This window comes from Bubalus kerabau, chromosome 3 (assembly GCF_029407905.1).
Source record: "Bubalus kerabau isolate K-KA32 ecotype Philippines breed swamp buffalo chromosome 3, PCC_UOA_SB_1v2, whole genome shotgun sequence".
NCBI lineage: Eukaryota > Metazoa > Chordata > Mammalia > Artiodactyla > Bovidae > Bubalus > Bubalus kerabau.
In genome coordinates, this window is record NC_073626.1 from 548,295 (window position 1) to 619,381 (window position 71,087).

General features: G+C 53.3%; 1 long non-coding RNA gene across 1 annotated transcript; it reads right to left on the reverse strand.

Annotated features, from left to right (window-relative positions):
- Positions 1 to 18,371: 18,371 nt before the first annotated feature.
- Positions 18,372 to 28,415, reverse strand: LOC129647379 (uncharacterized). The gene is made up of 4 exons (XR_008712291.1): positions 28,387 to 28,415; positions 27,188 to 27,295; positions 21,578 to 21,728; positions 18,372 to 18,671 (listed from the first exon to the last, which is right to left on the reverse strand). It is a non-coding gene; the product is annotated as an uncharacterized LOC129647379 (long non-coding RNA).
- Between the last annotated feature and the right edge of the window lie 42,672 nt (positions 28,416 to 71,087).

The following is a 71,087-nucleotide window of genomic DNA, read 5'->3' on the forward strand; positions in this document are numbered from 1 at the left end:
CTGGAGTGGATTGCCATTTCCTTCTCAAGGGGATCGTCCTGCCCCAGGGGTTGAATCTACATCTCCTGCTTGACAGACTGATTCTTTACCACTGCAATACCTGGGAAGGCTGGCAGCCAGGGAGTAACAGCCTCAAAGCTCAACATTCACTCCATAAAATGCAGGCCAGGGCCCCGTGCACAGACACCGTTCCTTAGACTGTTTCGTTCATGTGTTGTTCGTGCTTGTCACAGCGCGTAGCTTCCCCATGTCGACCCGAGGGTGTCCAGCTCTGCCTGATGCTGTGTCTGAAAGCCAGGATCAGAAACACTTCAGTCACGTTTACACTTTTAGAAATCATTTCCCACTGAGCTGTAGCTACCTTAATAATTCCTTGAAACATACTGCTCACAAAGCACTCTGATCAGATGCCCCCTGTATACACAGTCCACCTATTTCTGTATGAAAGGCAAGTGGCAACAAGCATTGTCTCCAACAAATTATTTCTGCTGTTAGAACTTTAACAGTTTGTTGCCTTCTAAATACAGCCGTATTCTAACGTAGTAATAAAATATTTAAATTATGTTGAATCTTATCAACCTCCTTCAATCTACTTTTCTTGCTTTCCTGGAATAAATTTCTTAAAAAATGAATCAACAGTGTTAGAATTGATATGATTTGTATTTTTTGTCTATTTTTAAGAGCAGGTTGATTGACCTCTAGCTAATTTGTCCAGCATAGAGCCACTCAGCCACATGTAGCTGTCAAACACCTTAAGATGACCCAGTTGGAGAAGAGCCATGAGTATGAAACACAGAACAGATTCTGAATGTGAAACACATCAATAATGTTAAAATTGAGTGTATGCCGTAAGGATAGTTTTCTGGATACGTTGGGTTAAGCACTCTACAGTCCATGGGGCTACAAAGAGTCGGACAAGATTGAGTGACTAACACTTTCACTTTCATTATTAAAATTAATTTAATTTTTTTCCTTTTAAAATGCAACAACTAGAAAAAGCACAGATGATTTGCATTTGTGTCTTTGTTTTCTATTGAACAGAGCTGACCGAGAGTCAAATGGCGCCGCTGGTAGTCTGTCTGCCAATGCAGGAGACTCAGGACTCGCAGGTTCGATCCCTGAGTCAGGAAGATCCCCTGGAGGAGGAAATAGCAACCACTCTACTATTCTTGCCTGGAAAAATCCCATGGACAGTGGAGCCTGTCAGGCTACAAGTCCATGGGGTCACAAAGAGTTGAACATGACTGAACAGCTGAACATACTGTCTAGAGTGACCTAGAATGTAGAAGCCCCTTTCTGGTTTTTCAGCCATCTGAAAAAGTCAGTCATCCTTTTAACCCAGTGTGACTCTCAAGAATTCGGTGGAACCGTCACTTACTAAATTGTACCATTTGATTGTAAACTGCAGTCTAGCAGGAAAAAGCACATAATTCCCCTTCCAAACAGGCTCCCTTTCGAGCAGGGAGGGAGTTTCTCCAGGTAAGTGTGGCTTCATAAATTCTAATTGATAGTAACACCAATAAACTAAGGGAGATTAATTTACAATTATGGTTTATAAGGAACAAGCAGCAGAAAACCCTGTGAGTGTGCCGTAATGTATCCTACGCAGAAAGCAACATCACACTGCTGTAGCGCCATGCTGCGTGATTATATATCTGTCTTCACACTTGCCTTCTTGGCTTCTGGTAAATTGGCAGGGGTTTAAAATATGAAATTAGCTTCTTAACAACCAAGCATAATTAGTTGTAACATTCTCCGATCAAATCATTAAACACACACACATGTGATGACTTGTAAGAATAATTCACTCTTGTTTCTCTGCAGGTCAGACCTCTTTGTCTCTCCGTTTCCAGTGTAGCCCAGAAGAGCAGGTGCCCTTGGAGATGGTGTGAGGTTCTCACAGGCCGAGTGCTTTGGGAGCTCCCTCCTCTGCCAGGTGACCCGCATTTCTCCTCCCGCCCTTCTGGCTGCTGGCCCTGCAGCCCTTGTTCATGGAGAGGCCCCCCAGGGCTGGCCGGACGCGCAGGATACAGAGCCTGAGGGGCCGAGGCCTCCTTAGGGCTGGAGCCCCGCCTAGCCCCCCCAACCCCCTCTCTGCCCACCTGGCCGGGGGTGTCCGGGCCTCTGTCTCAGGCTGCCGGTCCTTCTGGAGGAAGGCCCCTGTGCTCGTCTCGGGGGCCAGGCTGGGAGGCACAGCTGGTCCTGGGCTCTGGCGTGGTTTCTGGGGTCTCCCGGACTTTCCTTTCCCGGTTTCAGACTGAGCGGCGCACGTGCATTTGCCGGACAAGCCAGCACCTCGCTCTCCAGGCCGTGCCCAGCTTGTTCCCCAGCTGCCCTCTTGCTCCTCTCCAAGGTGACCTGTGACTCCCTCGCTATTACCACCCCCACCCCCCAGCTCAAGGGCAGGTTCCAAGGGCAGGTTTTCTCGACTGCCCCATTTCCCTTCCAGTTTTTCCTGCTTCCTCGGCCGTGACTCCCTTGGATCGAGGCCCTGCCTTCCGAGGGCCTTGGTGACTGACCTTCAGAGGCCCCACGTTCGTGCTGACCCCTCCTCCCTGCCACCGTGCAGGGACCATTCCTGGAAGCTTGAAGGCTGGCTTCTCTCATCACTGTTTTACAAACAATTTTTGTCAAATTGACATTTTAAAAGCAGTTATGACATCATCACTATTATTACTATTTTAAAAATTCAATTCCACCCTATTGATCTATAGACGGTCCTTTTCCCATGTAAGCTGCCCCCGTATGACTGGGATTCCCTTGGTCTCAGAGCTCTTCTGACTCACATGCTGGCGGTCCCGACCTAGTTTCCAGCTGTACCTTTCACACTTTTTTCTTCAGATGGTTTAATTTTTTGGCCTAATCACTGCGGTTAATTTCCTATATTTAGGAAAGCTATATTTTTAAAGATAATGCCAGTCATTTTAAAAATCCAAATTATTGTTTCTCTTCTATTTTCCCTTAACTATACGAGAGAATCAGAAGATAGACACCATTTTAGGCTCTATCAGTGATTAACATAAACATGCTTTAAAAAAAATTTGTAGTAGGAAAATTTTGTAAGAGCCCAAATGTCCAATTTCTAGAGAAATTGTTAAAAAATTATTAACATTCATATTGTGAAAGTTTCCAAACAATGTGCTATGGAGGGTAATTTGGCAACATTTGTGCTCTTTATCCCAGAAATGCCAGTTCTCAGAATCTGTTCTATGGAACCTATCAGAAATATGGTGAAGGACTTACATGCAAGGATGCCTCCTGAGTGGGATTTGTAAAAAGATAAAACACTGGAAACCATTCAAAGAATAATTGTGTAATTAAGTACTATTGAGCCATAAAATCATGTTTTTGAAGATTAGCTAAAATAAAGTGCTCATGAGACAATGTTGAATGTGAAAAACTCACAAGATAAAAATATATGGACAGTCTGGTCCTCAGCTTCTTGTATGCTCACTAAATGGAACAAAGTCTTTTTATATATTGTGCTTCCTTTGCTTTAAATGAGAATTGTGTTATTGCTATTTTCTTCTGGGTTTTGTTGCTAGTACAATGAGATACATGGAATGTTTTCTAGCATTTGTTCACACACAGAACGTCTGTAGCAGAGAAGCACTGGTCTTCTGAAATACCCCCTCTCCCACCCGAGCACATGTTGGGGTGATGCTCAGAGAGGGTACCGGGGTCAGGCCAGACCCCCAGCTCATCAGCGACTGTATTTCACTGTGTGAGCAGGCATGTGAGGTGGGAACAGATGAGGAAGGTTTGGCCAAAATGAAGTGTCAGAAGAGAGTGGGTTCTGCCCCCGGCCCTTTGCTCTGAAGCACCGAGGCAGAGGGCGTGGATGCTGGGCAGGGACTTGAAATCTTCTGCGTTTAGTCACCAGCAGAGTTTCGAGCAGCGAAGCCAGGGAAGCAGAAACAGATGGCTCTGATTTTCTTTGAAATGTGGACAGATTGAGGAGGAAGAAGCTTGGCACAAGGATGCGGGGGTTCGGCCAAACGGAGAGCCTCTGAGAGACGGCATGAAGCTCTGGAGGGACATGAAAGTGCCCGAACGCTCCCGGAAAGTGTGATGTGATGGGGACTTGGGAGACGCAGCCAGACAGGACGGGACCTGCGTGACCTGTGTCTCATTGTCTCCTCGCTGGAGGCCGGGGGGACGAAAGGGTCTCGGCTTCAAGGGTCTCGGCTTCAAGGGCCCAGCTTCCGACACCCGCCTGCCTCCCTGGGACCCAGACACATGTAAGCTACCTTTTGTACAAAGTAAGGAACAAAAAATGTCCTCAACCCCGACTGCCAACAATGAGTGGGACAACCAGATGGAAGATGAAGGAGGAAATGGAGGCCTCGACACCAGGGTAAACCCATGAGGTTCAGGCAATGCCAAGACCCCTACCAACCACAGACCCATGTGCTCCCCAAGTGCACATGGCGGTGTCCAGATTAGACCTCAGTTAGGCTGTGAAGTAAACCTCAACAGATTTTAAAGACAGACATCGCACAAAGTATCTTCTACAGTCATACTGAGTTAGCAACTAATAATAGAAGGGAAACTGGGGAAATCACAGGCATGTGGAAATTAATACACTCAATCAATGCATCAAAGAAAAATGTCAAAGGGAAATTAGAGAATACTTAGAGATGACTGAAAATGAAAACAAAACACAGCATATGAAAATCTTCTAAAGATCCTTTTTTTTTTTTTTTTGGCATATTGGGGTTTTATCAGCTTGGATGCTTTGTTCTGTTTTAATAACAAAAACTCAACTTCAGTATCTTTAACAACAGATAAAAAGTTACTTTGAAAACTCTAGAGATAGTTCTTCAGGTGAGATTTGACCTAGCAGCTGAACTGACAGGGTTGGGATCCAGGACCCAGCTTCTCGCTGTTCCTTCAGTCAGCTCCATCCCGGTGGGGGTGCTGGAACTCACGGTCACAAGACGGCTGCAGAAGTTCCTTGGGCTCCAGGTTTCCAGGCTCAAATCTAGTAGAAAATACAAACTGTTGAAGACTAAAAAACAAAAAACAAAAAAAAAACACCCACAACCTGAAAGATGAGAATGACATTTTGCTTCCTGACTTTACTGAGGACCATAGCCTGGCACACAACTTCTCAGACTGCTCCAAGGGACTTTTCCAAAGACATACGGGAGGAGCTAGATTATGAGTTTTTGCTGAAAAAAAAAAAAGTGTAGTAGAACATCAAAATATAACTGCTAATCACACACAAAAAACAGACCTCAAATTAATGATTTTAGAGCTTTTTTATGTATGGGAATATTCAGGAGTCTGGGCTCATTAAAATCATTCCTTACAGTTCAGTCAGTCAGTTCAGTCACTCAGTCGTGTCTGACTCTTTGCGACCCCATGGACTGCAGCACACCAGGCCTCCCTGTCCATCACCAATTCCTGGAGCTTGCTCAAACTCATGTCCATTGAGTTGGTGATGCCATCCAACCATCTCATCCTCTGTCGTCCCTTCTCTTCCTGCCTTCAATCTTTCCCAGCATCAGGGTCTTTTCTAATGAGTCAGTTCTTTGAATCAGGTGCCCAAAGTATTGGAGTTTCCGCTTCAGCATCAGTCCTTCCAGTGATTATTCAGGACTGATTTCCTTTCGGATGGACTGGTTGGATCTCCTTGCAGTCCAAGGGTCTCGCAAGAGTCTTCTCCAACACCACAGTTCAAAAGCATCAATTCTTTGGCACTCAGCTCTCTTTATAGTCCAACTCTCACATCCACACATGACTACTGGAAAAACCATAGATTTGACTAGACGGACCTTTGTTGGCAAAGTAATGTCTCTGTTTTTTAAAATGCTGTCTAGGTTGGTCATAACTTTTCTTCCGAGGAGCAAGTGTCTTTTAATTTCATGGCTGCAGAAACCATATGCAGTGATTTTTGAGCCCAAGGATATAAAATCTGTCACTGTTTCCATTGTTTCCCCATCTATTTGCCATGAAGTGACGAGACCAGATGGCCATGATCTTCACTTTGTGAATGTTGAGTTTTAAGCCAGCTTTTTCACTCTCCTCTTTCACCTTCATCAGGAGACTCTTCAGTTCTTCTTTGCTTTCTGCCATAGGGTGGTGTCATCTGCATATCCGAGGTTATTGATATTTCTCCCAGCAATCCTGATTCCAACTTGTGCTTCATCCAGCCTGGCATTTTGCATAATGTACTCTGCATAGAAGTTAAATAAGCAAGGTAACAATATACAGCCTTGATGTACTCCTTTCCTGTTTTGGAACCAGTCTGTTGTTTCATGTCCAGTTCTAACTGTTGCTTCTCGACCTGCATACAGGTTCCTCAGGAGGCAGGTAAGGTGGTCTGGTATTCCCATCTCTTTCAGAATTTTCCACACTTTGTTTTGGAAAGTCAAAGGCTTTGGCGTAATCAATAAAGCAGAAATAGATATTTTTCTGGCACTCTCTTGCTTTTTCGATGATCCAACAGATTTTGGCAATCTGATCTCTGGTTCCTCCGCCTTTTCTAAATTCAACTTAAATATCTGGAAGTTCACAGTTCACGTACTGTTGAAACCTGGCTTGGAGAATTTTGAGCGTTACTTTGCTGGCGTGTGAAATGAATGCACTTGGGCAGCAGTATGAATATTCTTTGGCATTGCCTTTCTTTGGGACTGGAATGAAAGCTGACCTTTTCCAGTTTTCCTTACATGCGCATCTGAACTATCTAGGGCCAGCATCCTGTTTTCTCCACCCTGAACCCCGCAGGTGCACCATCAGGGGTGGCAGTGGCTGCTGGCTTCAGAGAGACAATGTCCTTTGTGTAGGAAATCACAAGGGACAGACTTTTGGCCCACACTCTTCTTCCCAGGAAACTCAGAAAACAGTCCTGAGTCATGTGTATACCCCTGAACCAAGGCCTGTGGTCAGGACACTGACTGGTGCAAATCACTGATGGTCCTGCCTCTGAGGGGAGACTGGGGTTTCCCACATGACCTTGGAAAGCAGGACAATGGCCAGGAACCTGAAGAAGGGGTAGGTGTGGGCAAAAGGACCCCTATCCCCATCAATTCCACAGGTGTTTATGTTTTTAGATTTTTTTCTATATACATAGAATATATCATACTCCAAAACAGATTAAAATAAATATTCTTTCTTTTGTGATCTTCTTTCCTAGTTCAAGAAAATGAAGGTCACAAAAGAAAGAATATTTATTTCTTCTTTCCTAATTCAAGCGCTTCCCTAGTAGCTCAGCCAGTAAAGAATCTGCCTACAATGCAGGAGATCCTGGTTTGATGCCTGGGTCGGGAAGGTTCATGGGAGAAGGGATAGGCTACCTACTGCAGTATTCTGGCTTGGAGAATCTCATGCACGGTGTAGTCCATGGGGTCGCAAAGAGTCAGACATTACTGATGACTTTCACTTCACTTCCTAGTTCAAAGTCATATGACAAACTTACTGGAAAGTATCTCCAACCTTTTAATAAGAAGATGGGATTTCCATTAGGAAATCTGTAACACGTTCTAGGATAACCTCCTACAGTGAAAACTCCTAAAGCTGACCGAATACTTGTTTTTTTCCCAGTTAGAACCCTAGTGGACAAAATAGTCAAGTAAATCATAAATAAATGAGTGACAGGTAATAAAGTAACTTGCAAGCGGTCACACAGTGTCCAAGGGGTGAATGTGACCCTGGCTAAGTCTGTACAGTTTCATGTGAGGACAGGAATTTACAGTAAGTTAAAGAAAGCTTGTTTTCTCATTTCTAAGTGACACAGATGGAAGTGAAGATTTTGAAAATTGAAAATACAATAATACATATGGTTCAGGTTCTGGAAAAGAAAAAGCAACACAAAGCATCTCATTTCTATTTAGGAAAACATGTTCCAGAATCATGTCCCCAGAAAACAAGAAGCTGTGTGCTCATCAGAACAAGCTGCTATTTCAGTAGGTGCCAGGTGAATGTCTGTTCACAGGAGAAAAGTTTCAGAGGCGCATGTACCTGTCTCCTGGGACAAGTACCGCAGACGGGGCTGGGGGGTCGTACACAGCAGGAGCGTGTGTCCCGTGGAGCTTGGGCAGGCATCCGAGCTCAGCTTTGCTTCCCCCAAGTCCCCTCCCCTACACCGTCTCCTTCTCCATCTTCACACACGTGGGCTTTTCTTCCTTCTGTGTCTGTTGTAGTCCAAATGTCCTCTTCTCCTAAGGAGGCCGATGGTCTGTGTTAGTGTCCACCCCATGGCCTCATATAAACGCAGTTTCCTCCTTAGAGACGTCTGTTCCAGATACAGTCACACTGCGATTCAGGCGGCTTCAGCATATGAATGGGGGCATAGAGCAGATAAATGATAAACCACAGGAAGAGAGGCTGGGTCCCCAGGAGGGTGCTGGGGGTTGGGGGTGGGCTGCCTTTCCTGGTACAGAGGCTGTGTCCTCTGCTCTGGCGGGAAGGGGAAAGACATGCTCCGGGGTGGGTGGACTGACCTGGGCTTTCCTGACCCATGAACCCGCCTCCTCCTCTGGGCACCCTCTCCGTGTCAGCCGTTGTCTCTGCACCAACCGTGCCCCGTGGGGTATGACTTCGACCAGGGCCCTGTGAGCTGGGGTCTCCGTGTGAGGGGTCTGGGGCACAGCCATCTCATGTGGGCTGGGGGACGCTGGCTATGTGCAGGCGGTGGGGCGGGCCCGAGGTTCTGGTGGTGGGTCTGACGCCTTTGACCATACCTTCACACTGGGTCCTAACTCTTAGAAAACTTCAGACGCTTAAAGTCGGGGAGGCAAGCAACATGACATGGGGGGACTTGTAGATCATTGGATATCTGGTGAAAACCTCACTCTTTCCAGCAGAGACCTCAGGCCCACGAGTGTTTTCTAGAAGGACGTCTGCATTCTATCTCAGAGCTGTGGTCAAACACTGCAGAATTTAGATCTTTCCCACTAGGATTTTCACCCAGATTTTCTTAACATAATAAACTTATTTTAAAAAATATTTTCTCCTTAAAAATCTCTGTCTTCACCATTTTGAAGATGAAGTATAATTATATCCCTGTCAGTGAGTATTTTCATTTATCCTATGTCTTGGATGTCAGGACCAGCAACAGGGGGAAAACTGCAATAAAGAACTTTTAAAAAGACCTGGCCTGAACTGTGGGCTCTGGGCAATGACCTGTCAGCCCAGGTTCTGGGGAGGGACCCTGATAATGGGGAACCTGTGGAAGAGGTTTATGTGAGCTCGCTGTGTTTTTTGCTTCTCTTTGCTTTGAAACCTAAAGTGCTTAGAAAACAAAGTCTATTTTTTTTAAAAATACACAGAAAAGCTGAGAAGAAGGGTTTTTTAGAAGCACGGTATCTTGCACAGACCACAGAGCCTCCGCTCTCTGCTGCGGGGTTGGGGCAGAGCCCTGTGGCCCACGTGGAGAGCTGCGGACGCCTGCCGGCTGGCCCCACCCCTGCCGCGTGCACTGGCCGCCATGCGCGCTTTCCCGGCGTGCGGGCAGGCGTTTCTGGCGTCCCTGCATGGCTCCGTCTCCCTCTGTGAGAGCTTATCTGGCCCTTACCCAGCTACAGTCACCCTAGTAACTCTGCTTAATTCAATATTTTGATGTTTTTTAAACACACAAAACATGTTCGAACACTAAAGAATCATGATTCAGTAGTGACTGCCAGGAAACCCTAGGCAAACTTCTGCAGGTAACTCGAGCTGGTGAAGACAGCTCTGAGCTGGGTGTGGCTGGCAGGTGAAATCTAATTAGATGTGCTGTGTGACAGCTTCATTTTAATGAGAGCACCCCGGGCCAGATGCTGACGCCGGAGATCACCCGGTTTACGGAGGAGGGTGTTTAACACCCGCAGCATCACTCACGCCTTGTGTCTGGAGTCCGGCAGAGACAGCCCACGGTGGACACCTCGTGCGATGCCCCTCCTGCCACCCGGGTGGACAACACGGCTGCCCGGGGCTCCAGAGACCCTTGGCATGCGTGGCTGAGCCCCATGGCTGTTTACACTCCAGGCAGCAAGTATGTAGGTGTTTCCTAGGTGGTTAATTGTTTGGCTCTCTGGAAAGCAGCCTCATCAGGTGTGGACTTGAGCAGTGCCGAGACATGCCTCGGGTCACGTTTCCACACGTCCACAGGCAGCACTCATGCTGTGTGGGGATCTGGGGACCAAAGTTCTGGGTTTGCTGGTGAGAACGTGAGATGTGCACACCTTTCTGCCTGGAGAAGCAGACAGGGTTCACATGAGGCGACCTCCGGTCTCTCGCTGATCGCCCGCTCCGTTCGTCCTCTCGAGGTGTTGCCTTACCCTCACACTGTACGGGCCCGGACCTCCCTGCCCCATCTGAGGTCCCCCGCGTGGAGGGCCGGGGCCTCTTGCGGCCCAGGAGGGCGGGCAGCTGGGCCTCACCCCTGCTGGTCAGCTCTCCCATGTCCTGGCGGCTCCCACGAGCCCTGGCCGCCCTTTCCTGATTTAGGAAAGAGGGAGCTCTTCCTCCCCAGAGTCACCACTTTCTGTCTGCTCTGAGGCTTCCACTGCCACCACTCTCTGTAGCATCCTTTCGTTCTAAAGCCTCTTCTACCAGGACAACTTTGGGTTTGAGTGTCTCTCTTCACACACTGTGCCCTCCTGCTCTCAGCCATCCACGGTCAAGCTCCTAGCAGGAGTAACACGCACTCTCTGGAGTGTCAGTCTTCCTTTTTTTGGTGGTGAACAGCTTTTCTGAGATCTAATTCCACACCCTGTGATTCATCTCATTTCAGTGTGTGATTTCACTGCTTTTAATGTATCCACAGACACACAGTCAGTTTTAGAACAGTTCTGTCTCCTTAGAAAGGAACCCCATGCCTGTCAGTTACACTCCTTTAGCTATCACGCCTCCCCTCCAGCCCTTTTTTTGCTGTTTTGTTTTCTTTTTTAAAAAAATTAATCTATTTATTTTAATTGGAGGCTAATTACTTTACAATATTGCAGTGGTTTTGCCATACGTTGACATGAATCCGCCACGGGTGTGCATGTGTCCCCCTTCCTGAACCCCCCCCACCTCCCTCCCCACCCACCCCTCTGGGTCATCCCAGTGCACCGGCCCTGAGCGCCCTGTCTCATGCATCGAGCCTGGACTGGCGATCTGTTTCACATATGGTAATATACATGTTTCAGTGCTATTCTCTCAGATCATCCCACCCTCGCCTTCTCCCACAGAGCCCAAAAGTCTGTTGTTTATCTCTGTGTCTCTTTTGCTGTCTCGCATATAGGGTCATCGTTACCATCTTTCTGAATTCCATATATATGCGTTAGTATACTGTATTGGTGTTTTTTTTTTCAGACTTACTTCACTCTGTATAATAGGCTCCAGTTTCATCCACCTCATTAGAACGGATTCAAATGCATTCTTTTTAATGGCTGAGTAATATTCCATCGTGTATATGTACCACCAGCCTTCTTATCCATTCATCTGCTGATGGACATCTAGGTTGCTTCCATGTCCTGGCTATTGTAAACAGTGCTGGGATGAACACTGGGGTACACGTGTCTCTTTCCCTTCTGGTTTCCTCAGTGTGTATGCCCAGCAGTGGGATTGCTAGGTCGTATGGCAGTTCTATTTACAGTTTTTTAAGGAATCTCCACACTGCCTAAACGACACTTTTACTCTGTTGATTTCCGACTCTGTAAACTTCCCTATTCCAGACGTTCTTGGGAATGATTCACATCCTGCGTGGTTTTGGGGGCTCGTTTCTTCCCTCAGCCCAGTGTTGTTGAGGTTAATCCGTGATGTAGAACGTCTCCGTGCTTTACTCTTCTGTGTGGTAAAGCAACATCTCATCTGTGAGACACCACAGTTTTCTCCATTATTCATCAGCGCTGGACGTTGTGGGTTATTTTCACCTTTTGGCTATCATGACTAATGCTATTATAAACATTCAAATAATTTTAAAAGGATGCACTCTCCCACTCCTTCTTCATTTTTCCCCTTTTCCCCTTTTGAGAGCCAGACATTAAAGACTAGAACATTAAAAAAGCAAGAGCAGGACGTCCCCTGTGGTCCACTGGTTAAGAATCTACCTGTCCATGCAGGGGACACAGGTCGATCCCTGGTCTGGGAAGATCCCTCCTGCCATGGAGCAGTGAGGCCCGAGAGCCACAACTACTGAAGTCTGTGCACCCTGGAGTCCATGCTGTGCTGCAAGAGAGACTGCCACAGTGAGAAGCCTGCACAAGGCAAGGAAGAGTAGCCCTGCTAGCCGCAGCCAGAGAAAGCCCACACACGTTAACAAAGACCCAATGCAGCCAAAAATAAACAAAAATAAGTGAATAATTAAATCTTAAAAATACCAGGAGCATACATGGGGAAACTATAAAGTGACCACACATGCCCAGGGAAGGCTCAGCAGAGACCTGGGAAGAGCTACTCAGCCTGATCCTCAGCATAACAGCAGCTTACACGCGTGCACACCACACCCATGCAATAATCAGTAAGATAATAACAAAGCACAGCAATCCCCGAGGAAGGGCGAGGACCCAATTTCCAGTTACCAGGTTATCCAATTCAGATGTCCAGTCTTTAACCAAAAAGTTACAAGGCATACAACGAGGTAGGAAAATATGGCTGAGATAAAGGAAAAAGGAAATTAACAGGATCTCTGAGGAACAAAATTGGTAGATACATTAGACAGAGACTTTAAAACAACGGCCATCAACATGCTCAGAAAACTATGGAAGATGTGAAAAAAATGGAGGAAATAATATCTGCACAAAAAATATTACTAAGGAAACAGAAATCCTGAAAAGATACAAAAAAAGTTTCTGAAAATGTGAAGCACAAAAACTGATGAAAATCCGCCGCAAAGTCTCAGAAGCAGATTTGTGGCTCAGAAGAGACTCCGCAATCCTGAAGAAAAGACAACAGAAACTCAGTTCAGTTCAGACGCTCAGTCGTGTCCGACTCTTTGCGACCCCATGAATTGCAGCACGCCAGGCCTCCCTGTCCATCACCAGCTCCCAGGGTTCACTCAAAAACTACTGAGTCTGAAAAACAGAAACAAAGAGTGAGGAGCAGTGAGCAGAGCCTCAGACTAGGGGAACCGTCAGGAGGCCCAGCACACCCACTGTGGGACTCCAGGGAGGAGCGCAGGGAGGCATCAGGGGGCTTCACCCCCCTTCTCCACACTCACTGTGGGGACTCCAGGAAGAGCGTGAGGAGACATCAGGGGGGCTTCACCTGCCTTCTCCACACCCATTGTGGGGACTCCAGGGAGGAGCATGAGAAGGCATCAGGAAGGTTACACCTGGTTTTTCCACGGAGGCCACGCAGGCAAGAAGAGAGTGAGTGAAAAATTTAGTCTCCAGAGAAAGGGTGGACTCCACCAAAATTAAGTACTTTGTATATTAAAGAACTTTATCAATAAAATGAAAAGACAACCTACAGGAACAGAAAAAAATTAAAACCTGTAAGACTACACTCTGTGTAAGTACATGTTTATATAACTATATTTACATGGGGTCTCATAGAGTCGGACACGACTGAGTGCCTGAACTGAGCTGATACCTATCTCTTTATCTTTCATCGACCTATCCATCTATCTATCCGACTTTCTATCAAGAGTGGAAGAAAATGATCATCAGAATATTTAGGACAGCAGTTTGCTGGGCTGGAGGGTGATGTGTTCAGTCACTCAGTTGTGTCCAACTCTTTGCAATGCTATGGACTATAGCCCGCCAGGCTGCTCTGTCCACGGGATTCTTCAGGCAAGAACACCTGTGTTGCCTTGTCCTCGTTCAGGGGACCTTCCTGACCCAGGGATGGAATCTGCATCTCTTACGTCTTCTGCATTGGCAGATTTTTTTTTTTTTTTTTTTTACCACTAAGCTACCAGGGAAGCCGAGGAGGATGACAGAAATAGAGAGACTACAAAGAAGCTTCACTTTCATCACTTGGGACCTTCTGTTTCTTAAGTTCTTTGGAAGATGTGCAGGTATTTGTATGATTATTTAAAGAGAACATGGATATTATATTTACTCTCTCATGTGAAAAACTCACAAAGATAATTGGTTCAAGTTTTGAGTTTTCTTAGCAGTTTTTTTTCTCTCCCTTTTCGGGGCTTATACCACTATTTATCTTAGAAAGAGAGATTGAAATTAAGCATTCACATTTCCACAAATTTAGATAGACTGAAATGTTGAAATGAACAAACGAACTGATCTCTAGCACATATAAGTGCTCGCTGCATCCACCTGGAGTCAGCTCTGGGTGCAGCTGAGTGAGGGAGAGGGCGCTTGTAAACCCACACTTGCTGTCTTGCGTGGTCTCCAGGGCTCACAGCCCCTCGCAGGCTTGTCCTGTTGGCTCAGAATCCGGTCACAAATTAGCAGGAGCCTCTGGGTCGCAGGCAGGGACACGTGGAGTGCGCCCTCTGGGACAGGCAGACGTGCTGTGTGGACAGCAGGCCTGTTCCTGCATCCAGTCACCACCCGAGAGCGTCGAGGAGGTCAGGAGGATGCTGCCTGGGGGTGTGCTGTGATCATTCCTACACTGAGACCTCAGTTTCTCACGGTTCATGCGTTTCTTCGAGTGAAGACTCAGGAGATCCCCTGATGTGCCCTTTGGTGAAGCCCTGGAACCCGAGCCGGGCCAGTCCTGGGCCCAGAAGCCCCAGACCTGGTGCCCAGCTGGGTCAGCCCTGTGCCCTGGGAGCCCCAGACCTGGTGCCCAGCCGGGCCGGGCCAGCCCAGCACCCTGGGAACCCCAAACCTGGTGCCCAGCCGGGCCAGCCCTGCGCCCTGGGAGCCCCAGACCTGGTGCCCAGCCAGCGGGAAGCGTTTGTTCGCGGGACCTTCGGAGTCTGTCTGGGGATAACTGGACAGGAGTCCTTGTGCTGCGCTTTCTGGGCTGGTTTATGTCATCTTCTGGGAAGCCATCCACGGACAAGGGGGTAGCTTTAGAGAAACGATCAAAGAAAGTATCTCTGATCGTATGGTCTTCATTTCTGAGCAGCAGCAACGGGCCTGCCAGGCCTGCCAGGCCTGCCATCGTAGGGAACTATAAATAATGCTGTGTCCCTTTGATCACCAGCTCTCAACGCTCATCTTATTTACTTTCCAGAAACAAGCACTTGACAATAATGCTAAGAACTCTAAGCTGCTTCCTTAGTAGACTGCACGGGTCTACACGTCTGCCCCTGAACTGAACTGTTACATTTTTCAAAAACATGTGAATGTTTTCAGAGCTGCACCCACAAGGGCTCCGGAGGGAAGGGGGCCGTGCCCAGCTGGTCGACCAGGGCCCATGGGGCACCCGGACCCTCCTTTCCCCCCGGTTGGCCCCCGTGTTTCTGGCACTGTGTTTCTGTTTGACAGAAATTTATTTCTGAAATTACTAAAAATGTCCATCGGTCGTGGCTCCTAAAGAAGTCTTTGTGACACTGGGCTGGTTAGTGGGTTAGACATGGGGAGAAGGCAGACGGGCCATCATCTGCCCTCTGAGCCCCAGGGAATCCTGCTCCCACCTTTTTGTAAAACAAACAGGCAAACCCCAACCCCCCTCGGACTCTCTGGAGAGGATCTTTAAGTGACTCCTCCCTTGCCTGCTTCTCACCTTCAAAGCCTGCGTTTCTATTGCCTTTTGGGAGTGTAGTCTCTGAGGTTCTGAGGGACCCCAGGGAGAGGCGGTTGGTCCCTCTGGGCAGGACATGGTCAGGGCACACGTGGCCGCTCTAAACCGGCCGGGGGCCCCCTGCAGGGGGTGCCCTGGCCGCCCTGGACAGCCAGGCTCCTGGACAGGCCTGCTTCCGGCCGGTGTGAAGGGCAGAGGCTGAGCCTCCATTCCTCAGCCTCCCATCTGCCCGGTGTCTGCTCCCGGCTCCTGGTCTCCGAGACCCCCTCGTCCAACAATCCCAGGTTCTCTCCCTGCTTTCTTTCTGGCTCCCGCTCAGTTTATCAATGGTTTTATCAGGGAACGAATTCCAAACAATTCTTAACAACAAAACCACCAGCAGCCTTCTCAGCAAAGCAACTCTGTCCCGGAGGAGTAGGGTTGGGAATGCAGACAATGGAATTCGGTTGGGGGTCCAGGCCCCGAGGTAAGGTCTGTGCAGAGCTGGGGGTTCAGGCTCCTAGGTAAGGGCTGTGCAGAGCTGGGGACCGGTCTCTCACACGGATGGTGTCCACGCACTCCTCCCAGGGCTGTTAAGATTCTTTGCTGCCCTGACATTTGCTTGTACAAAACTATGATGAAATTCCGAGGCTTCTGGAGGTGGGGAGAGGCCTTTTGTCAAAAGCAGACATGGTTTCCTTCACTGCACTGGACTTGATCACAGGGCCCTGCTCTGCAGCGGCGGTGGGGGGAGACACTCTGACAAGGACCACTGGGGCTTCCTGAGGGTTCTGCTGCTCAGGGGTCACTTGACGCTTTGAAAACACAGACTTCTTCTGGGGTCACCACCCTCTGAGGCAGCGTCGACTGCTGGAAACCTTGCGGAAAGATTGGGAAGGAGAGATTCTGTCTTCGTGTGAGGTTTCCAGCCAGTTTGGTTCCAGACCGACAACGTCGCATAAGCAGCTGGTTAGCAGGGCCGGTCTCACCTCCCTCAGAATCCTCTGATGTTCCCCGCGACCCCCGCTAAGCATGCCCTGGAATGTTCTAGCGTAAACTCCACGCTGAGACCTAAGCAAACAGTGGCTGCGTCTTGAGAACAGAACGCTAGGCCAAGAATTCCAAGAGCAAGCTGTGTTTTCAAGAATCCACCAGTCACTGAGGGAGCATCTCCTGTAAGAGGACAGGGGACCCTGAGCCCAGTGGTTCCCACATGCGTGTCTCTGGCTCCCACACATGTGTCTCCCTGGCGGCCGAGCTCACACCAACTGGAGAAGGTGCAGGGTCTCCCCTGTGAGGACGGAATTTGAACTCAGCTCCTGAGCACCCCGTGACACAGTGGTTCTACAGCCACGAATATGCATTATGCTGAGTTCATCCTAGACTTCGCCTCACATAACCCACATTAAAGAAGTTTCTCTGCAATGTGGGGGCATGTGGTAAACAGCTCACTCAGCTCCAGGCAGGGTTTCCAGCCGTGGAAGTAAACAAGCTCTGAGTCAGAATCAGATCATGCTCAGGGGCCAAGATGAGCCTGACCGCCCCATTTGCTCTCTGCACCCCAGTTCTGTGCAAGTGTGTGCATCTGAAGAGGCACGTGGTATATCGCCTTAAACTGCACATTCGCTGAGGTCTGGGATGTGATAGGCAGGTCAAAGCTGGCCAGGAAAGACAAGGCTTTTGAACAAAACCAAGACTACGAACAGGACAAGAGGCTCCACCTCGGAAAATGTCACTGAAGGAGAGGAAGCCTTGAACTTTGCCTGTCAAGTTAAACAAGGAGGGAGACCCAGTGATGGGGAAGGACGAGCCAAGAAGAGTCCTGAGCGAAGAGCTGCCAGCCCCTTGTGACCACCCCCGAGCCAATGGGTCACCTCTGCTGCTTGAGAGCTGACGTTTCCTTTATAACAGGGCCTGCAGGCCAGAGGGAGCAACTAGAACTGTAGAACTACCGTGTGTTAGTCACTCAGTCCTGTCCGGCTCTGTGCGACCCCCGGGACTGGAGCCCGCCAGGCTCCTCTGTCCATGGGATTCTCCAGGCAAGGATACTGGAGTGGGTAGCCATGCCCTCCTCCAGGCTGTGTCAATCTACACATTTCTTTAAAAATCTCCCTTGTCTCCGGGAGTGGTTTTCCCTCCCCTGGGGCCTCAGAGCCCATCTTTCCAAGTCTGCAGTCTCCAAGGAGAGGGCGCAGGGTCCCCGGGCCCGTCAGCAGCGGCTGTTGCTGCCGAGGCAGACAGCGCAGTTGCTCTCCAAGCGTGTTCGCGCCCCGAGGTGGGGAAGGGGCTGGCGGCCTCCGCGAGGCTGTGCCCTGCTGTGAACCAGTAGAGACACAGGTCTGCTCGATCCACAGGAAGTGCGTGTTGGCTGAACATTGCAGAGTTTAGGCTCGGATTGTTGAACGCTGCAGCCAGAATTGATTCCCGGCTTATTCAGAGTCAGAGTCTCTGGCGACGGCCCCTGGGCACCGGAGTGCACCTTCTGCTCTCCGGACAAGCTGGGGAGGGGCCCTCTGAGGTGCAACCCTTCCACCCAAAGCTCAGAAACTCCCCGGAGGGGCGCTGAGGCAGACCCCACCTCCTGCAGACCACTCAGTACCCGGGAGAGTCCCGGAGTACCCTACCTCTCCCCGAGGTCGTCTGGCTTTGCTTTGTGGGTGAAACCTCAAGGCCCTTTATCCCTCGGTGAGCATTTCATCCCTCCCCCAGGGTGTGTGTGTGACGGGGTTCAGGTTCCCCCTAAGTGCTTCCACCTGCACATACAGAGCTAAACCCATCCTGTTTCAGTTATGACCGCAAATAATCACACAAACACTCGATACATCAGCGTAATTTATGTGGTCTGTTTGCCTGGATTTCCCCAAGAAATTCCACTTGAAATTCTCCCACATTCAGAACGGGAAGAACAAATCTGTCCTTTGAGTATCGTGAAAGTGTGTTATTCGTCTGAAAGATTCGTATTCTCTGGAAGCACAGTGATTCACATCTGCGTGTCCGTCTCACTAACAGCCACGTTCACGAGGAGAGCCGGAACGTTCCTGAGTGACCTCTGCATCAACCCCTCTGACACCGGAGTCCTCGGTGTGATGATGCTTCTCAGACTTTGCAGAACGTGGAGGGCCTCTCTGTAAATAGCATACATGAATTTCCACAAAACATTTCCATTTTCCAGTTTATAACTATGTAGTTCCTATAATGACATTTATATTCGCAGTGTTTAACTTAGTAGCATCGACTATGACTCTAAACTCTGAATCAGGAGGAGATTGATTAGCGTCTCATTCTCCTTCACTGTGCACAGCACACACATATTATTACGTGCTTTTAAGCGTGCACAGCTTACATGTATTGTTAGCATTACAGACCTTCATACCTAGAAAGGAACCCAAAGCTCTACTTGGAACAATCAGTGTTCACTCTACAAATGAAGAAACAGAACCTAGCTTCAAGCGTCTTCAGTGATCCCCCCAAGATGACCTTGTGTCTCCTTATAAATGGAGCCAGTCTTCACTGCCCCCATCAGTCACTGACCAGCTTGTCCATGCGTCAAGCCCCCAACGCATCCAGTGAGAGAGCCCCCGCCCCTCCTCTGAGCCCCCAGCTGTGTGGGGGTGCGACAGGCAGGCTGGCAGCAATCACGGTGCAGGGGTGGCTGGGGCGAGCACCCGGGGGGCTTGGCTGAGCCCTGGCAGCTGCAGAGACAGGAAGTGGTCCTGGCACTGAGGTTTTGAGGCACAAGGTCTGCCTTTGAGTTTCCCTGTTAAATGCTGAACAGTGGGGCGTGCTTCGACTCAGGAACATCCAAAACCAGCATTTGAGTCCAACCTTGCCCATCCTTGCTCGCTGCCTTACGATCAGCCAAACTTCTGAGTTTCTCCACCTTCAAAGGGGCCAGGTTTGTGAACCCAGTTTATCTGAAAGGACTCTATGTGGAATGTAAAGTTCACAGTGTTTACTAAATAGCTGTTGTTACTTGATATACTTATTTATATCGTCACCTCTTTGGGAGGAAATGGTAAATTCGGGCTTCATTTCTACCGCTTTCAGAGCAGGAAAGCCCCAGGGACCTCTGCAGTGTTCTCCTGCCCAAACCTGGAATCCAGCTGCCACGGGGCAGAGCCTTGGGACCAGCCTGTGGCTACAAGGAGTCTCGGGCCCCTTCCAGGCTCCACCTCTGTCCTGCGGCGTCACTGTCACTCCTTGCTGTCCGGGGATGGAAGTTCAGGGCCGCAGAGTCGCCCAGGAGCCCCAGAAGGGCTGGGGACGGAGCTGCGGGGCTTGCTGGGTGGAGTGGAATGGACTTGGGACCCTTTTGGGGACAAATCTGCAAGCTTCCTGAGATGCCTCGTTCTTAAACCTCCTCATGGTGGGTGGTGGAAGGGGAGGCAGCGCTTTGTGAGAAAGGCCGAGCTCCACGGACACCCGGCCAGGACCCCACCCACCGCCTGCCTGGCCCCCGGGAGCAGCTGCCCAGGAAGGACAAGGCGCCCAGGCCTTCTCTTTGTTCGTCTTTGCACAGCTGGGAAAGCTTGGGGTTTTCAAAAGAAACTTCACCGAAGCACCACAGGAGAGCAAACAGCAAATGAACAAAGAAGAGACAAAAAGCATAAAAACAGTCTTCAAAGCTCCGACGTGGAGGCCGCTGGGCTCACCTCCCACCCCAGGCTCGCCAGCCCGGCCGGCCGGCAGAGCCCGTCCTGAGCAAGTCCCTGCCTCTGCCCCGGGCTGTGTCCAGGAGAGGGTCCTGCTGCCGAAGAGAGGGGACAAGACGGACAGGCTGGGCCGCAACCAGAAAGGCATCCACCTCCCCCCAGGGTGACCAGGGCCAGAGCCGGCCTAGGACCGTGCCTGGGAAAGATGGGCTTGGACCAGCCCCGGAGTCCAGGGTCAGGAAGATGGAGAAAAACACGGCGCCTGTCGACAGAGACGTGAACACGAGTGACGGGGCACAGCACGGCACCGGGCGAGGCTCTGACCGGGCGCTGCTCCCCAGCAGGAAGGTCTCACGGTCACAGTGGCCCACGCGAGCCTGCCGCGTCTGTGGTCCAGGCTCTGCCTCCCGGGGCAGCGGCGTGACCAGGCGTGCAGTGGGCTGGGACTCGCTGGCCTGTGCCCCGTGGCCAAGGGCTGCACGTGCTGTAAACACTGTAAGGCTGCAAACACTGGCCTGGACTCTGTCCGGGTCCCTGGTGACTGGCCAGCCGTCCCGCAGCCCCCAGGATCCCGGCCTGGCCTTCAGGCCCCCGGGGTGGGGCAGTGAGGGGCAGATCTGCCCCAGACGCGGTGGGCGCCAGGCCCTGGGGACGTGCTGGACGCGAGCGGGGAGGACACGGGAGGACCCGTGCAGCGAGTTCACTCAGGACCGTGAGGGGTCAAAGGCCGGGAAGCCCCAGAGGCCGGCTTCTCTGGGGTCGGCTCCTCTCACCCAGGGCCTGCTTGTCCTCTGCGCCACCCACCCCCCCCAGAGCAAGGAAAGGCCACTTTACTGGGAACAGACCCATGGCTTCGAAGCTGGTTGAAAAGTCAAGTCCATTTTCCCTGCATCACATCTTATACTCAAAACAGGAACTCCAAGAGGCCAGGACCAACGCCTGCCTTCATTACTGCTGCAGCCGCAGGCCCCGGATCATGACGCCTGGAATTGGTGGTTTAATGACAAAGAAAGAATCCATGTCATAAAGTCGAACAGGTAGCTAACTTTGGACTTGCGGGTAAAGATCAGAAATGAAGAGATTATGCCCTCACCTCTGAAAGCCATAAAAGTGAATTAGAAAACGAATTCCACCTCTGATTGAATTCAGGAGAGAAAACAGTTTAAGAATAGGAAGGATACCACCAGATAGAGCGGCGTTTGGATCAGCTGGGAACGGCGTGGCTGCCCCAGCTGCGTCCTCCCGCCCTCCTGACCCTGGGCTCCCGGCTATACAGGGTCAGTGGAATCAAACTTCTCCAGCTTGAGCCTCAGAGGGCTTCACGCCCTGGACCGAGCCTCTTTGTCCAGGAGCGGGCACAGGACCCAAACGAGACCCACCAGAACCCAGCAGACCCGATCCTGATGCTTCCTTTGGTCTGTTGAAGGGAGCTTCTCTCTTCTTTCTACTGGAGTAATTGAGACTCACGTGGCCAGAAGATTCAGCCGGCCTCCCAAGGCCCCAAGGGATGGCCCTCCTGACAACAAGCACCTGCAAAGAGGCAAAGCCAAGAAGTAGAGACAGTGATTCATGGTGACACAGGAGCCTTGGGCTTGGCAGCTGTGTAGGCAGTCAACTGTTTAGATTTTGGGGCCCCCTCAACTGCAAGCGAATCTGGAGCGAGCCCCCATACCCCTCCCAGAGCATTGCACGCTCTCTGACCCGCAGTCACCCTGGGAGGAAGCAGGTCCCGCAACTTGATGACCCTGTCTTGAGGCAGAGGTGAGCCCACGGATGGGTGAGGTGAGCGCCTCTGTGGCCTGGGCTTCTCCATCTGGGGGCACAGCCAGAAGCAGGACATTTCAGACCATGGCCGTGTGAACAGGGAGAAGTCAGTGTCAAGTCACAAGCCCAGCAACCCTCTGCCCAGCCACTGGCTGGGGAACCATTTTACCCAAATGGAGCGAAGCCCTCAAACCTCAGGAAGGACATGTGTGCCCAGGCGGTAGGTTTTGTTGAAAAGTATTTGGTGACGATAGAGCTGATTGGCAGCTGTTGGCTGTACCAGAACACTCTACCCTCCTACACCCTGTGTTCAAGCAAATATCAGATCCAGATAAAACCATCCCAGTAGAATAAGAATAACAAGCAGAAAGAATACTAAAGGACCATGTGCATGAACATCACAAATGTCTAAGTAGAAAGAAAGGAGAATTAGAAGCAAATAACAAAGAAGAATGCACTTAAAAAGAAGAATCATCGCAGGTGATAAAAGGAAATTTTAGGAAAATACTTGTCCACACTCTCAAATAAACTGAAGAGTAAATACTCTTTTGACAGTTGGTTAAGAAATACCTTAAAAAAGAGATACAGAGGATATAAAAGGAGACTGCAGAACCCAGAAAGGCAATTGAGGATAACAATATAACTGTTAATGGGGGGAAATGAATAGTTTAGAAAAAAAAAATAGAATATACACCACTGGGCACAGAGTCAGTAGTATGAAAAAATCACCCAGGCTAAGGGAAATAAAAAGGGCCAGCGAGTAAAGATAAAATGAAAACTATATAAAGCTGGGCTGAAAAGTACTAAATTGAGTATAATTGGTGTTCCTGAAGACAGAAGAGAATAAACAGAAAAATAAAACCACTCAAGTATAATAGAACAAAACATTTCTAAAGTAAGTGTAAGCCCTGAAACCGAAGGTGGAAAGGGCACGCTTTGTATCAGGAAAAATAACGACACAGAATTATAAACACTGAGTCACGTCTTGGTAAAGTTATGGAGATTTAAGGATTAAGAGTAAATACTGTAAAAGGAGCCAATCACTCATGAAGCTGAACGTCAGGCTTCTCTTAGAGGAGCCCTGGATGCCTCAAGATGGAGTGAAAACGCGCTGCGATTCCGAAGGGAGAGTGTGGCCCGAGTGCCGCTGGTAATTTCTACCCAGTTAAATGTCAGTTCGTCGTATAAAAATGTAGGCATTTAACAGCATGAAACATTTTGGGGAAATTACTTGGCGACTGTATTTACTGAGAGAGGAGTTAAAGAACGCAGGGTTTCAGAAGGGGCAAAACGAAAGAACACGTGTGGACACTGCATACAATCGCAGGGAGAAGGAAAGATCTAATACGGTCACAGCAGCCGTCCACTTTCAAAGGCGCTGCTTTGAAGCCCTCCCCCTGCCTGTGGACGCTGCCTCCTCACGCTGTCTCACGTGGCCCAGAATCCTCATGGCTGCTCATCACCCTTCACGCATGTCACGCTGCCGCGCCTTTGTTCGCCCACCAGACCAGCAAGCGTCCGAAGGCCCACAAGTGTCCCTGAGCGGCGGCTGTGACGAGGAGCGTCTGCTGACCCACAGGAGGGTGTGCGCCCCGGGGCCTCCTGGACGGTGGGTGCCTGCCCACCCCCACCTGCCCTCTGACCCAGAAGCTCCGTTTCTGGAATCCACCCCTCAGAAATCCTTGTCCCTGTCTTCCGTGAGGTTTGTCAAGCTTGTTACTCTTTGCATCATCGTCTGGCAGCAAGAACGTGGACACAGTCTGCATGGTCGACGTGAAGTTGGTTAAATAAACGGGGTGCTCACCGGGGACACGGCCCACGAAACAGACAAGGCCTAGCATGACCAGACGTGGCGCGACGCCCCGCAACCTCCCAGAAAGGTTTCTGAAGGAGCGTGATGTGCAAGTGTGCATCGTTTATTTCTTTAAAGGGAGGGAAATAATCATAAATATCCCTAAAAGGATAAGCCCTTCAAACGGGAATCAAGGAGAGGCTTGGCACTTGGTACATTTATTGTCATAATTTTTATTTACTCTTTTGAACAGTTTTTATTTCATATTTCAAAGTTACTTTAAAAACATTTGAAACAAAGCAAGATAAAAAATTTCCTCTGTCAGATTGGACCTGTGGGTCCTCGGCCCCCAGAGAGGCTCAGGTCTGCCGACAGTGTGGTGACCTCTGCATCTTTGAGTCACCGACTTAGCTGTCAGGCCACAGGTTGTAAATGTACTTGATTTATTTGCTGCTCTGCTAAAAATGACTTCATACATTGAAAGTTCTCCCCATCCTCTTTTCTTTTTATAAAATAATAAAAATTCCTTTTGTTCACTACATGAGAACCCTACATGCAAATTAAATTTTCATTTCCCGAGTCTTCACTATTTCGAAGAATAATTGAAAGTTTTGCCAAACATGTCATCTGAAGCAGCTGAGCTATAAAGATTTTATATAATCCCATCATCCAAATAAATCAAGAATGGTGAACATTCTTTCTACAATGAGTTGCAAAATTTGTTGGGTCAAAAGTAGCTTTTTGAGAAAAAGAACTAGGATAGAACGTAATAGGATAGAAAATACCCTTGAAAGTGAAAGTCGCTCAGTCATGTCCGACTCTTTGTGACCCCACGGACTGTACAGTCCATGGAATTCTCCAGGCCAGAATACTGGAGTGGGTAGCCGATCCCTTCTCCAGGGGATCTTCCCAACCCAGGGGTCGAACCCAGGTCTCCCGCATTGTAGGTGGATTCTTTACCAGCTGAGTCACCAGGGAAGCCCAGAAAATATCCTTAAATCACACGTAATGAAAATGTATGTTCTGGGCTGTGATAAAAATTCTATTTCTGACGTAGGACATGCTGAGGGTCCTGGGGAGGCAGTGACAGATGGGACTGGCCCTTTTCCTGCCGTAACAGTGTGGCCAGTCCATCATGGCATGGGCAGTCCATCGTGGCGTGGCCGTAACAGCATGGGCAGTCCATCGTGGCTGTAACAGTGTGGCCAGTCCATCGTGGAGTGGGGGCGGCAACACAGAAGTGAGCAAATAGACAAGCCAGAGCAGGTTGTGAAGAGCGCCTAGTAGGGGTCTAGGAGAGGCTGGTGGAGGCGCCAGGGATGGGAGCCCCTTCCTTATGGGCAGGACCCTGGATGGTCTCTCTGGGAGGTGACACGGAGCTCCGCGTGGAGGAGGCAGGACAGCTCCAGGTGGAGGGCCTGGGGAAGAAGCTCCAGGCGCAGGTGCAGACCCCGAGCCGAGGAGGAGGACCAGGGTGTTCTGGGGCTGGAGCCCCGGGAACGTAGGAGGAGACGGCAGGAGCTAGACCAGGCCACATGGCAGGAGTTTGTTCTAGGTTCAGCCTGAGGCCATGGAGGGACTTTCAGTTTTAAAATATCCTCCTGACTTCTCAGCCTAGCATGAGCTGGAAGTAGGCCAAGGTGGTGGCTTCTCCAGGGACTTCAGAGGGATGGGGCGGGGGTGGACCTGCCTTGACTTGGAGGCAGGCCAGTGTGGCACCGATGCAGGGTGAGCAGCGGGGGAGCGTGCAGAAAACGACCGGCCTCGAGGTTTGACTGCCAGGGGCACCAGCACCACTCGCTGCACGTTTGGAGTCGTCCGCTGGTCCACAGACTCGATGAAACGCCAGCGGCGTGACGTGCAGCCGGCTTCGGCTTCACACACTGTGCTTCATATGCGGTGTGCTAACTGTCCCGAATCGTTCACTGTCACATTCGGATACACATCTGACCCTTGAACAACACAGGTTTGAACTGTCCACTTAAATGTGGATTTTTTTCAGTAAATGTGTTTGTGTGTGTGTGTGCGCGCTTAGTGGCTCAGTTGTGTCCAACTCTTTGCCATCCCATGGACTGTATCCCACCAGGCTCCCTTGCCCTTGAGATTTCCCAGGCAAGAATACTGTAGTGAGATGTCATTTTCTTCCCCAGGGGACCTTCCCAACCCAGGAATGGAACCCATGTCTCCTACATTGGTAGGCAGAATATTTACCATGAGCCCCTTATGTGAGAGTTGGACCATAAAGAAGGCTGAGTGCCAAAGAATTGATGCTTTTGAACTGTGGTGTTGGAGAAGACTTTTGAGAGTCCCTTGGACTGCAAGGAGAATAAGTCAGTCAATCCTAAAGAAAATAAGTCCTGAATATTCACTGGGAGGACTGATGCTGAAGCAGAAGCTCCAGTACTTTGGCCACCTGACGTGAAGAGCCCACTTATTGGAAAAGACCCTGATGCTGGGAAAGATTGAAGTCAAAAGAAGAGGGTGACAGAGGATGAGATGGTTAGATAGCATTACTGACTCAATGGACGCAAGCTTGGGCAAACTCCGGGAGACAGTGAAGGACAGGGAAACCTGAGGTGCTGCAGTCCACGGGGTCGCAGACAATCAGACATGACTTGGCAACCAAAGAAGAGGAGCAACAAGGTCTAGTACGTGTATCCACAGGTATGTGTGCATAAATGTGTGCACATGCATGTATATGTATGCACGTGTATATATGTCTCTGTGTGCATATGTATACATGTGTCTATGTGTATGTACATGTATATACATGTGTACAGGAATGTGCATGTATGTGCAGGTGTGTGCACACAAAGCATTCTCCCCAGGCAGACACGGCCAACCCCTTTTGCTCGTGTGAGAACCCCCAGGCCTGGACTCTGAACTCGCTCTTCTGTTGGCATCCCCGCTTCCTTCCTGGGAGGCTTGGCTTTTGTGGAAGAAACTAAAATGCTTTCACACGTATGGAAACAGGTAAAGCAGATGCCCTGTCTGAGTTTCTCCCACCGAGAACAGAAATTAAACACCAATGTCCTGGCCCCAGCGTTCAGGCCCACGTGGGACTGGAGGCAACGGGCCCCATGCCGTCCACACGGGGGGACAGAGGGGGAAACTGCAGCTGGCATCTGACCTGCTAGGTGCCTGTGTGCATAACCCAAGATCCAGGAAGAAAAGAAGTCCCGGGGAAACTTTGCCAGAGGGAGGAGAAGAGGAACAAAGGATGGGGCCAGACCCTGCACTGAGCTCAAGGTGCCCTCAGACTGCTGCCCACAACGCTGTGCTGCTGCTGTTTACTCAGCTCCACCTGCACAGGCACCAGGCCCCTCCCAGCCCTGAGAGTCACCCCAGCACTGGGGAGGCTCACCCACCCAACTCCTCGCACTGCCTGGAGCCAGGGCTCCGTGGGCCCCTCCCTGTCCCCCCTCCCCCCTACCTGTGCCCGCAGGCACTGGCCCTCTTGTCCCTGACAGCCGCTGCTCCTGGCTTCATCCTGTGTCTCTCAAGCCCTAGGGGCTCTAAGGGGTGTGTCTCCTGGGAAAGTCTGCGATGAAAAGGACGAGACGATTAGAAATAGAGAGAGAGAGATGTGGAATTCAGCTCTGAACAGCCATCTCATCACCATGTTTAAGTGTGCAGGTTAGCAGATGGAGTGTGTTCCCGCTGGTGTGAGCAGACCCCTGACTCCCTGAAAATGACCTCGGTGCCCTGGGAGGATGAGTTTTCTGAGGCTACAGAGTCACGTGGCTTCTGTAGCTGGAGAGACAGGGCAGAAGCAGCCTGGGTACTAGGGAGGCTCAGGGGCAAGGCAGAGAGCTGGGCACGAGGACCAAGCCCACCTCCAGCTGCCCTGACATTGGGCCACAGTAGCCCCTCCAACCAGACAAGGGAGATGCCAGAAGAAAAATAAAACAAAGCTTTCACGGATTTAAGATGCTAATAGTTAAACTGGCAAAAATAAAATGCACAAGATTTTGTTAAAAATAAGCTAAAAAACAATGGTCTTCTTTTGATTTTTAACGTCAAGATTTCCCAGACTGAAGAATTTTATACAATTTCTTGGCAGTCCTCAAGAATAGAAGTCTCTAATTAAACAAGTCCAAGATATAAAGCCGTCAGCACAGAGTCTAGGAATAAATCCCCAGGAAACTTCCTCTGCCTGCACCCCAGGCTTATGGCTGGGGTCCCCTTCAAGGAGGACCACAGAAGCACTTCCTGCTTTTTAAAAGATTGTGGTAAAACGCACATGGCACGAACTTGACCTCCCCACTGGATCCACGGCTCCGTGGCCTCAGGCCCATTGCCGCCACCACCAGCACCGTCACCAGGACTCTCCTCACCTTGTGGGTGGAAAGCCTGTCCCCGTGGGAACGCCCTGTCCCCCTGCCCTGCCCTGGACACCACCCTCCTGCTTTCTGTCACTGTCTGAGGACTCCCGGGACCTCGCACAGGTGGACTCATGCAATACCGGTCCTTTCCTGACCGGTCACCTCACTGAGCATCGTGTCCTCAGCGTCCACCACGCTGTAGCCTGTGTCAGAATCTCCTCTTTGTGAGGCTGAGTAATATTGTATTCCCTTGTGTGGATGGAGCACCTTTTGGGTGTCCATTCACCCATGAATGGACACGACCCACCCTCTGGATGTTGTAAGCAATGCTGCTGTGAGCACAGGTGTGGAAACATCTTGCTTTTATAAATCCCACCATCGCGAGACGACGCGTTGGACGATTCAGCTGCCTCATCGAGGTGCTCAGAGCCTCGGTGGGGCGTGTCTGCTGTTTCCTCACACAAAGACCATGATTGGTGATCCTTGTTAAAGATGATTTTGATTATTCCTTCCAACTTCTGAAGTTAGGACAGCTCATTAACTGGGGCTTTCTTGACAGCTATCTTTCCAACCCCTTTAAGGTTTATATCAAAGTTCTGACTCGTGTCAGGGATGAAAACCTTGACTGAAAATGAGCTAAAATGATGTGTCTAAAGGAAAAACAAACAATGAGAGTTTGAATGTGGATAAGACGACGATGTATTCTTGGGGTAGCTAGTCTGAAATCAGTCTGAAAGCCCAATGAGTCAAAGAGCTAGGAAGAACCCACAATGATTTCTGAGTTGGTGCCATCTTTCTCCTGATGATGAACAGAAGCTTGACGGGTGACAATGACCTGATAACAGGAAGCAGGTAGTCGTGAGACCTGGGCAAAGCGTGGCTGGATCTGGATGCCAGAGGTCACGGCTTAAGTCCCAATTTGCTACCTGGGTCAACTACTTCCGCTTCTTGAGTCCATTTCCATTTCTGTAAAATGGAGACAATGGCTTTTAGGAAAGCTCACAAGAATATTATGGGCATTAAGTGGCGTGAATGGTGATGGGTCTGGCCCAGGGCCTTTCCTCCCGCCCCTGAGAGACGGGCGTCCTCGGTCAGGAAACAATGCCTGTGCTGTCCTCGCCGGAGAAAAGTCCTTACAACTGAGCTAAACTAGTTCCATTTCTAAGTAAGAAAAAAGATCCTTTCAAACGAATGGTTCAGGAAGGAGGTGCGGCAGCAGAGGGCTGGCGCCCTGGGGCAGCCTCCCGAGCTCGTCTGCCCTCTGCTGCATCACATTGGCTGCGGTGCTGCCCCGACCACGTGGGCAGAGGAGGCGTCACATCTGTGCGAGGGGCGTGACCGCAGTGGACGCATCCCCGGCTCTCCATCAAAGGGCTCCTTCCGCCGGGAAGGTCAGCACATGGAGGCCGACTCTGTGAGGGAACCAAGTGATGACCCGTTTTCTTCTCTGGCTTCCTTGGTATTTGGTCTTTTACCAAAACCCTTGTGTCTCTGGGGTGTCTTTTGGTCCCAGCTGCATCCAAGTGACCCCTGACCTGCTATTTGGTTTTCTTGGTGTAGCCACCCCAGGACGCTCACTGCTGCATCAGCTCCGTGCTTTCTTGGGCTGCTAGAGCTCTGCATGTCATGCACACAGTCAGGAAACAGAGCATGCCATTAGAAACACTCTGGCGGATCCACTTTTTTGCATAATCATCGGGTTACCAGTGTCCGATTGCCAGTGCTAAGCCATGATGAGCCAGGTACCTCCTCTGGAGAGAACTGCTGGGTGTGGGGCATTGGGAGGATTAGCTCAGAAAGCCAGGACAGGAATCCTGACACCCAGGTCCTAAACTCATCTCTTATCCTGGCCACTTGTTGAACAACAAAAGCAGCTGTGAGCATGTGGTCCTGAGCACGTAGCATCTTTCTAACCTCACATAGTGCAGACTGAGTGCAAGTGAGCAGCAGGTGCAGGGAGTGCCAAGGATGGAGGAGGACGAGGCCCTCCCTTCCCTGATTCAGTGGATAGTAAGGATGGATCCAACCAGTCCATCCTAAAGGAAATCAGTCCTGAATATTCACTGGAAGGACTGATGTTGAAGCTCCAATACTTTGGCCACCTGATGTGAAGAACCGACTCATTGAAAAAGACCCTGATGCTGGGAAAGATTGACGGCAGGAGGAGAAGGGGGTGACAGAGGATGAGATGGTTGGATGGCATCACCAACTTGATGGACATGAGTTTGAGTAAATTCTGGGAGACGGTGAAGGACAGGGAAGCCTGGAGTGCTGCAGTCCATGGGGTCGCAAAGAATCAGACACGACTGAGCAACTGAACTGAACTGAACTGAAAGATGGATAGTAACTGCGGATTGCAGGTACACCAGGGTTCCAGGACAGAGCTGAGATGCTGCAGGACCCCAGCCTCAGCCATACCAATGGGGAGGCAGCCCGAGCGGACCGGTCTCAGAGAGGACCGCTGCTCTGAGCAAATCTTGTCCAAACAGACAAAGTCCACTGGAGACCATCCCTGGAAAGTCCAGTCTGCCCACCTCCTGCTCGGGGGAGGCTGTGGGTCCTGGGACAGGGTGACGGGGCCTCCAGGGTGCTCCCTGAAGAAGCCATGTCCCCCCCCCCCAAGGTTCCCAGACAGTGAGGCCAGAGGCCCCTGTGAGCTTTCCACAGGTGCTGTATTAGCATATTTCCAGAACGGCTGCAGCACAGGCTTTGATCCACTGGGCTCCCTTGTCTCAGAGAGCCTGCAGTCCCGCAGGAAGTCAGCAGCCTGTTGACTTTACCGGCAGGATAAACAAGCCTTCCTTGACCCACAGAATATGGCAGAAACGGACTTCCTTCCCACCGCCCATGGAGCGAGGCAGTCTGAGACGGAGGAAGCGGAGGCGTGAGCGTAGCCAGGATTTGGGGCAAAAGTCACTGCTGAACATCCAGCAAAATGCTCCCCATAGAGGCAGGAAGACATTGGGGCATCAGAGTCACCGCTCAGCTCCCCAGGAAAGGCGGGGGACAGTCCAGAACAGAGAGAGGGACAGACCCATCGCCCTGGATGCATGGCCTGCAAATGCGGACGTCTGAATGGACTGGCTCCATGGTGGGTGTGCAGTCTGAAGCTGTTCCATCTTATTTAGTGAAATGATTGCAAGTGAACTTGAAAGACATGCCTTTCGGTAACAGCGTAGCTAGTACACTGGAAACTCAGACTCAAGGAGATAATCATAAGTGCAGCGTTGTTTTCGTTCTTCTTTTACCCACTAGGCTGCTCCTCCAAGTTTGAAGGTAATGTATTTCTCCCCCAGGTGAAAAATCTTGTGTCTCCATGGCTTTCTGTTCACCATTCAATAAAGAATCCAACCAGTGCTGCGAGATACAGACGCTTAATTAGGCACTCAAGACACTCAGTCCACGTGGTAAAGAGAACAGCTCTGGACTTGGCGCCACCTGGAATCCTAGCCAGGTGGGCCAGGCCGGCGGGCGGGCTCCTCGCTCTCTCTTCTGCTTTGCTCACTCAGTTTCTGACCTGGCCACGGGCAACTGGCTCCGAGGAGGGCACAGCGTTGAGGAAGGGTGAGGAGACCTGTGTCTGATTGATGCTGCCACACGGGGCATCAGGGCCGTGGAACCCGGCTCGCCGCGGGAGTTGTCTCCCTGACAGGCATTTACAGGGGTCCATGGGAGAAACATGGCTCAAATGGGAAAGAATCTACCTGAGATGCAGGAGACGCACGGGACATGGGTTCAGTTCCTTGGTTGGGAGGATGCCCCGGAGAAGGCAATGTCAACCCACTCCAGGATTCTTGCCTGGAGAATCCCATGGACAGAGGAGCCTGGAGGGCTACAGTTCAGGGGGTCACAGAGAGTCAGACACGCCTGAGTCACTGACACTTTCACCTCACTTTTCACATGGGAGGAACGGGTATGGGAAAGTTGCCTGTTCTTATCAAAATGAAGATGATATATTTTCTCTGAAGAATCCCAGGAAGATGCTCAAATGATTAGGATGATTTTATTTGGTGACAACCCTGCAGCCATGTCAGCAGAAAGCGGGAGAGGTTATTTCCATGTGCACTATGAATGGGAAAGACCAAGACGGCTCACCTTCTGCATCCTGGGGACACGCCAGCCGGCCTGTGCACGTGGCTACTGGGGCCGTGTCGCTCTCCTGTCTCCTGGTCGTCCCCTGGAGACAACAAGGCCCAGGCCTGTGTCCAGGGCACTGAGAAGGCAGTGTCCTTGGGCCTGCCACGAGGATGTTCACGGAGTGACCCGGAAGAAGGTGCCAGACAGCCGTGGACGCCCTCCTCCGCCTCCCCCCCCGAGACCCCAAGGCTCCCCCAGGTGCCCCCGGTGGCCTGCACGCAGCACCACAGGGGCCTGGCTCCCCCGAGTGTCTGCGGTGTCACCTGCAGACACCAAAATAGCAAGATCCCCCCCTGCCCTCCTGCCCTCGCACAAAAGAAAGAAAACATCCTTGCCCCTGGATCTCTTCCAGCTTTCCAAAATAGTTAAACTTCCCTCACGTTCAAAGAGACCGTCCCGGGAGCCTGCGGGTAGCTGCGGCCGTGACCGACCTGCCCTCCAGACCCTGCGATGATACGGCCGGTGGCCGCAGGCTGAGGAGCACGTCTCCTGCACTGCTTCCTGTTATCTGGCCGCGGAGGCTGGGGCCTGTGGGTCCAGGGGCGGGGAGGGGCCGCAGCTGAGGCCAGAGGGGCGTCCAGGGTCAGCAGCCCCCAGGGGGGCTCAGCGCGTCTCCTGGGCAGCCTCTTGTGCTGCCCTGCCCGGCGCCCTCTCACGTCTGGGGCTTCAGCCGCATCTCCCTGCTTCCTTGTCCCGGGCCTCAGACAGGTTGATAAACACCAGGAAGCAGAAGCCTCCTTAGGCGTGGGAGTGTACAAGATGTAGAAAGACGAAGACCTTGGGAGACTGCTGTTCCCTGTAGTGGGTGCGGACTGAGGGAGCCTGTGGGGTGCTGGCAGCGTCCTGGTGAGAAGGTGGGGTGCGGTGGGCTTGGGCAGAGGGCAACGCAGTCTGATTCACATTCTGACCCATGTGCTTTTGAGACAGCAGCCCCTCCCTGGAGGTGAGGTCACTCCCGGGTGAGCCCCAGCCCGGCCTGGCACGGACCCCTGTGCACTTTCTCGGTCTTTAATGTTTTACATTTGCCCCCAGTTTAAACAATTCTTCACAGCCTCTGCCCTCTTCCCACTCAAGGAGGCAAGCCTCAGTTTCAGCGGCTGCCCACAGGGGTTGGCTTGACTCCTGCCTTAGAAGCAGCTGTAAAAGTGCAATGCCTCCTATTGCAGTCAGACACCCACCGAAGCGCCAAAGAAGTAATGCTTTCGAACTGTGGTGCTGGAGAAGACTCTTGAGAATCTTGGACAGCAAGATCCAACCGGTCCATCCTAAAGGAAATCAGCCCTGACCCTGGATGCCCCTCTGGCCTCAGCTGCGGCCCCTCGCCGCCCCTGGACCCACAGGCCCCAGCCTCCGCGGCCAGATAACAGGAAGCAGTGCAGGAGACGTGCTCCTCAGCCTGCGGCCACCGGCCGTATCATCGCAGGGTCTGGAGGGCAGACCCCTTCCTAAAGGAAGGACAGATGCTTAAGCTGCAGTACTTCTGCCACCTGATGCAAAGAGCTGACTCATTTGAAAAGACCCTGATGGGGGGAAAGATTGAAGGCGGAGGAGAAGGGGATGACAGAGGATGAGATGGTTGGATGGCATCACCAACTTGATGGACATGAGTTTAAGTAAACTCTGGGAGACGGTGAAGGACAGGGAAGCCTGGTGTGCTGCAGTCCATGGGGTCGCAAAGAGTCGGACATGACTGAGCAACTGAATAAGAACAACATCCCCACTCCAGCCAGAACTTTCCTCTCTACTCTGGCTCAGGAGCTCACAGTGTTTTGTTGAGTTTGGTTTTGATTTCTGATCATAAAGAGCAGAAGAAAGATGGAAAATAAGTGATGGAATGTATAGGGGGGAAAATGAGAGCAGACGGAAGAGAAAAGCAAAGATTATGAAGATAATATAGGAGGAATAATGGCAGGAGGCGGAAAGCCCCGGAAGAAGGCATACAGGAGACTCAGCAGATGTTTCCGAGGACCTGGGAGGCTCAGTGTAGAGTGTGGGGTGAGGATGTGACGGTGAAACATTAACAACCACAGAACCCCCGAAGCCACACCGGGCGTGAACACCGCTCTTCAGGGTCTGTCCTCAGCGCCGCTCAGTCTCGGCATTTGGGCCCCCTCGGCCCGAGATTCTCCGAGGTGGGGACCACCCTGCCCTGCGGGGGGCTGAGCGGAACCCTCCCCTCCTCCCACTGAGACAACCCTGACGGTGTCAGTCAACCACCAACACCGCTCCTGCACGGCCCGGCGAGGCTGGCAGGCCTGCGGGGTGTGGCGTGGGTGAGCGGTTATCCTATGGACTGCATTTTAATGTGCCTTTGACGGTCTCCTTCCCCCCACGCCCACCCCCCGCTGCGCATCCTCTGTTCCCGCAGCTGGAGGAGGCCTTCCGGTCAAACTCGCTGCCTTTGACAGTCCGTCCTTTGATCCCACAGATGAGGTGCTGTCTTGCCCTGTGTGGGGGCTCTGGCTCTGTGGTCTCCCTGGGAGCCCAGGTTGCAAAACCCAGGTGTACACACGGACTCAGACAATAGGAAGACTCATTAGCAGCCCTTTGAAGAGCCTCCGCCCCTGCCCTCTCCTCCCGGCTCCATCCACTGGGATCTGGCAGCAAGCCTGCCCTGTGTTAGCGGGAGGGGAAGGGCCCGTCTGTGCCAGCCTTCATTTCAACACTGGGTCCAGAAGTCAAGTCAAAGTCCTCACTCGGGTCACTGAGGAGGTCACGGCCGGATCTGAAGCAGGGGCCCCATGGTGCTGGGCGCCCTCACCTGGTACTGGGGACACAGCCCACCGTTGCCCTCTCGGGGACAGGAGATGCCCCGACACAGGGCTAACACAAAGGGTTAACTCCCCGGACGCAGGGACCCACGTCACAGGGGCCCCAGGGGCAGGCCTCCTCCAGACCCCAGGACAGCATGCCCAGTGCCACGTGACGTGGCCTCTCCTCTGTGAGTAGGTGTGGCTGTTGTTACCAGTGACCAGAGCTGTACAGCCGAGGAGCTTTCAAAAACATAAGGAAGCAAAACAAAAGAAAATCAGACACCAGCCCCCTGTTATGTAGAGATGCAGATCGCCAAGGTTTTGTCTGTGTTCATCCAGCTTTGTTCTTTGCAAAGATGTACATCTTTTAAGGAAACAGCATTGACTACCTTGCCTTAATAATGTCCCAAGAGTCGCTGTACAGGGGAACATGCCACTCCGTGTGCGTGGCTGGGTTTCTGAGAGACGGCCCTCAGAGCCCGTGTGCTTACACTTGCTAGAAGAATGTGGACGCCTGGCTTCTGCACTCAGAGGTTCACTAGTTTTTCCTAACTGGTCGTGAGTGGGGCCTGGAAATCTGAGTATTTGAAAGCTCCCCTAAACCACCGCATTGCACAGCCCCTCTGAGCCCCTGCTCCAGGGCCTTGCAACCAGCAGCCTCTTTCACAGGTGGTACCCACATCCCGCCCCGGGAGGAATTCCACCCAGGAGGAGCCACTCAGAATTAGCAGCCAGGGCCACTGGGTTCCTTCTGCAGCGTTGATGCGCAGGCCCATGGGGAAGCAGCAATTTGAAGAATTAAAGCAGGCTGCCGCACCTTGGCCTGGCCCCCGTCTGCACGTCCCCCGGGAGGAGGCGGCCTCGGGGTCGGGCCAGCAGGTGGGAAGCAGAGAGCGGGAGGTGGGGGTCTGTGCTGCCGTCCGCTGCCCCGAGAACCAAGTCCATGGGATGTGCCAGCTGCTTGTCCTCCCAAGGAGGATGCGGGACACGGGACGCGGGGCACCACTGCTCCTCTCCGAGTGCCACTTGTGGTCAGAAAACACGGGTTCCACAAGACTGCCGCATCTTCCGTGGTTTGCTTTTGTTGTTTTGATAAACAAGATGGGGGTTTCCTTCGTGTGCTTTCTTTCCTTTTATGACTTGAGGGCCCATGGCCCTGGTGCCTGACAGCTCAGAAGGCGCTGCAGGGTCCCGCCCGCCCCTGCCGGTCGCAGGCCCCCACAGGCAGCCCCGAGGACCGAAGCCAGGGCTTCCTCGCCACCCTCTGCCCCTGTGTCTCCTCGAGGTTCCCGTCCTCACGGGAAGGGGCTGTGGGTGAGACCCTCAGGGCCGGGGCCCTCACCGTGGTGCAGGCAGAGCCCAGAGTGACGGCTGTATGCACAGCCTCTCCGTGCACATAAAGGACGTGGTGTGTCCCCCTGAGCCGTCCAGCAGTGGACGAGTGGGAGCCAAGACTAAAGACCTTTGAAACCTGGTGGCTGCTGGGGAGAAGCGAGGTGGGATGGCCAGCAGGGAGTGAGGCGGTGTGGACGCCGTGGGGAGTGAGGCCAGGTTGATTCACAACAGAGATGGGTGGAGACCACCCAAGACCCCAGCAGCAGATTGTGGACAGACAGAAGGTGGTCTGTCCACATAACAGGGCACCATCCAGCCTCACAGAGGAAGGGGTCCTGACGGAAGCTACAGAAGGACAAGCCCGGAGGACACGATGCCCAGTGAACCAAGCTGTCATACGAGGACGAAGACGGTGACTTCGCTGGAGGCTTCTGGCGGAGTCAGATTCAGAGGCAGAGCAAGGGGGTGGGGGCCAGCGGCCAGGACGGGGGTGCCATCAGTGTTTCCTGGGGACCGTGTTTCAGTTTTGCAAGATGAGGAATTCCAGGGCTGGATGCTGGGGACGGCTGCACGGCGTGCTGAGCATCATGTTCATTGTGTGTATTTCACCACAACTGAAAAAATAAAAATAAACGCCTCCTTTTGTGACTCATCACAGAAAACGCAGTCTCCTCACTTCCGCACAGAACTGCTTCCATTGCTGTGAGGGTTCAAAGGAGCAGAGGCCGGCAGAGCAGAGGAGAGGGCAGAGCTGAGAGCCCAGACCACCCATAAGAGAAAGAAAGGTGTTTTCCTCCCAGTGCCTTGGCAGGGGTGTGGGGGGGTACACTGGTTTCTCTCCGTTTCCTGTTCAGTTTTCCCATTTCACTACTCAGGAGAGACACACTTTCTTCTTTTCTTTATCCCTTGAGATGCAGAAAGGGCTAAAGAGAAAGAGGTTCCATGTCGCCTCTGGAAGGCGGTGGGGCTGCAGAGCTGAGAAGGATTCCTGCTTACCCGGCCCTGTGAACCCCGAGCCGCCTCCCACACGGTGCTGTCCCACACATCACTCAGGTGGCTTAAACATGGGTGGAAACAGGACTTGGAATTAAGGAAAGAAGTTATTGCTAAGACCTTCAACTCAAAAAGAAGTTATAAATTTTCCTTTCCATTGGAAATTTAGCAAATTGTGTCTTATTTTTAAGCTTGAGAACTTGAAAGTCTCTCTCCTTGTTTTATTTTCTTCAGCCTGCATCTGGCTCTGGGGCCGATGGGGTGGCACTCAGAGGCCCCTCGCGCTTCCTCGAGGCTCTCAGGTTCCCCGGTGACGGGGCTGCCTCTTCTCCGCCAAGGCCTCCCACCTGCAGGAGAACCAGCTCTGCGGGGCTGTCTCCAGACCAAGTGTGTCCTTCTCCCATGCGCTGTTCAGAGTGATGAAGTACGAGGAGGATGCCCCGATTTAATGGGAATGATCTGACTTAGGAGATGAGCACAGGGATTTGGCTAGGAACCGGCATGAGGCTGCACCCGCAGAATCAGCAGAGGGTGGCCCCCCGTGGTTCCAGCGCAGGCTCCGAGTCGCCCGCCCTTGGGAGCCTGACCTCCCCCTGCACCGTCTCAGGCCTGAGCCACCGCCTGGCAGCTCCCAGGGAGCTCCGTGTAGACGCAGAGAGCAGATTAACACGCTTTCTGTGCTGGTGAATCGGTGTCAGTCGTAGTTCAGGGCAAGCCAGGGCTGCAGGAACAGTGTAAAGTCACACAGGGTGTGAACCAGGTTCAGAACAATAGAGAGAGGCCGTGTGTTTTCATATCGGTGATTAATACGGAAAGCGCACCCTCTGTTTATGCTGGGGCCGTGCCAGCCAGGGCAGCGTGTGGGTGTGCGAGGCCCTTTGTAGTGGGAGCGGGCAGGGAGGGTGAGCATGCGGGGCCCCGTGAGAACTCCAAGACCCGTGAGCACAGTTGTGCCACGTGGGGGTTGGCGGCCTGGGGTCACAGGGGAGACAGACCACCCTGGGGACCCTGGGGTCACAAAGCCCCGCCGGGCACCATCCTCCAGCCCTTTCCTCTCGGGAGCCTCTAAAGGAAGATGGTCATGGCTGGGGACCAGCATGCGGTCAGGAACCCCTGCGGGCCAGGCCCCCACGCTCCACACCCAGCCTGTGCGTCTCCATCTCCAAGTGCAGGTTTTCTCGCTCCATCACAAAACCAGTGCCTCCAGGGCCCGCGGAAAGAGGCCGATGTGGCTGGAGGTGATCAGAAAGTGGGCCACCCCTCCCAGAACCACCCTCTGCCCCCTCCGTCCATGCGCTTCACGTGGACCCCTGCAGCCTGGGGCCCTGGGACAGCTGGGAGCCCCCGTCCCGGAAGCCCCCGTCCCTGTCTGGTGTCGGCAACGTGCGTGCTTTGTCCTGTGCGACGCATGCCGTGAGCTGACTGTGGTTTCCGGCTGCAGCTGCTGCCCTGGAGGGTCCCTGGGCAGAGTCAGACCAAGGATGGGCTGGGGCGGGTGGGGGGGGGCACAGGAAGCGATGGAGCACAGAGGTCTCCCAGGAAAGGAGAAGACCTGAAAACAGGCTCACAGCGAGGCTGGGATCAACACGGGCGTGACTCCCGCAGAGGGGGCCCCGGAGGCTGTGGGTGGAGCCCGAGAGAGGAGCTGGAGACGCAGGCCGATAGAGTGAGAAGGAATCGCTGGGTACGACTGTGCAAACAGCCTTGAGAACTGCACGCGTTCAAGGCGTCTGTGAAGAGGAAACAGACAGAGAGGCAGGACGACAGTCGTAAACTCCCAGCCCCCGTCCCCCGCTTGCTGCTGCGCTGGGCCTGGGGGCGTCACCGCGGTCACACCGTTAGGCAAGGCGCTGAGGCCCGCCTCAGGCCCCCCTTGGAGGCGCCGCTAGAGTCTGGCTCCAAGGTGTCCTCTTACGCCCTTTGCTGTCATGCTGGTCTGGGGGAGAAGACCATCTCTAAGTCGAGGCGTGGCCAGAACCCCTGGGCTGGGCAGCCGGGGGATTCCAGAGTCCAGGGGCGATGCTCACATCTGCCCTGAGTGGACAGTGATGACCAGAAACACAGAGTCTGGTCACACAGTGTCTGCTCACCTGTTGATTCACCAGGGAGCATCCCCGGAGGTCTGCTCAACAGCCCACAAGCGTCGGTCACCATTCTTGTCCTCAAGGAAATGGGGAGATGAGACTGTGCTGGACATGGGAGCAGACGATGACTGCATGGGCTCAGGCCATGCAGCAGGTGGCCGGGAACCCCAGCCCCTTTCACACACTAGGCTGAGGGAGCTACCCGTCCAACTTCATGCAGAGAAAGCAGACTCCTACTCAGAGGAGTCACGTTCTTACACCACCACCCCCCAACCCCCGGAGGAGCCGGGAGCCAGGGCAGGGGGCGGACCCTCAGTCCCGTCCCCATCCTGGAGGACGTGAGGCCAGAGCACCCCGGGCCTCACGTCAGCGGGAGGACAGCAGCTGCAGGGCAACAGGGAGTCTGGAGCAAGCACGGCGCTCCCGAGGCGGCTCTTCACGCCTCCGGTCTGCCGTGTCCCTGCCGGGCAGGCAGTTCCGAGGGGACAAGTGGCCTAGACCTGCCAGCCCAACAGAGACCCGGCTCCTTCCAGGGCTGCTTCGGGCTAGCCTGTCACCGTAAAACCGGATGCACCAGTGCAAGTCCAGGGAGAAGCCTTCAGCATTCAGCTAGCAGAGCCCTTCCTCCCGGTGCCCAGAGAAAGCCCACAGCCCTGAGCCCCGAGTCCTGTCCTGGCAGAGGCCCAGCCCCCGTCATGGGCATGTGGATCGGGCGGCCCTGGGACGCCGTTCCCGGGAGGCGGGTTCATCAGGACGCACCCAGGCCTCCCTCTGCAGACTGTCCTTCTCGGGGTCTCCACCTTTGTGCCTATGCAGCCTGATGAAACGGGTTCCCGGGCCCCACTCCACTCGGGTTTATCCCTACTCTGGCAGACTCAGGGGGTGCTCAGGGTGGCCCCCCAGGACCTCGCCAGCTGTGCACTGGGCATCCCACACCCTGGGCAACCCTGGTCCCAAGGTCACCTCCTCGTGCAGTTGGTGACACTGAGAAATCAAGTCTCCAACATCCAGTGGGCAGTGGGCAGCAGCCTGGGCTCCAGAAAGCACAAGGCTCCGGGCAAAAATAACCAGACCCTGAGCCAGGAAACATCTGCTGCCCCATCCCTGCTGAGGGCACAGGGCCCTGGGCTCTGCAGGAACAGCTGCCTGGGTCCTGAGGACGTCCCTCCCCAGGCACTCGCCCTCCAGACCCCAGGAGCCGAGAAGCCCCTTCCCCGTAACATTTCTGTTTCTTCCTCTAACGGGGCGAAGGAAGCCCAGGCAGACAGATGTGCCTGGGTCCACGCTCACGGTCAGAGCTGCCGCTGGCCACTCTCTGGGTCCAGCCCAGTGCATCTATGAGCGGTGTGGACGGGCACCTCGGGATCCCGGGGGGCTGGGCTCTTTCCTCTCAGGAAGCGACATGAGCTGGGCCTGGAGAGGAAGGGTGTCGATGGCCCAGGATCCGGGCAGCATCTCAGGGGCAGATGACCTGCACACAGCCCGCTCTAGTGACCACTGTGCTCGGAGGAGGCAGAGACTGTGCCGTCCCCTGGGGCTCCTGGGGAGCCTCCAGCTTCAGGCAAGGGAGGGTATGGAGCAGGTGTGGTGGGAGCTGCCCTGGAAGCCACGGCAGACCTTCCTAGTCAGAGCAGACCCGGCAAAATGGCACTTTGGGGCACTCGCCCCCACCAGGCTTCCCAAGGGAGGACACAGCACCCTGGCAGAGGACATTCTGGGGTCCCCCTGGGGGTGGGACACCGGACCCCCATAGACAGACTCACCATCCAGTCGCTGGGGAGGCTGGGGCCAAAGTGAGGGACAGGCCTAGGCCACTGAGGAGCCTCTAACCACCCTCTCCTGCTCATTCCGTAAATGCTGAGTCAAAGCCCACTAAGTGCCAGTCAGCGTCCTTGGCCCCGAGAAGACTGGTGTGTGTGCTCAGTCATGTCCGACTCTTTGTGACCCCATGGACTGTAGCCCGCCAGGCTCCTCTGTCCATGGGATTCTCTAGGTAACAATGCTGGAGTGGGTTACCATTTCCTTCTCCAGGTATCTTCCCAATCCAGGTGTCAAACTGGTATCTCCAACAATGCAGGTTGATTCTTTACCACTGAGCCACCTGGGAAGATGCCCACTTCCAAAAAAAGACAAGTCCTGTATCTCCATCCCAACCACAGGGATTCCATGGAGAAGTAAGGACATTTTCTTATAAAACCAGGTCCCAGGTGGTGCCCGCCGCATCTGGTGAAATCAGCGGTAGAGGCTGTGACTCCACATCCCCTCCAGGCCTGGAGTTGCCTTCAGGGCAGGTGGGTGAGCTGTTTAGGGCAGCCCCTGAGTTCTAAAACCCAGGATGGGGGTCCTGTGAGCTCCAGTCTCCTGCCAGGTGGGCAGACCTCAGGCCTGGTCCCCCGGAATCCAAGTCCTCGCAGGCCTGGCCTCTGGGAAGCAGAGAAGGAGCTGCTCTGGCTGGGGGGCAGTTGAGGGGAGACACTCACAGCCACATTCATGAGGTTCAAGCTGGGAACAGCTAGGGTGACCCGCCGTTCTGGCTTGGCCCTGACGTGGGGCTTTTGGTGCCAAGACTGGGATGGTCCCAGGCACACAGGACAGAGGGTCACCTCGGAGGGCGAGGCCACGCGGATGGAGTGTTCCTTTCTGGTGGAGACGTGATTATGGTAATGTTTAAACCTACACGATAGGAATAGGCACATTATCCTCAATCAATCAAAGCCCCACCCTGCAGCTCTGTGACTCAGTGACAGAGCAGGGGGACCGGAGTGAGCTGGACCTAGAGGCGCCATGCCCCACACACCAGGCGGGACAGCACCCAGCACGCGGGCCCAAGAGGCCCTCCCCTGTGAATGGAACCAGGGACCCAGTGTTGCCCGGGCTCCGATGTGACCAGCTCACTACTCGTTACCTGGACACCTGCGTCTGAGAATGGTCAGGGTCTCAGCACGGCTCCTACCATCCTCACCGCCGCTGGAAGCTGGTGGGTGCTGGCTCAAGACTGGCCAATTCACTTCCCCAGTGACGTGTGGCCACAGACAATGCTTCTTGGTTGTGTGCAGGTGCTGGTTAGTAAAGACTCGTTAGTGGCTCCCTGGGTGCAGGGAGGTGAGATGAGATGCTTTTCCAGGGATGGTGGGCCCCAGGAGCCACCACACGAAGCTGGTCTGCAGGGAACAGGGAAACCATGGTCACCTCCTGCCTGATGAGAGACGAGAGTCCGGGGCAGGAGGGAGGGCGAGGCGGGGTCTCAGAGGTCCCCTCACCCCCATGCCTGCCCTGCACACACATCCAGAGGGTTTCACCCCTCAAACCAGACAAACTCTGACAAGGGAACGCCCGCTCCACAGAGGAGCAACTTGGATGTCGGTCGATATGTCCCCAGAGCTTTGTGGAGCGTCTGTCATCAATTGCTCTCCCAAGGCTGTGACATGACGGTGGTGGCGGCTCCTTGGCTGCCCCCATTCGGAGGATGGGTGGGTCAGTCTCCACAGCTCTCCACCTCCCCCCATTCGGAGGACGGGCGTGTCAGTCTCCGTGTCTCTCCACCTCCCTTCTCCCAGAACCCTGCACAACGTGGTGTGAATGCTAGTGGTTGAGTTGCTAAGTCATGTCCGACTCTTTGTGACTCCAAGGACTGTAACCCCCCAGGCTCCTCTGTCCTTGGGATTCTTCAGGCGGGAATACTGGAGGGGGTTGCCATTTCCTTCTCCAGGGTGTGAGCACTACATCAACTTCCAAGCACATCACCTACCAGACTAACACCACGTATGCAGGTCATCACCTGGGGTTGAACTTCAGAATCATTTAGGCACCGTTTCTTACTCCTGTATACCCTTGGTTCACATCACTGCATGAGCACATTTGTATAAGAGTCAGATATGTCCCTGTGAGCTTGGGAGATTCTCCAGGGCAGGACCACCCAGCCCCTCCTGCTTGTCTGTGTCCGGGAGACCTGGCCTCTGATGCTCATGGCCCAGAAGGTCATCAGGTGGCATCTAGGCTTGGAGGAGAGCAGAGCATTTCGGCGACTAGTTCAGCAGGTGGGTCACCAGGAAGACAGGGCCTTCTGCTAGACGTGGAGTCCGGTCCAGCCACCCACCCGCACAAGCTCTGAGAGCCCCAGGGAAAGAGCAACAATGGACTCAGTGCTGAGGCAGGTGCTAGATGGAGGCTGGGCCTCCACAGCCTCTCCCGTCCTGGCTCCAGAGCCTCCAGGAGGCTGAGAGATCTGGCTGGGGGGTATAGCCCACAGGAAGAGGAAGACACCCCTGAACTTCCACTCTCCTGGGCCAGGAGTTGGCCAGACCCAGCTCTGCAATGCCTGCTCTGTAGAGTTTCCATGGGAACGGCCTCGCTGTGTGTCTGTCTTGTCTGTGGAAGCTTAGCTGTGTCAGAGGGGTGAGCAGCCTGGACAGAGAAAAGTCGTAATGTTGGATGGTTTGGGACCTGCAACCTGTGCTGGGTCAGAGCACCAGGAAGCCCATGAGGGTTCTGGAATTTTCTTCATGACCAAGGCTGCTTCAGGCTGGACGTTGGCGGGAGTGGCCAGAGGGAAGTTAAGAAAATGTTATCAGAGCCATTCCCTTGATCAACACTGACGGCTTCATAGATAAGCTGCGAGTTTGCTCCCAGTCTCTCTCGGCGTCACGTGCCTTCCTGGGGCAGGTGTGGCCTCTGCTCAACTCTGCCACAGTGGCCGAGGCCACGGAGGGGTGGCCGCCCCAGCCAGGGACCAGCTCCCCACCAACTCATGGCCCTGTTCTCTGCTCTGCTCCAGATGTAAAACCAACGCGCCACGAGAGTCACCCTCCTCCAAGGGGTTCTCAGTCATACTAACGCTCCTGGAAGCTCTGCAAAGGTGGTTACGGTTCCCCTTCCAAAGGGCAGGCTCTGAGCAGGAAGTCAGGTTGTAAGCAAATCCGAATCAGGGCTGATAGTGGAGCAGCGAGAGCACAGCAAGAAGGAAGGCTCTGCTCTCAGCCTTGGGAGGAGGCTTCTTCAAGTGTTCGGGGCGCATTTCACCCAAACTAAAAATGTTCCAACAAGACAACGGCGCGACCGCAAGGACCACTTATTAACACGTCTGGGGAGGGAAGGAGGACCTGCTGACAGCTGAAGGGGGGTTGGCAGACACACCGGGGACTTCCCCAAGGTCTGCCTCTCCTGTGTCTCTCGGGGCTGCAGCCGCAGCTCCCGCTGGCAGGCACACAGGACAGAGGCTGTGGAGAGCGACGGCCCCGTGGAAAGAGAAACTGGGTTCTGGGCAACCTTCGGGGGAATGAGTGCAGTGGAGGCAGTGAGGTGGCCCCAAGGGTGGGGGCTGTGTCACTCAGTGTGAAGGAGTCTTGGAGGCAGGAGGACCCAGGGTCTGGGCAGGAGCTCAACGCTCCTCTGGGGCAGCGACCAGCCGCCCGCCAGCATCCAGGCCTCCGCCTCCCACCCAGGCCCGGGGCTGCGACCTCTCCCGGGAAGCTGCCCAGCCTGGCTGCTGGGCCGTGAAGGGTCCTGCCTTCGGTTTCTATTTCAGACTTTTCACGCTGTGAAACTCTCCCAGGTACCGCGATCTCAAGGACCAGGGGAAAGGGAACCGAGCAAAAGGGTACACGGAACAATATTTGCCTCCACTATCGTAGAGGTTACCTGGCCGAGCCTTGGACAGTTGATCACTCAAGCGCTTACTCCCTTTGTTGTTGTTGTTGTTAAATAGCAGATACCAGTGTAAACCGGTTTAGAGAAAGAGTTTGCACAAGAACAGCTCTGCCATTTGCACACTCTGAGCAAGAGACCCCCTGCTCCCCAGCCCGAGCTCAGGGGGTCAGGAGGGTAAGGCCAGGTGAGCCCCCGGCACCTGGCACCACCCAGCACAGGGCACCCCCGGCCTCCAGGGGTGCAGGCGGCTGTGCGCATCACTGCACGGCTGGGATGCAGACGATGCAGCAGGTACAGCTGCCCCGCACCCCGAGGAGACGCTCTGAAGGCAGAGCCGAGATCTCTGGACACCTGTCCTCTGTTGCTCCCGCTGTGCCCTTCTGGACTTGAGCTGAAACATTTCACATTCAGACTTGGAGAGAGTTCAAGTCTTTTCCGAAATGTGACTGTTTCTGACACAGATACTTTAAAACCAAGGGGGTCCAAGCTGATTAAAGTTAGAACAAATTGGGCCTTTGGAAAGTTCATGTCATCAGCCAAGGAAGGAGATTAATCTGATTGAATAATGAGTTTCATCTGGATTTGCTTCACCATCTGGTACAAATGTTTTCCAAACCGTGGGTGAGCGTGGGGCTTCGTGGAGGGAGTATCGGCTATTACAACAAAAGTGGCATGTTCTCATCCTTCCAGAAAAGGTGAGCACGTGGAGACGTGACAGAGCCAGACTCAGAGCCGGGTGCCTCCGAGCAGTCAATGCCCCACATCAACTGACACTCGTTTAGCGAGCACTTATTCTCTGAAACCGTCAACACACAACTTCCGGTAGAGTGTTAGACCAGGGAGTGAACCTGGAGATCACTGGCTCCAGCCCACCAAGGTGGCAGGTCAGAGAAATGCAGCGGCGGGAGCCAGGGTCCCGGGTCCTGCCCCTGTCCCGGGTCCTGCCCACGGGGCCCGTCATTGTGCAGGCGGCACCTGAGGCCAGGAGGGAACCGGAGGCCCCGGCCCCAGCTCCAGGTTCCTCCTATGTCACGCGTGGCTCTCTCTTTATTTTGGCTTCCCAGGTGGCACTAGCAGTAACGAACCTGCCTGCCAACACAGGAGACACAAGAGACGTGGGTTCAATCACTTGGGAAGATCCCCTGGAGGAGGTCATGGCAACCCCCTCCAGTGTTCTTGCCTGGAGAGTACCACGGACAGAGGAGCCTAGCGGGCTGCAGTCCATGGGGTTGCAAAGAGTCAGGCACGACAGAAGTGACTTAGCACACATGCTGCTCTGTTTTACTTTGGTTCATTTTGTTGTGTTTCGTGCACTTTTTCTTTTCGTGTTTTGCTTTAGTGCATGTCCCAAAACAGCATCATAGTAAATCTTCTCAAGGTGGATAGTACTCTCTCATGGGAACAATGATAAACCGAGGGTAGTGTTTCCAATCAGGAGTGTAGCATCGAGCAGTCGTACACATGAACAACAGCACTCATAAGGCAAAGATTAAACAACCGCAACCTGTAAAGCAATTTTCTTCTCTGCAAGCCCAGTGACCTCACCTGTACAGCAGGTTGGTGGTGGGGTCGTGGGCTGACACTGACGGGTTGGTGGGGATGGAGTTAACACAGCTCTGGGCAGCACCCTCGCGGGGCACGGACGCCCCTGATGCCCTGCAGTTGGCTGCAGGCGTGCGGCACACTGCTGGACGTGATCCTCACGGCAGTGTTGGAAGCGAGCGCCATCAGCACTCCTGTTTCAAAAGGGAGAAAGTACGGGCCTATGGACGCAATCGAGCTGTCCAAGGCACGGGGCCAGCGAGCGTCCCTACTGGCATTTCAGCCCAGACATGTGACTTTAGAGTCTAAAGGCTTCAGTCCTGTTCTACAGGCACAGGCAACACGAAGAATAACGCGACTATTATCATTCCGTCTAAACAGAGTTGTCCTCTGTATCACACAGAGCCACACTTGTGCTGTGAATGTCGTTTCAAAAAGACCCCGCGACTGTAAAGTGAATGAATCAAAATATAAACCTACGGACCGCGGTGCTGGCCCCTAATGAATAAGAGATACAAGCCCAGTCACTCAGGAGCACTTTTTATTATTATCATAAGTGTGGTCCAACAAGTGTGAGCCCAGGTTTCCTTTTTCCTGAATACATTCTGACTTGATGTAAATCATCTGAAATTATTGTGAGGGGTTGGTGTCCCACACCTGCCACTCTTGTGAAGGCACCTGAGCAGGTTTGCTGTGAAAGGCTCGTTTTCTTTTTAATTAGGAAAGATGTGAGGGGTCCTGAAGAGGACAGAGAATAAGTAACATCCTCACTTCCCCACCCAGCCTCTCAGACCCCAGGGCTGGATAAATGTCAACACTGTGTCTTTCAAACTTTTAGAAAACTAGTGATAGAGGGGAAGTCCCCCACCCTGACCATGGTGGCCCCAGACGTTAACAGCTCAGCCGGCACGCTGTGCCCCTGAAGCCCGAAACACACAGACGAGCACGTCCTCTTCACTTCTATGTCCTGCAACGCGCGGCCTGAGGGCCCAGCCACGACAGGAGGAGGCAGAGGGCACAGACCGCGCTTTCCCACCTGGCCGCGGACGTGGCTTTGCCGCCGTCGGCTCCTCGTGGGCAGGGTGTTTGCAGAAGCACGTGGCTTGTGTGACCACAGACCATCCGCCCTTGGGGCTGCGGCCGTGTGGTCTCTGTCGGCCGTGTCCCGGGTGCTGGGCTGGATCGGGTTCTCCACCTGGGGATGCAAAGTCCCCAGAAGCAGTGGGCACCGTCAGCGCCTGCTCCAGGCGCTGACGCCACCTCGGGACTGTGTGTTTCCCTGCTGTTTAGCAACTTTACCTGATGTCAAGCTCCGTGTTTGGGAATCTGCCTGGGCCACCTCCTTGGGGTGCAGGCCCCTGGCAGGGATTACCGGGGGAGATGCAAGGTGGGCTCTGCCCCTCTCTGGGGTGGGGGAACACAGCTCCTCCATTGTTCCTGCTCTTTGGGATCCATCCTTCCCAGACCCAAGAGGGGAGCTTGCAGTTTGAGCCCCTCAGTTACTCCAGGAACCCAAGCGCCCGCCCAGGACCCTGGATGCCCCATCCCCGATCCACAGCCCACTCCTCTGACCCCTAGAAGCACCCCAGCCTTTCTCGCAAGCTCAGATCCACATTTAAGAGAACGTTTGCTAACATTTCCCCAGCACTTTGAGATATCTGCAGTTGGATGGGTTTCAGGTTCTTTATCCACCACATTTCTGAAACCAGGCACTCACTCCCGAGGGCCAGGAATGACTCAGCTCTCCTCACCTTCAGCCGCCTTCTCTCTAAAATACACACAACGGTTGGTTCAACCCATCTAAACGCCAATCGTGGCAGCCGTCGGAGCACATCCACGTGTGTGGTGGGAAAGCCCTGCAGGGCCGCTGGCCGGGAGGGCCCCCAGGACCCTGCAGGGGCTCAGGAGCGGGGCCTTGGTCTTCCGGGGACAGGCAGAGCACAGGCCTGGGCACTGCCACTAAGCCCAGCGGCCCTGGCACCACCGCCTGCAGATTTACAGCCCTTTTAGACCAGGGCCAACCCAGCACCTTCCGTTAGGCCTTTCCTTCTCTCTCCTCCCAAAGCAAATATTTAGGCATCAAAAAAGTGATTTTACGGATGGTTTCCCCCCGAATCCCAGAGCACACTGATGGCAGGGCCAGCTTTTCACACATCTTTCAACAAAGCCTTTCGTCAGCAGACCCACCCTTGCTTCTCTCCCCAAGTGAGTGTGGTATGAGTGTGTACACACACACCACACACATGCACACACATGCACACTGCACACACATGCACACACACAAACGCTGTCCACAAACCACAGCAGACACACACAGGTGCACACCTGTCCCTGGGATAACCCTGGTGTCCATCTTCCCCTGGGCGTCGGTTTATCTGTAGAGCAAATTTCCCCTGAAGCATTTCCAAGTCGAAAGATAAGCACTTTATGATGTTCTTATATTGATAAAACCCCTCTATGTCAGCTGACCGATTTGCACACTTTCCTGCAATTTGAGTAAATGCAGGAAAGCGAGTAGTTTTCTTCTACCCTCATCAGCAGAAGGTGCTGTTGGGTGAACCCTAATCTTCGCCCGGTTCCGCGGCGAGTCCGCGCGCCTCTCGCTCCCACGAGGATCAGCAGCTGCCATCCTCATGTCTTAGGGCTTCTTTCCCATGAGCCGCATGGTTTGTGTCCCCTGCCCATTTTTCAGTTGGCTTGTTGGTCTATTTTTGATGAAATCTAGGACTTTTAAAACCATTTTTTTATAGTAACTCCTAAGAGAAAGTAGAAACAAAATTGATAAAGAGAATTGCTGTAAATATGACGTTTCATAATAACTGCTTTAGGTAAAAGTTGACAAATTCTCCCTAACTTTCAATGTTAAACTCTATTCACGGGATGAAGTAACTCACATTGTTGTTGCTGTTCAGTCGCTAAGTCGTGTCCGACTCTTGGCGACCCCATGGACTGCAGCACGCCAGGCTTGCCTGTCCTTCGCCATCTCCCGGAGTTGGTCAAACTCACGTCCGTTGAGTCAGTGATGCCATCCAAACATCTTGTCCTCTGTCGCCCGCTTCTCCTTCTGCTCCCAATGTTTCTTTCCCAGTATTAGCATCTTTTCCAATGAGGCTCTTCACATCAGGTGGCCAAAGTATTGGAGTTTCAGCTTCAGCATCAGTCTTTCCAATGAATATTCAGGTTTGATTTCCTTTAGGATTGACTGGTTTGATCTCCTTGCAGTCCCAGAGTCTTCTCCAACACCACAGTTTGAAAGCATAAATTCTTTGGCGCTCAGCCTTCTTTATAGTCCAATTCTCACATCTATACATGACTACTGGAAAAAACAAAGCTTTGACTATACAGATCTTTGTCAGAAAACTAATGTCTCTGCTTTTTAATATGCTGTCTAGATTTGTCATAGATTTCAAGGAGCAAATGTCTTTTAATTTCACGGCTGCAGTCACCGTCTGCAGTGATTTTGGAGCCCAAGAAAACAAAATCTCTCACTACTTCTACTTTTTCCCCTTCTATTTGCCATGAAATGATGGGACCAGATGCCATGATCTTAGTTTTTTGAATGTTGAGTTTTAAGGCAGCTTTTCACTCTCCTCTTTCTTCCTCATCAAGAGGCTCTTTAGTTTTTCTTCGCTTTCTGCTGTTAAATCCTCCACAAATTCTAGTCCATGGGTTATTCATCAATATAATAAGAAAAGCATTTAGAAACAATGTAAAATATATAACGTAGTGATTAAGATTCACACCCGGAGAATTTCACAAATAACAGGGAATTAATTTGTTTTAAGATGCTTTCCTCTGTACTCTGCTCATCCACGACCTTTTCAGTGACACGGAAATAAAGGAAAGTTCAAAGCTTTTTTCTTCTGTCACCTTTCTGAGGCACGTGTCAATTAGATTTAGTGTCTGAATTTCTCCAGATTTCTGAAATATATCTCCCAAACTCATCACACATACACAGACCATCTCCTTAGAGATAAACACATGTCTGAGTGATCACCTGTCATAACCATCCTAGCCTCCCCGACTTTATATCTGCAGCCCTCAGATTTCAGGCAGTGGCTCGTCTCGGATCATAGACATGCAAGGCTGTGGGAAAGCTTTTCAACTCTGACCCCTGCCCCTCAGTGTGTCGTTGATCCAGAGTGAATGCACAGCCTCTGCTCTCCCCAGCCTGGGGAAAGAGGGGCGAGGGCAGGGTCTGGGGCACCAGCTTGACCAAAGCCAGGGTCCTCCCAGCAGCCTGAGCCTCGGAGGCTGGCCCAGGGCCGTGGCCAGGCCAGGGCAGGCGGGCCTCCGGGATCACACGGTCATCGAAAACAGTGGAGCCGGGACACTGCTCGGAACAACATGCCCTGGCAGTGATGTCAGCCGGTCATACTGAACGCTTAAATGACAGAGGGTTTGGGCAGAAATTCTGGAGCCCACAGGACCCACCCTCCGGGAAAACCCCAGGGCCTCCAGGGGTCGGGGCCTAGCCAACCCAGCTGCAGCAGGACTGGGTCAGCAGCGCCCTAGCTGGAGGGTTCTCTGGCTGGGTCAGTGACACGTCCTTAGGTGGGACGTAGCATTCAGGACTAAGGTGGCTCAGCCACGGGGCCTGGAGGAGAAGATCAACTGCACTCCCATAATTCTGAATGAAGGAGATCTGAGCCCCTGGGACGCCTGTCTGCTGGGGCTGGGTCCGGTGCACACGCTCTCAGATCCAGGACAGGCCCGTCCACCCCAAGGGGTCGCCTGTCCTGCAGCCACGAGCCCGCTCTGCATGCGTCAGTCTGACCTTGCCGTCACGCTGGTTCAGGTTCAGGTGGGAGTCAGTTTGTGACGAGTGGAGGGTGACAGGGACCGTATGAACCACCATGACCAGCACAACGGCCACAAACCACACACACGTCTTGTTTCACGGCTAATTCGTCCCTACAAATCTGAAACGCAGAGCTGGCCTCCCCGAGAAGACTGCCCTGTGCCTGCTCTGAGTGGCCCGTGAGGCCCAGACACGTTCGGTGTCCCAGGCATCTGGGTGGCCGACCAGGTGCGTCCCCGGTCCCTGAGACCTGGGGCAGGGGCTCACCTTCCAGAAGAGAGCTCTGACCTCAGCTTGGGGGAGCAGAGCCTACCCCAGGTACCCCTGCCCAGCCCAGACTCCCCACCAGGCCCTTCCACCCGCTCTGCCCTTGCCTCATCCAGCCACCCCACTGCTTGCCTCTAGAGTACCTGGCCGCCACGCAGGGCCACTGGGCCCCGTGCTCTCTGCTCCACGGATCCCCTGGGACCCCAGGAGGGGCCATCATTTCCTCTAAGACCCTCTGGACCCCAAGAGAGGCCGTCACTTTCTCTAAGACCCCTGGGAACCCAGGAGGGGCCGTCACTTTCTCTAAGACCCCTGGGACCCCAGGTTTCTCCTGGTGGCACTTGGTGTCTGAGCTCCATGCAGGGACATGAGCTCTGTGGGGAGCAGAGATACCCACCCCCTGACTCCGTCCTGACCCCATCCGAGCCCCATGGCCGTGGCCCGAACCACCCGTGTTGTGTTTGTCTGAGTCTTCGCTCCCCGACATGGGAAACACAACACAAGCTCCTGGTGAACCAGCGTGTGAACCGGACTGTTCACAGGGACACGGCTCAGCATCAAATCACTGAACGTCGACATCGAATGTTCTTCTCCTTGCGGTGTAGGTTACACTGGGGTGTTTCCTGCTGCACAGGTTCTTGGAGAGTCTATTGTGGAAACAACCATCCTGAAACCACCCACAGGTGCCTCTCGTCCCCGGCCTGGGGCCTCTGCGGGGACCGGCCCTCCGGAGACAGGAGGAGCCTCAGAGCGGCCCTCTGACCCACTTCTGAACAGCTGTGTTGATTTTCCTTTCTTTCATTTGGAAAATCTGCTTGGCCCACAGTTTAGAGAAATGAGAGGTTTCGCAAGGTGTCCCGAGGCCAATGGACTTGCTGTGTGGCCCACAGCCTGGCGTCGAGTCCTCTCCAGACACACATCCTGCTGCCCGGGACCCCAGGGAGTGGGGGGACACATGTCAGCACCTGGGGGTGAGGTGGAGTCTGACACTCACACCCAGAGACAGGGCTGCACACACACAGCACTCCTGAGACACACATACACACCCTACACATGCACCCACAGCCACACCCAGAGACAGGTTTGCACATACTTGAGACATGCATGCGAAGAGCTGACTCATTGGAAAAGACTCTGATGCTGGGAGGGACTGGGGGCAGGAGGAGAAGGGGACGACAGAGGATGAGATGGCTGGGTGGCATCACCAACTCGATGGACATGAGTCTGAGTGAACTCCGGAGTTGGTGATGGACAGGGAGGCCTGGTGTACTGGGATTCATTGGGTCGCAAAGAGTCGGACACGACTGAGCGACTGAACTGAACTGAACTGATCTGAGACACACACACACAGCACACCTGAGACACACATACACACCCTACACATGCACCCACAGCCACACCCGGAGACGGGACTGCACACCTGACAAGCACACACACCCTTGTGCTTGTCACAAGGGTGAGTACTCTCTCCAGCAGCCCCCCACCACCATGGGGACCTGAGAGTCCCTAGCCCCGAGGAAGTGTCCCTGGAAGCCCGCCCCTGCCCTCCCCCTCCACCCCACCCTGCTCCCCGCATTTGATCTGAGAAGACCCAGCCCCTCAGTCGCTTGGCCCTGGTCAGAGATTTCCTGATTCCACACTCAGGGCTGGGACGCGACTTGACTGCCGCCCATTTGCTTGAGAACGGAGGGCTCAGGACCCCCGAAGCGGCTCGGACACCCCTGCTTCTGTCCTCGTGTGCCCTGATTCTGGGCTCTGCTAATGACTCCAGCGTCTGTTACCCGGGGCTGACCGGGGCCCGTGCTGACCGGGACCTGTGCTGTCCTGGGAGTCCCGGGAGGAGGAGGCTCTCTGGGCTGGGCTCTCCACCCAGAGCAGAGCCGGCCGGTGCATTTTCCAGCCGTAACTGTGAAGACCCAATTCTGCTGGTTTTCGGACCCAGTCTGCACTACCGACCACGCCAGGCCAGCACCTCTACCGGACCCTAATTATCCACCAGTCACCAGGAATGGCAGAGTCCTAAGGGGTACACAGGTCATCTTGCAAGTGATGGGCCCAGGGACTGTTTTCAAGCTAATGAGAGTGTGCTGACCCCCAGCACCGCCCAGGGAAAGCAGCTCAGCCCCCAGACCCCGAGGTCGGGGAACACGTGGTCTTCCGCCCAGAAGGTCCCGCCCCACGTCGGGGACATGCCTTCGTCCTGGGCCAGGCCTGATTTCCTGCTTCTTTGCGTGCCTTGTCACTTCTTTTGCCCACTGGACGTTTTATGTCACCCGATGCCGGAATTCAGGGTTATGACTCTTCCCGAGGGAACTGTTGCTGTTATTGTCCCTTATTCATTTGTTTAGCCGTTCTCATTGTGCAGCACTGACGTCTCTGCTGAGGTTTTTTCCTTTCTTTTGACTTTTTAGAAGCCGGGTGCCTAGGACTTGCGTGTGTCTGCAAGGCTGGGGAGGCAGAGGAGGACCGGTGCATGCAGGTGCCTGACCGCCCCGGCCGCGGCCAAGGCTGACAGCCAGAGCGGGGCCCTAGCCCGACCCCCGAGCTGTCACCCTGGGGCATCTCTTTCTCCTGCAGCCCCAGCTCTGCTGACCAGGCTGTGAAGTGACCAGAGGCCCCTCTGGTCTCACCCACAGGTGGGCTTGGCCTCTGGGAGCCTGGAGACATGAGATCTTGTTCAGGCCCCACTGGCCGGTCCAGCTCGTGGAATCCCCAGGCAGCACTGGTTACCTCTGCATGGCCTGTGCCTCTTGCCCCGAGGCCACAGCCTGGACGGCCGCACTTAGGCCCCACTGGCCCCTCAGGGGTGAGGCCCCCTCGGGGGTGAGGAACCCCCCACCCCCGGCAGAGCAGGAGGGCCTTGCTCAGCTTCTGGAGCACTGAGACGACTCAGGACCATCGGCCCAGCCTTGACGGCACTCTGGGAAGAGGACTTGTCACCTCCGCATGCTGCTGGACACGAGCTTTCCCAAGTGCTTTGGTCGTCCTCTGATGGTGCAGCCCCTCCACAAAGAACAGACAAGCAGAGAGCTGAGTTCCGGCTTGTCCACTCAGGGTTCACGGCCCCTCAGGCCCCAAAGCAGACTTGGCCATGGATGATGAGGCTTGTCTGTCTGGTGGTCTGATGGATACCACGGCCTCCATGCTGCAGCCGACTCTGACTCAGCGGCTGTTTCCCCTGGGAGTGGATGTGGCTGACGCGGGGGCCCGCCAGGGGCTCTTGACCAGCTGTGAGTTTCCTCTCCTCCTTGAGGCCAGCCAGGCAAGGAGCACTGGCCCTGGCCTGGCTCTGGAGCCCTGGTCACTCCCACTGGCCTCTCGCCTCCCATGCTCAGCTGCCCATCACCCAAGGCCACTGCGCCAGAGGCAGCCTCTGGCCCAGCCGCGCCTGCGGGGCCTGCAGAACAGCCTCTGCCAGACGCAGCCTAGTGCTCCCCCAGCCGCTCTGCCCACTGCCGGCTACTGCCCATTGCTGTTCGGTCAGACAGGCTCAGCCTCCACCCGAACCCTGCCTGACTTGGCTTCTACTTGAAAAAAGATAGTATCAATGGTTCCCTATACAGAGATTTCCAAATATAGACTGAGGGTTAGTTTTTTAATCCCAACTCCCAAAGAAGCTAAATGTAAATAGAATTTTTAAATGTTCACAGGCACAGAAAATATATTGGTGGTTCTCAGTGTAGTTCAAATTGTTAATGGCCTCCTGAATTTTTATGTTAAAATTATATACTAATTTACATTTTCACTACTTAATTTCCATTATTAATGTCTTATTTAAAATGTTTTTTTAAATCATTCAATAGTTTTACACTCTTAACAGCAGAACTCTGTAGCTTATAATTATTTGCCAATTTCTTTCTGTTTGAACTATTAAAAGATAGCAGGGAGGGTCATACAGCAAACATTCTTCGAAATGTTTATTTAAAATATCTTTTGTTTATTAGCAATACCTGTGACGTTTCTAATTAATACAAACAAGGCTCTGACAACAATGGATCAAGGGTTTAAGATTACACTAGGCGCTTGTTGTAAAAATAGCATTTTATAATTTAAGTGGAACAATTAAGACATTTTGCTTTTGATGTTGATTGAGGCTTTCCAGAACTGGCGTTCACTGAGGTGATCTCTCTGAACAGACATGATGCATTGGTGCCTCTTTTGAAATGCTACACCGTGGGCAGCTGTGTGCAGGACACAGACCCGGTCCCTCAGCAGGGCTGTTCCCTCTGGGTCCGGAGGTGCTTCAGTGGCCGCGGGCCTGTGAGCAGTGGCGCAGGCCCCTGGACGGGCCAGGTCATAGGCGGGGTGGATGTGAGCCAAGCGTGGAGAAATAACAGGAGACGGGGAGGCCAGTCCACCAGATCCATGAGTCCTCAAGACTGAAGTTCCAAATGCCAGCTTCAAGCTCCCTTTCCACACCACAAACCCCTTATCACTGAGGGCTAGAGAATCAGAGCATGTCTGTGCTGGGAGCAAGTTGAGACATCATTCCGTGAATGCCGTTCCCTTCACAGATGGGGCCACTGAGACCCAGAGAGGTGGCCTCGTCGGTCCAAAGTCACACAGTCGCTGCAGAATTAGACTGGTCCTCGGGTCTGCTGATGCTGGGAAAAGCCCCTGATGCTGGGAAAGATTGAGGGCAGGAGAAGGGGACGACAGAGGATGAGTTAGTTGGGTGGCATCACTGACAGGATGGATGTGAGTTTGAGCAAATTCCGGGAGATGGTGAAGGACAGGGAGGCCTGGTGGGCTGCAGTCCATGGGGTTGCAAAGAGTTGGACATGACTGAGCGACTGAACAATGACCAGGTGTGCTGGGCCTAACCAGACCTCTTCTGCTGCAGCCTCTGAGTCAGCAGCTCTGCTCTCTGACCCTCCCAAGTCCTGGGAAAGTCATGGCTGGAGGCTGGATCCCTGGTCCAGCATCTGAGCTCCTTGGACAGAGCAGGGTCCCTGCCTTTCAGACACAGACAGAGAGACAGCTGGGATAAATGGGGCTTTCCCGGCCTCTGCTGCCCTGGGAACTGGGAGGAGGAGCAGGGCAGGGGGTCCTGTTTGAGTGGGCAGGGGACACGCTCCAGAGGGGGAGGCCCTGCCAGGATCAGATGGTCCTCTCTGCTCACCTGTCAGCCAAACATGGAAGGTGTATGCAGAGAAGCCGTCAACAGCCAGCGTGGGGACGACCCCTCCAACCTCCACCTGCTCTGGAAGTGCACAAAAGTCTTGGGAGGCTGCACACAGATGGCCAGTGGGCAGAAGCGAGTCTGGGTCCCAGACATTCTGCAGAATTGCTCAGACACCTGGAGTCACCGCCAGGCACGGCCAAGAGTGAGCCGGGTCTCTGCTCCCAGCACAGGGAGTTCAAACAGTGGTTCTCGAATCAGGACCACATGAAGACCTGACTGAGATGGGCCCGCAGGAAGGCACTGTAGGTGTGCCCCTACATAGCCGGCACCTTGGGCCCTGGCCAGTCCAGACAGCCTGCTCCTCACTGCCACTCTAGTAGGCCTGCTCTCTACTTTTGGTTCTAGGGATGCTAAGATGGATGCTCCCTGAGTTCGGAGATCTTCCAGCCGCTCATAGATGGAGCACAAGCGCTGTGCTGTGGGGTCAACAGACAGCAGAGATGGCGGGATTCTTGTTTGATGACACCCCCGACTAACAGAGGGCCTGGCCTGGAATCAAAGCCCCTGGCTGATCATTTCTTGGGGCTTCCCTGGTGGCTCATAAAGTAAAGAATCTGCCTGCAGTGCTGGAAACCTGAGTTCAGTCCCCGGGTGGGGAAGATCCCCTGGAGAAGGGAATGGCTACCCTCGCCATCACTTCTTCCCCAGTCAACCTGCTGAAAGATAAATTACAGGCAATAAAACCTTGTCCTCAGTGATGGTTCTTTACTGAAGGACCCTGTGCCTTCAATCCTCCTCTTAGGACACAGCTTTCTGCCCAGGTCCCCTCCTGACCTCCCACCCCGCACCCTCAGAAGCAAAGCCCACAGTGTCGAGGCCCAGAAAAGTTATTTTCTTTTGGCCAACAGCAGGCACTTGGGTTTATGCATCTCTGTGCTCGTATCACAGGGGCTGCAACGGCGAGAAGCTCAGGACCACGGACTGTGGGCTAGGAGGCCCGGCTCTGTGACTAAGGAGGCCCCTAGCCCAGAGATGTTGGGGGTCATGCGAGACACGTCAGCTAGACGGAGGTGGGAGAAGCCTTTGAAGCTGCGTCCTCTGAGCCCACCATCTAGGCTGTGGCCGGGATGCCAGGTGGCCGGGAGGGTGAATGGACCTGAAGGCAGGGGAAAGCACAACTCTGCCCTCTGGCAACCAACCGCATTTTCTTCGGGCCAGTCTTCTTTGCACTTATCCTTAAGTATACACCCAGAAATAAAATTCAAATACAGCTCGGTGGTTCTTCCAAGGAGTTCAGGGCCCTGTTGATTACAGGAGTATGCCATAAGCGAGAAGGAGCATCTTAGGGCCGTTCTTGGTAAACACGGTTGACACAAACCCATAACACTGCACTGGACCGTGTGTCTTTTCTGCTTCATAAACCTCCGTGACCGAGGAGCGCCCACTTGAGAGACGAGGGCACAACCCAGCTCGCCTTCAGGGCGTGGCTGCTGAGCCTGGAGGGCTAGGCCAGGGTGGCGGTGGGCTGGGGGTGGAGGGAAGACAAGGAGCCCTGGACGGGGCCTCTTCCCAGGGGGGCTGCCCCGACTGGTCACCACGCTGGTCCGCGGGACGGGGGAGGGCTCGCCTCTGGGAGGCCCGGGACAAACAGGAAATTAAACGTGGTTGTTTCAAGGCCAAGATGTGTGCCAAGGCCGTCGGCTCCCGAGCCCAGCCTGGTGTTCGGGTGCTGCAGGGGGCTCAGTGAGGCCTGTTTCCTGAAAAGGCACACAAAGTCCCACCAGCAGACAGTGTTTATAAACCCACCAGCGGGGCCGACTGCTCTCACGATGGGCCGGGTCACGTAAACAGTTCGTTGTTCTGCAAACGGACACGCACAGTCCCCCTTGGGCTAGAGCCGCTGTGCTGGGACCGTGGGAAACACCCCCACCCTGAGGAGGCAGCCTGGCCCCTCGGAGCAGCGAGGCCGGGGCCTGATCCGCACAAGAGCCAGTCACTTGTTTGTAACTGCTCCAGAGCGGAGGCAAGATTAGGGCAGAACACAGAGCACTGAGATGCGCGAATCTGGGGTCAGTCTATTCCAACAGGCTCTCGGCACGCACATGTGTGTGTGTGTCCCCAAGAGTGAGTGAGTGTGTGTGTGTGTGTGTGTGCGCGCGCACACGCACACATCCCTTGGAGGTTTGCTCACTTGGTAGCATTAATTTTAAAAGGACAGGCCCAGGGGAATTTTATGAGGTAACATCTTAGAATATAGATATTATAAACAGGATTTCTGTTTTCCCAGTAACAGCAAGCGGGTGAAATTAAAAGAGAGAAACAGAATTAAGGAAGAACAGCCCCGGCTATCTGAGATGAGCTCCAATATATAGAACCATCTCACTCCCCTGGCAGAAATTTCCAGGGAGACAGGGAGGGGTGTTAATTGCTTTTAACCCCATGCAGTCCATTTGGTGTTCATTTGCCCCAGAATCATGGAGCATTGACACAGCTTGGAAACAGTGCTGACCGCCAAACAGCAGGTGTGAGGAAGTGAGTTTAGAGCGATTTAGAGCTGAGTCACGGCTCCAGGGGCAGGACAGCGGCGAGCCCCTGGGTGCTGGCCGCACACCGGGGAGGGGCAGAGGGACATTGCCTCCACACGGAAGAGGATCCGTGGCCCCTGCATAAGCACGGAAGAGGATCCGTGGCCCCCGCATAAACACGGAAGAGGATCCGTGGCCCCCGCATAAACACGGAAGAGGATCCGTGGCCCCCGCATAAACGCTCAGTTAGCACCAGCACAGCCCCACGGTGGCGTAGACATGATGCTTCAGGTGCCGACACGGCTACCCCCTGGAAAGCGGATGCGCAAGCCCCACATTTGGGGGCGTCACAGTCTCCAGAGAAGCTCAGGGAGTGGGTGCGGGGGGTGGGAGTTTGGCTCACCATAAGGTCAGTTTAAAAGGGAGAGAGAGCAGTCTTAATCTATACCCCAAAGTATAGAGTTTGGAATAAATTTCAGTCTGAGACCAGATTAGTCAAAAAATGTCTTTGGTTTTAAGCAGGTGCGTGAGTTACAGAAAGTGTTTTGGGAATCCTGAGACCTGGAGCTGGGGACTGGGTCCCAGCCTTCGGACAGGTCATCCCCAGGAGCTCAGGGGTGGGAGGCAGAGGGGGTGTCCGCGGGTGGAGGAGGTCCGTGTTCACCTCCCATGAGGGGTGGGTGGCACCAGCCCGGGGCTGAAGTCGGGAGAGCTGAGCCCCCCAGGCCTCGGGCATTGCCTGGGGGCTCAGCAGCTGCACTGATGCCTGAGGCCTGAGCCCGGAGACGGGGACGAAGGCCAGGCATGAGCCCACACCCTCGGGAGCCTATCCTTGGGGCTCTGAGAGGCGGGCTCACCCCAGGATCACCACGATGAGAGACGTGGGCACCGCAAGGGAGGGGCTTGCAAGGACGCGGCCCTCCTCACCGGCCCCGGCACAATGACCAAGGCACGGCAGGGGTCACTGAGGGCTGGTCACACAGAAGACTGACTGTTCAAACGGGGACCTGGGCGCCCCACGCCAGGCTGCAGAGAAGCCAAGGCATCAGCGCCTATGGGGGAGCTCCGGGGTGCCCTGCTGGCCACCCTGGGGGTCTGCCTCACCCAGCTCTCTGCCACAGGCCCCCCAGGGGGTTTGGCCAATGAGAGGCCTTGATGGGCCCTGGAGGCAGGAGGAAGGGAGAGGTGGGTATTTCTTCCTTCCTGTCTGGCCCCATCCCCTGGGATCTGACAATTCTGGAGAAAGCAGGTGCTTGGAAGCAAAGGTTGCTAAATGCCCGAGCTGCAGGAGGGTGGGGCAGCCCCTCACATCCTCCCTGGCAGGGATGCAGGCGGCCCTGCAGCCATGAGGACAATGAGGAATATCCACCAGAGTTTAGGAGCTACCGACCTCTGACTCCAGCAATGAGAAATTTGTAGCTCGAGAGTCTCAGAACCTAAGAATCTGTGAACTTATGCAGAGCCTAGGAATCCATCTCTACCTGGGGCAGCTGTTCTGTGCCCATAGGTATTCGGGGTTGTAACAGTGGACGATTAGAGGCGATCCTCTCCATCAGTAGGAGCAACTTGAGACGGACTACACCCTGTCCAGTCTACACAACGTTCCTCCTAAAAGGGTGAAGAAGATAGTCTGTGCTGACCCGGCAGGGAGCCCCGCCTGATGCTCCTGGGGCGGTGATTACAGGGCCCTGGCCCCGTCACTCAGGAGGCCCTGCTTTGGGGGTGTTGCCACCCCATAACCACTGTGCAGGGCGCCTGTAACTCTGAATACTCCACGTGGCTCCTCACTGATTTCAGAAGCCGCTTGGTGTGCTCCCTGGCAGCCCTGGCCACGCCTGCCCCAGTGGCCCATCCACTGGGCTCCTAAAGGAGACCTCGGACCCTGAGCCCCCAACTCTGTTACTGCAAAGACTGGAGCCAGAGTCGTCCACCAAGCATTTTCAGGAAAGAACCAGAGAGCGAACCCTTAGGTGTTGAGAGTCCCGCACCTCCGTCATGACCGCTGGGCTCTGCTCCCATAGCCTGAATACACAGAGAGGGCGGTTTAGTTCCCATGAAGCAGTGTATACAGTCACCAGAGCTGGAATTTCGTATCATTTTCACCTCATGAAATCTCCTGACTTTCCTTCAGCACTTGAAGATGTGGAAACCATCCTGAGCTCGTGGATAGACCCAACAAGCTGGGGGCTGGCTGTGGTCCCCAGCCTCTGAGGATGGCAAGTATTCCATCTCCTCCGTAAGACTCTATACCTTAGGCCCCGGAGCCCTGGACCAGAGGCACCTGGACAATTTTCTCTTGATGGATGTGCTGAGGATGGTCATGTGGGGAGAATAAAGAATTGTTGATAAAGAGGTGGTTGCCTGCAGCAAGAAGCTTAACACGACCATAGCTTTCCAGAAAAGAGGGAGAGGTTAGAAGCAGAAGGGTTGGCAGGAATGTTCCCCACGGGGGCTGAGTGGACAGTTCCCTTCAGGGTGAAAGCTCTGAATCCACCTTTGAGGATGATCAGGCTCAGCCTGCCACGAGGTTCTCCAGTGCCAACCCCCCGGGTAAACCGCCATCTGGGTTCACGGTGAGCTCGTCCGTCTTTCAGCGGGATGGAATGCTCGGGAGGGGTAGGTGGGGTGGGCCATGGGGGGGGTCCATGAGCCAGGGCGCTCCGAGCTGCCCTGCTGCGGGGTCAGTGCCCAGGCTGGGCCCTGAGCCTCCGAAAGTCCAGCCCTGCCTGCCCTGCCCGAGATACCTCTGAACCTTCCCCCACGCAGATGCGCAGGACTAAGCCATGCCTCCCGCTTTCCTCATCTTTGTTCGTTGATTTACCAAATTAATGCATGCCGATTCTAAAAGACAAATCCAGCCATTTCTGTGTTCGGCAAACAGAAGGCCAGCCTTACCCCTCTCTCAGCAGTTCCCCTCCTGGCTAACATCTCACCTCCAGTGCAAGCGGCGTCCTGCATAATCCAGGGCCTATGTTCATACATCGGGTCTGTGTTTGGGCCGTTTTTTATGTATTTTATCCATTTTTTCATCCTCGTCTCTTATGCCTTCATGAGGTCCCCTGCCAGGTCCGTGCATAGGGACCCGCATGTGTCATCTGCAGGGCACGCCACCCTCGCCCAAGTGGAAATGGAGCAGTGCGTTCATCGGTTTACCAGTGACAGACGTTTGGATCAGCTCCACTTTTCTGGCCGTCAAGCATAAGGCTGCTGTAACATTTGTGTACAAGTCTTTGTGTGGGCATGTGTTTTGGGAGTTCTCACTTATCTTGAGTAGATACCCAAGAGTGGAATTGCTGGGTCATATAGTAAATCTCTTTTTAACATTTTAGAAAAGTGCCAAACTGCTATCCAAATTGACTGCACCAAGTGTAAAGGCTGTAGCTTTGCTATTTGCTTTTAAAAATACTTTGGGTTCTTTTTTAGCTAATGTCACAGCAAATCAAGATTAATCATTGCAACTTATTGGCCATTCTGGGGAAAAGGTAGTTACTTTCAATGGTTCTGTACAGAACCAATTTCATCTCAATGATTTGTACTGATGTAATATCTGGGGTATCCATCCACCTTCAATTAAAAACAATAATCAGATCAGGAGACTTTGCCCTGTTCTGACCATTTCTATCAAATCCTTCATGCCTAGAAGTTAACATTCTTGACTAATGTTTCTGTGTGTAAGAGACAAGGGTCAAGCCAGAGACAAAGAAACCCAATGCAAGTTTACTACGTAAATAAGTGCTTTGAATGTCTGAAATGCCTGTAGTCTTTACGTTTGAAACGCCTCCTAAGTCAGTCGCACGTGTGTGTGTGAGAGTCTCTCAGTTGTGTTTCGACTCTTTGCGACCCCGTGGACTGTAGCCCACCAGGCTCCTCTATCCATGTGATTCTCCAGGCAAAAACAGTGCGGTGGATAGCTGTTTCCTTCTCCAGGGGATCTTCCCGACCCAGGGATCAAACCCAAGCTTTTCTCATTGCAGGCAAATTCTTTATGCTCTGAACCACAGGGAAGCCCAGTGACAATGCACACTCTCAGCCAGCCAGGAGTGAAACCTGGAATCTTCTGATCTGTGGTCAGACGTGTTATCCACAGCAACAAGGGCTCCTGCTCAAATCAGTCATGCCCAGTAGCCATGAGCAAGCATATTTCTGTTTATCACTCACGTCATGCCCTGTGATCTTTTTATTTCTAGGAGGACTTAACATCACAGCCCATTAAGAGATGTGTGTCTATGATAAGAAAGCAGCAGTGATAAGCGGGTCTCGGGAGCCACTTGGGAAGGGGCACCGTCCAGTGATCAGACTGAGTGCTGCCTGTTTTTAATCTCAAGTGTAAGGGGGAAATCCTTTTAATCCCAAGTGTACGGGGGGAATCCTTTTAATTCCAAGTGTACAGAAATTCCTCAGGCCAGAAAGGCCCCTGAGAAGTGGTCTATCTGCTCCCCACACCCCATCCTGAAAGTCAGGGGTGCTGCTGAACCAGCTCAGGTAAGTAAGTCTACCTTATGTGGGGAAAACAGAGCTCTTCCCAGCAGCTGGCTACTCTTAGAGTCAGACAATTTCAAGAGAATTCTGTAGGCGGACTGTCTCCATCTGTGGTGAGCTTGGACGTACAGTGAGGAGCCCCTCTGGGTGTCCCTGGACCCCTGACCCAGGGTTCCGAACCACCCGTGTGCCCATCTCCCCAGGACACCCCTGAAGCATCACCCCCTCTCCAGGACACAGATGGCTCCTCCCCAGACTCCCTGCAAGCCCTGGCCAAGGCGTGCGGGGGCCCGCCCCAGCTTCAGCCAAGCGGGAAGCAGGGTCTGTGCTGAGCCCCTCACACGGCAGGGGGTGGGGCAGGGGGCTTCGGATCAAGGCTCTTTCCCACAGCTCGACTGTGTGTTTTGGCTCTACTGAGACTCGACTGAGTTAACACTGAGAGACCAACATTAAAAGACACTATGTATACAGCCGTGTAGGAAGTTCAACTTTAAAAATAAGCATGTCTTTCAAGTCCAAACATAATGTTTTGGGGTCACTGGGGTTCAAACCCGTGAGAAAGAAGGAATCCATCAGGATGGAGGCAGCCCTGCCTGAGTTGGGGTGGGGAGCTCGGGGTCCCCGAGATTGCCCAGAATCCCAGGCCATCCACTTCCACCTGGACCCCTCGTGAGGACCCCTCAGCCTGGGGATCGGGGTGCCAGGCCGCCAGGTGGGGTCTGAAGCAACAGCAGGAGGGAACGGAAGCGAGGGCAGCGCGGGGAGAGGGGCGTGCACGTCAGCGGGGACGTCGCGGTCGCAGCCTCGTCACCCATGGTAACAGGCTGGATGACACAGCTCCCCGGCCACGCACGCCGTGGCCTCCCGCGTGGGTTCTCGTCCCAGCCAAGGAAACGGCCGTGCGTGCTCAGCAGCTGCGGCCCCGGGCCCCTGCTGGCCGGCTCCGCTGGGGCACGAATGGGCGTCGGGGGACCTTGTGAAGGTTGGGATCCTGTGAGACCCCCAAGCTGTGGAAGCTGTCTCCAGAGACGCCTGAGCCAGCTCCGCCACAGCCTCACACGGTTCTGGGGGCTTCACGGACCCCACGCCAGAGCTCTGTCTCAGAGTCGGGTTTCACACTCTTAGAGAGCGGGTCTACTTGGGGAAATGGAGAATCTCATACCCTCTTTTTAATGTCAATTGCAAAACAGTCCAAATAGTGCAGTAAAAACAAAAAGAGCAGAGCAGTGGAGGGAGCTGCCCCTGGTCAGAGCGCCTGCACCCACTCTCCTGGCTGCAGGGGCCTGAGGTGGGACAGAGGCCACGCCGGGCAGGAGGACTCGCGTCACAGACAACGGGGTTTCGTTCTCTGTGTTGAGCGACCAGGGCTAACCTCTGACCGCCTGTAAGGACGGAACTGCACACGTGCATTTTGTATTTGAACTTGCCGTGGTCACACTGTCTCCTGACCACTCTTTCTCCACCCAGTCCTCTTGATCTTGCCGTAGTTTAGAGTTTGCAATACTCACGAAGTAAAGAATTCATATGTAGCTGGTAGTTCTTTCCATCTCTGCAAAGAGATGGGCCAGGATGACAAAGTGGCCAACTGTCAAAAAAGCTTTTTCCAAAGGAGCATTTTAAGTAATTTTACCACTTACTACAAACAAAATAAACCTTTCCCTTTCCTAAGAAATAGTGATTGCAGAGAACTGTAGCAGTTCATTCAGTGATTACGGTTATCAGTTATTAGATAATCATGGGGTATTAGTACTGTAACTAAGAGAAGGACAGCACTATCCTTTCCCACCATGAAACTGGGGCATCCCAGCTGGAAGGGTGGCCCTCAGTGTAGGCAGAGCAGGAGGAAGAGCCCATGCCTGGAGGGAAGGCAAGAAGTTAGGAGGGGAGCGCCCAGCAGGAGCACACAGGTGTACCTGCCTGGTGTGCCCAGCTGTACCTGCCAGGCATGCCCGGGTGTACCTGCCAGGCATGCCCAGGTGTATCTGCCAAGCGTGCCCGGGTGTGCCTGCCAGAACTGCCAACACACACACAGCTGAGGAGGGACTCAGAGATCTGATATCTTTGGTATATAGTCAATTGACTTGCAGTATTTTATCAATCCTATGAATTAAGAATTTAATTCTTCTCTCTCTCATGGATAAAAGCACTGGTAAATCAATGGGCAAAATTATTTCTCTGGGATTTCACTGTTGTGAAGCCTGCACCAGGATTACCATTCATAACATTGACTTTTAACCTCAAAATCCTACTCCTGGGAACCTCTTCTAGAAAAACAGTCACCCCCACACACAAAGAGCCATGTCGGGGCTGTTCATGCAACAAAACATTGGAAACTGCTGACTGTCCATCAGGAAACACAACTTTAGACGCTCACTTTTCTGCACCATCAAAAGCTATACTTTCGCTCAACACTTTTCACCTGCTTTAAACCAGGGAGGCCTGGCGTGCTGCAGTCCATGGGCTTGCAAAGAGTCAGACACGACTGAGCGACTGAACAACAACAACTTTAAACTAACCACCCTTCTTTTTACTTAGTCTCATTCTAAGGAATAATATCTAAGACATAATGAAGATATGTGGTATTCCTACATATTTTTCTCTGATCTACATTAACATTTTTTAAATTCCCTATAGAATTTGTAGTTCCCATGTTATAATAGCAAAAGTAGGTCATTCTTAATGTGTCTAAGTCACTTATTAATTTGAATTACAATAGATGATACCTATCACACAGACAATTCTAAATCTACTTTGAAGTTGAATTTGAAGTTTGAAGAAACATCTGTATGGATCATGGGTGATCAGTCATTAACCTAGTGAGGGTTCCAATATTTGGGGAAATATTGGAAAATTAAATTAAAATTATTCTCTGGACATAGTTTATCTTTTAGATCTAGATGAGATTAGTTTGGAAAAGGGGTCTCATTTAGTCTGGAAAATCTTCACAGTGCAATGCAGTTCTGGGCTAATCAGAAGCTTTCATTGTTCGTTTGCTGAGCTGTATCCGACTCCTTACGACCCCACTGACTGCAGCACACCAGGCTCCTCTGCCCTCCACCATCTCCTGGAGTTTTCCCAAACTCACGTCCATCGAGTCGGTGATGCCATCCAACCTTCTCATCCTCTGTCGTCCCCCTCTCCTCCTGCCCTTAATCTTTCCCAGCATCAGGGTCTTATCCAATGAGTCAGCTCTTCGCATCAGGTGGCCAAAGTATTGGAGCTTCAGCTTCAGCGTCAGTCCTTTCAATAAATACGCAGGGTTGATTTCCTTTAAGATTGACTAGTTTGATCTTGCTGTCCAAGGGACTCTCAAGAATTTTCTCAGCTAAATAACCTTTATAAGAAGTAAGCTTCAAAATCAAGCAATCTTATTTTGAATTAGCATATTTTAGTCAAAAGTATGGGATTAGTGATCAAGAATCAGTCAGGAATCTCTGCGCCCCGTTCCAAGATTAGTGATCAAGAATCAGTCAGGAATCTCTGCTCCCCGTTCCAAGATTAGTGATCAAGAATCAGTCAGGAATCTCTGCGCCCCGTTCCAAGATTAGTGATCAAGAATCAGTCAGGAATCTCTGCGCCCCGTTCCAAGATTAGTGATCAAGAATCAGTCAGGAATCTCTGCGCCCCGTTCCAAGATTAGTGATCAAGAATCAGTCAGGAATCTCTGCGCCCCGTTCCAAGATTAGTGATCAAGAATCAGTCAGGAATCTCTGCGCCCGGTTCCAAGGCCAAGTGACAGAGCCGCTTCACTCCCTGCCGTGCTGCCGTTGACGAGAGGTGAGAGGCATAGAGAATGCTGCCGGCTATGAACTGCCTACGATCACTAAAGATAGACCTTTTTTAAATATAAAAACTCACAGAATGAAGAGAACACTGAGATTGTTTTTTGGATGAAAATGTGTATCTGTATGCTGCCTAAAATCACCTTATTTGCCATTAGTGACACATGTGCTCCAGGTCTCATGAGGAAATTCACAGAACAGAATACTGTTCAGCCATTAAAATTAGGGTTTTTAGTATATGAAAATGTTTCTTATGAAGTCATGCACTAAATTCTATTAAAAATACATATATGAAAATTTGAATCAGTTCAGTTCAGTTCAGTGGCTCAGTTGTGTCTGACTCTTTGCAACCCCATGAATCGCAGGATGCCAGGCCTCCCTGTCCATCACCAACTCCCAGAGTTTACCCAAACTCACGTCCATCAAGTCAGTGATGCCATCCAGCCATCTCATCCTCTGTCATCCCCTTCTCCTCCTGCCCCCAATCCCTCTCAGCATCAGAGTCTTTTCCAATGAGTCAACTCTTCGCATGAGGTGGCCAAAGTAATGGAGTTTCAGCTTTAGCATCATTCCTTCCAAAGAAATCCCAGGGCTGATCTCCTTCAGAATGGACTGAATAGAAATATGCAAAAATCGTATGGTTGATTACCTCTAGGTAGTGAGATTAATAACTTTTTTTTTTTTGCTATTTTTCTTCTTGATGCAGTTTTAAGTTTTGCAATAGTGAGTGTGCATTGCTTTTAAACCCTGAGTTTGTTTTCAAGCCTCTTATGCAGCACCCATTTGATGAGTCTGTGAGCTGGGCCCCTGTGACAGAGGAGGACAAGCACGGTGGTCCGAGAGCGAGAGCAGAGTGAACGCTCCACAGATGAACGTCTTCCCCTTGGATTAGAGTCCCTCTTCTCCCAGCTGGGGTCTACTGGCTGGTCTCCGGCCACTGACGCTGGGAGGCTCAGCCAAGCCCCTCGGAGGACTAACAGATGTCCAGCAGGGCCGCATGACTTGGTTGGATCATCAGGGGCTGAGATGCCTTAAAAGAGAGCCCTGGGCGCTTTTACAGACAGCCTGCCTGGCCTTCTAAGACCCCAGAGAATCAGAAACAGATGAGGGATCAGGCCGCATCCTCACACGTGAGAACTGCGGGCCCGCCAGGATCTCAGAGTCCTCGCTGGGAAAAGATGGTCGGCTGGCACTCCGGACAAATCGCCTGGATGCTGAGGGGTGACGACCTCCAGGAAAATATGGTCCCGTCCATGAGCCGGCAGTCCGCCGACAGAGACCACGAGAATCTGCCGCTGCAGGTGTGAGAGGCAGCCGAGACTGCTCTGGACGTGAACACTGCCCGATGGGCAGAAGGAGGAAGGACCCAGCATCCCAGCCGCAGGGCCAGGAGGGACTGGGGAGCACGTGGAGCCCAGCTCTCGGGCTAAAAAGGCAGCTGCTTTTTGTAATCAAATTTTGCCATGTAACAAATTTTTCTCATTCTTCTGTGGGTTTAGTTCTTCCTTTTCTCAAAGTCATAATTACTAGTTTCACATCCTAACACTAAACAGCTAGGGAGCCAGATCTGAGAGAACCAGCCCTACGCAGAAAAATGCCAGATGTTAATAAGGCATGATTTTGATTTAATTCATAGTTTCTCATCACTAACAATCACAGAGTCCAATCTTTACAGAGACTTTAATGGGAAACAATAGTGTTAAAATTTCAGTTATTATTTTAGAACCAGTTGAAACGGTCAATGAAATTACCTAGATGTAAGTCAGAATCTCTGCCAAAGGATGCTGTTGACTGAGAAAGACACAGGGTCCCTAAGGAGGAGCCCAAGGAGAGGAAGGTTCCGGGGCTCATGCTCCCGCCTCTTGAAATCCTCACACGCACACACAGACACCCACACACAGAGAAAATGCAACACACCTGGTGGGCCTGGATCACCACCCACAGGACTACAAGGCCTCAGGGGCCAAGGGGACAGCCCAGGATGGGTTCCGAAGGCCCTGAGGTGTCAGCTGGCAGACGGAAAAACCTGAGTACCTGCTCAGTATGAAGGTTACCTGGGAGAGGTGCTGCTAAGTCTCTTCAGTCGTGTCCGACTCTGTGCGACCCCACAGATGGCAGCCCACCAGGCTCCCCCATCCCTGGGATTCTCCAGGCAAGAACGCTGGAGTGGGTTGCCATTTCCTTCTCCAATGCATGAAAGTGAAAAGTGAAAGTGAAGTCGCTCAGTCGTGTCCGACTCTTAGCGACCCCATGGACTGCAGCCCACCAGGCTCTTCTGTCCATGGGATTTTCCAGGCAAGAGTACTGGAGTGGGGTGCCATTGCCTTCTCCGGATTCTGGCCGAATGCTGACCTCAACGCAGCCAGCCCGCCCAGCTGCAGCTGGACTCACCCCTACGGCTGCCTGCTGGAGCTTCCAGCCGGTCCAGGGAACAGCGCTGTCTCCCAGGGCACAGCACAGGTGGGGCAGGGAGCGGAGACCCTACCCTTGGTCCCTGGGTCCTCTACCCAAGGTCAGCTCAGAGAGGCCCCTAGGGGCAAAGTCCGTGTGGCTTTCAAACCCAGCTCCTGGTGTCCGCGGCAGAGGCTCCGTGTGTTAAGTGTGTCGGGCGCAAGACACCGCAAGGAAAGCCTAGTGTCAGCACCCGCTTGCCCCAGAATTTTTTGCTTTCTAAGAGTGTGAAAGGCTTCTCCATCCCTTTACAACCCTTTTAAATCCTTCCGTGCAGAATATGTGAAGCCTGTACCACAAATCTGAAGAGTCGTGGCTGGACCGGGAGACAGATCTCTGCAGCAAGGCTGGGCTCCGGCTCCCCTAGCCTCTAACCAGCCTGATTGCCCCCTCAGAGCCCACAGGCCCACTTCTGGAAGGACCCTCGCGGTTGTGGACGTCATGTTGGGAACTTCGGATCCCAGCAGGTTAGGGATCCCAGGAGACCAGAAAGGCCTGCTTGCTGATCCGGGGACCCTTACCCAAGTCTCCAACACGGACTGCCCCCAGGAGTCCCTGGGCACGGCTGCCATCACCGTGGCTGCATGCTCCATCTCCCGGGGCTCATGCTTAGCCATGTGGATAAAGAAAGGCCTGGTAACCCGTTGTTAATACAGCCGGTCAGAGGTCAGACTTTGTAGGAAGCTGGTGACACAAAGATTCTGAGGAGCGTGTCGATGGCAGGTGATGAAGGCGCGTGCCCTCTGCCCCACAGGGCCCCCGAGGTGGGCTCCCCGAGGTCCAGGGGAGGGGCCCGGCCGAGAGGCCCTGCAGCTGCTGGAGGCAGGCGGCTGCCCGGCTGGCGTCCTTGGAGCAGCCTTCGTGGAGCAGCAGAGACTCTGAAGGGCTTCCCTGTGGATGCTGGGGGCAGACTGCTGCCTCCAGGTCTAGGTGGGACCCTCCCCAGGCAGGACTGTTCTCAGAAGGAGGATCGGGACTGCAGACCCCCTTGAGTGGCATCTCCAAAGGGCCTCCTGTACCCGCTCAGCTGGACCCCACCTGCCTCCCTGCAGCCCCGTCTGCTCACTCCCCATCCTGGCCACTCCCCT